The following is a 72,089-nucleotide window of genomic DNA, read 5'->3' on the forward strand; positions in this document are numbered from 1 at the left end:
GAGCTGATTGTCGGCTAGGTCTTATTTTTGGGGAAACACGGTACAAGTGAAGAGATAACAAATGCTGGTGAAGATGTAGATTTGTTACCAAACCCCAATATTTCTTTTCCTTGAGTCCATCCACCTGCACAGTCTGGCCCAAAGAAATGCATGAGCAGGAATTTGCAGTATAGAAAGAAAGGTTACTATTGAATTGACCAATACACAGATGGGGAGCTCATGATGTAAAAACTAGACTCTCCTCTCCAATAGCATGTAGGTTACAGATTCTATAGGGCAAAATCACAAGACACCATGACTTAGGGGGTTCGAGGTAGTCCTGGGAGCTGATTGGTTGGAGGTGAGGTAAGGGTAACAAATCACTTCCTCAGGTGTTGTTCTGAGGTGCTTTCTGGCATCCCTGTGTCCGGTCTCATGGGAAAGTAGCCACGGGGTAGTTCCACCTTCAGGCTCAGGAGCTGAAATATATCTCAGGTCAAGATGTCATCTTTAGCCTGCTAGACGGCCAGACCAAGTGGCCCGTAGTCATGTCCCAGGTACTATCTTCTGCTGCCTCTGATATTGCTAATTACCCAGGAGAAAGGCTACGTCTCCAAGGGTACGTACACACACGCACACACACACACACACACGCACACATACATACTGTATATATATCGGGGGTACCAAAAAAATGTATAGGTAAGAGATATTATCTATGCTCAAGCAATAGATCTCCATAATCAAAAGTGTCTGGACGCTGATGGTAACCACTTTGACCATGTGTTGTAATTGCAGAAGTCAAATGTGACTTGTATTCATCTTTTGTTATTGGTATACATTGAGTAGTATAATTAATAGAGTTTTTTTCATTGCTTAAAATGTGTATACATTTTTTGGCTCTCTCTGTCTCTCTCTGTCTCTCTCTCTCTCTCTCTCTCTCTCTCTATATATATATATATATATATATATAGAGAGAGAGAGAGAGAGAGAGGTATATGGCTTTTAGAACTAGGATTTAAAACTAAATTTAATCAAAATCCTAGGGAATCTTGGTTTTAGAGCCTTGTAATGCATAAATTCTGAGATTGTTCTCTCATACCTAAACTATGACCTACCCTTAGTTTTCTTACAGATCCTAGAAGAACATAGCAAATGCTGTATGTGGAGAACACCATATTACCAAATGTGTTTAAGTTAAAGGGTACATTAAAAAAAAAAAAAGATTTAATGGCTTTCAAAAAATAGTTTACTAGATGAAGAAGTTAATGTAAAATTTAAAACATTGGCAAATTTGAAGAAGTGTCTCTATTCCTGAACATTTTATAAAAGAGTATAAATTCTTAATTAAGTCAATGGAATTTTTAAACTTTTGATATGTGTAATATGAATGGGTAATAAAGAAAATATTAACAAAAGCATAATATGATACTATCTAGAGTGTATCATATATTAAATATGTGAAAGTATGCATTAGCTAAAACTGTCCTACACATAAGGTTATAATGTTTTGAGATGACAGCATAAAATAATACCAAAGTACATATTATAGCTTTAAAGATCTTGGCCAAAATTTGAGCCTGAACAGATGATGCAAAAATGGCAGAATTGAACTGCATCACAGTATCATTTTTTAAGTATTAAAATAAATGAACATTAAAAATTAAATCTTCTTAAAAATGACTCCTAAGCAAAGTAACACATGACTCTAGACACTGGAAAAACCACTAAACAATATTGACCATCAGGATTATTGGAACTTATGAACAAGGCACAAATAAAATCATTTAGACTATGACCCTTTATATCACAATATAGAGAAACATTATAGAAATTCAATCTGAGGAAGTAATTATTTTAGTCACCAAATGGGGGGGAAAAGGGAATCATTCGGCACAGCCTCTAACTTCTCTAACACCGGCCTGAAAGCACGGTGGTGATGGTTATTAAAAAGCTCGGAATGATGGACAGTGTAAACTAAGAATACTGTACTCAATTTAGATCTTTTTCAAGTATAAGATGTAAACTCATTGGCAGTGTCAACTATAGAAGAACTCGGAGATGAAAACACACGTGAGCCCTCCTTGAGAAATCACCTGAAGACAAAAATTGACCAATTATGATGTCCTACATCAAGAAGAGAAAAGCTTATTATCTACATGCATTTAAAACAAAATTAATATAAATGTTTACCTAACAGAAGGAAAATGTTATGTTATATTATAATAATATTACTAACAAAATTTTTCAAATGAAGTAGAAGATAATTTAGACAACATTTAAGAGCCCTAATGATTTAGTCAAGTGATGATTTCTAAAACTAAAACAAAATTAAAAATGACCAAAGGATTCCAGCTGTAAAATGTTCATTCCATAATTGCTTTTCTTATTCTTGAAAGATCTTTTTGAGATCAATGTTTTGCAGTGAAGATTTTTTGATTAGAACATCTACATACTCTTTACTTTTACTATAGTTTATTTTGTTATCAAAGAATAATGAATTTCTTTAAGTATAGCAGAGATTTCGAACTATTTTAATATTAATAACAATTTATATAGATTAATTTGTCTATCCTTGATCAATATACGTATATACATAAAATATAACAGGGATGATGTGTTAAAAAGTTAACGATGAAATGTAGAGCAAACTCAATTTATCAATATATAAAAAATTACATATATCACAAATAAGTGGAATTTACTGAACATGCACAACGTTGGTTCAATGTTTGAAAATCAAATAATGTAATCCACTATATGAATGGGATAAAGAATAAAAAACATATGATATTAATTAAAGCAGAAAAAGTATTTGCCAAAATAAATATCTGTGAGTACATATCCACATAAATAAATAGTTGAATTTTAAAAATGGGGGGGAAGAAGAGAAAAATCTCCTGTGCTGAACAGTTCTAAGTAATTTATGTCTACACCACCTTCGTGAGGGGTTTCGGCATAACTATCCACTCAGATGTGGGCTGCCCAAACTCTTTCCTCCAGAGTCTGTAAAGGGGGAACAAGAGTAACATAATAGTGGGGAAACCTGACAAATACTATCTCAGCAAGGTGATCAAGGTCAACGTTAACAGTGACGATTAACACTGATGGTAGGTGCCCTCAACGTGATGTAAGGAAAATGGTACTTTACCTCTGTGACCTTTTTCCCAAAACACATTATCATAGTCTACCAACGAGAAAAAAAAACATTAGACAGATCCTAATAGAGGGGTATTTCACAAAATATCTGACTGCTGATTCTTAAAACTGTCAAGGTAATCAAAAGCATAGAAAATCTGAGACATTGCCACAGCCAAGAGAAGCGTAAAGAGACATGACAACTAATTAAAATATGGTATCCTAGAAGGGATCCTGGAACAGAAAAGGGACCTTTAGGTAACAACTAAGGACACCTGAACGAAGAATTGACGTTAGTTAATAATAATGTATCTGTGATACATAGATGATGCATTACAGAATTGTACACTTGAAACTTGACTAAACATTGTCACCCCAATAAACTTTAATTAAAAAAATTTTCAAGATCAATAAGAATAAATGGTACTGAATAAAAAAAAATAATGTAGCAAAATATATTAATTAAATGTAACAGATGTACCATACTAATAATAGGAAAACCTGAGTGTGTGTTATATGGAAAATCCTTATTATATTTTCTCAATTTTTCTGTAAATCTAAAGCAGTTCTAAACAATATAAGTCATTTTTAAAAGAAAATTAAGGATGGGTGAAGCTCAGTGATAGATTTGGGAAAACCTTCCTCCATTAATGCTTTGCTAAGAGAATTTAACTTATATTAAAAAAAAAAAAAAAAAAAAAAAACCCAGGGGTTACATGTAGCTACTTTAAAACATTCTCTTCAAATGTCTTTTCTTCTAAGACAATTTTAAGATGATTGGCAATAATTTTAAGCCTGTGTGTTACCAGGTATTTTTCAAAATATCTTGGCATTATTTTTGTCTAGTTATTATTAGGTTGGTGCAAAAGTAATTGCAGTTTTTGTAATTTTTAACCTTTTAAACTGCAATTACTTTTGTACCAACCTAATAGTTTGTGGTATCAGAAGTCCTGGGCCCTTTCCAAGTTGGACTATCTCTATGAGTCCACAACTGATACTTAACCAATGCTCTTTGGACAAGTTAATGAAAGAATGTTTGCATGATACCAATTGATTAACAAGATGATGTTTCTGTAAAAGGTGCTCTTGCCTTAGGTATTTTTCAGTTCATAGAATCATGCAGCCTGCTCGTGATAAGTCATAGTTATTTCTGTTTATAGAAAAAAATTTTGACTCAACCTTCACAAATCTTGAACTGAGATATGATATTTTAAAACTTAGAGAAAATAAATATATGTATCAGCAAGGTGAGGTGTGCTAACAGGGATCTAGCCAAAAAAATCACATTTTTTACTGAAGTTTTCCTTTTTTTCTATTTCTCTCTTGAACATGAACACACAGAGCTTACAGCTTACATCCTCTCTCTCTTTCTCTCTCTCTCTCATACACACACACACACACACACACACACACACACACATACACACACACATACACACAACCATTTCAAGCTTTAACATTTTCTTGTAGTCCAGAAATATAATTATTGAATAATGTGGATTAAAACAATATTTAAGAATAATCTACAATATAACCTACAATATAACACGTCCCATCACTTCACTAAAAATATCTATAAATACACACAAAATAATGAAACCCAAAATTCTAAAAATCAGAATAAACAGAAGTATATAATGCCAGAATCTTGAGTATGCTCCAATATGCAAGGCTGAGCAATTTTACTGTGAAGAATTTACTGAGCTTCCCTTCACTATACGATATGCTTCTTTTTTCTTTTCACCTTTTCTCTTCTCGCCCTCTCTTTTCCTCCCCCATTATACAGAGACTGCCTGGGACATGGTATAAAATGATTAAAATTTTTCTTACAACCTATCCACTGAGTCAACGAATCAGTCTTGTATGACATGAAAACTGAACAACCAAACCTATTTTGGCTGTTTGCTGATTCTTTTCTTCCAGACAAAGTATTGACCTTTCAGTTACCTACCATTTTTCAGAATCATGGAGAAAAGAGAAAGGCGTATATGTGTCTGTATGTGTGTGTTGGGGGATGCTCACAATAGCATTTTAAATTCTCAACTGTACAGTTCCCACAAATAAGCACTAGAAAGAAGTAGTAGAGAAAAAAATATATATTCATGTTTGTTTTGAAAAATCTTCGCTATGTCAGAGGTACAGATAATCAAATAGCATGGTCACAGAGGATGCTGCCTCATTAAAGGAGAGATGTACAAGGTAAGAATTTGAGGGAAATTATGGACTGTATTTGGAGCTTTACATGATAAGTTATCCTTTATATATAAACCAAAAAAGGGTATGTACCAGCAGACAGAAGGCAAAGTACAATAGTAATGATTAGTAATTATATAATGTATTAACATTTATATAAATCTATTATTTACATAATATACAAATGTAAAAATATTAGTAATTACATAATTAATAATAATTATTATTATAATAATACCAACAACAGCAACCACAAAAATTACTAAATATTTCTCAAATCCCAAGTACTGTTTTAAGGACTTTGCACATGTTATATTATTTAATTCTCAAAATAACCAAGAAGCAATTAGTATTACTAATTTCATTCAATAGATCAGGAAACAGAGGTACAGTGTTCAATTAATTCACCACGGTTACACAACTGGTGAATAGTATTTGAAGTGTTAACAGAGTATATAGGGCTTAAATTTGTTGCACAGACCTTGAATGGCAGGCCTGTCCTGGATGGATAAAAGATGTGATTTTGATTAAAAAACCCACTGTATAAAATGTAAATAAGTATTTTCATTAGGAATTATACTATGTAGCCATGTATTGTTTGGATATGTACTGTATTCCAACCTTAAATACTGCAGAAATTTGTTTTGTACTCTCATTTTGGGGGAAAGAAGATTCTGTATTCATTTTCTTAGTATTTGATTTATTCAATATTCTAAGAAATTGTCAAAATCTGTACAATTCTAGGTCTTAATTTATTTCATCTTTACGTACGGCACTGTTAATGAGCTTTCTCTCCCCAGAGATTTATCTAACTTGAAACCCAAGAATGCCATAACCTTTCTGAAAGTGTTCCTAATTGATTAGCAATTACAAGTAATTCAATTAAATGAGCTCATTTCTTCATTTAAATGAAGTTGGTACTGTAAGAACTATTTTCTGAGCACTGTATCAAGCATCTAAGCACACTCCTTCTATGTGCCTAAATACTTCCTCTCAAAAATTGAAACAATGCCTCTTTCAATACTTCATCTTTCCCTCACCAGGAAGAGGTCACTAAATAACCCTTTTGGTAACTTTGCAACATTCTGACATTGTCACCATATTTTCAGATAGAAACAATCATTACACGGCTTTACTACCTTAAGTAGAAATAGGATAGTTTAGCAGGGAGTGGAGGATTATAGGACTGCGTAGGAGAGCAACATTTCCCACCCCAAAATGTGCCCCTTTTGGAATGAGGATTCATTTAGGCTGATAACTTTTTAGGAACAGAAGATTCAGGAAGTTTTCCTTGTTATCACCCATTCAACTGCCTAAAAGAAGTTAGATATACAGTGTGTTCCCCGAATAGAACTATCACCAGAGATATCTACAAAGAATATGGGCGGGCCAGGTGTGGTAGGAGACTTGGCAGGGCTTAGAGATCAGTGTTTCCTCTGTGTCCCAATGTCTCTACATGGACCAGCACACATTTATTTACCAAGCATTTGCTTTTCCATCACCATGTGAATTGCCTCTCTCCCCTCTGAAGTCCCAAACCACTACCACCCTTTCTCCTTAGCTCAAGATGGCACGCGATCCTCAACTGCCAAGTTTGTTCTGGGACCCCATATTCTTATGAAACCACCGTACATACACACGTAACTATAGTTTTTATATTTGGTTATATTTTCCTGTTAATCTGTCTCATATCAATCTAATTCTTAGGCCAGCCAGAAGAACCTAGCAGGGTAAAGTAAAATGTTTTTCTCCCATCAGTTACTATTATTTTTTTCCAAAACGGTCATTCTCTGCTTAAGGACAGGGATATGTTCTGACAAATGCATTGCTGGGTGATTTCAGCATTGCGCAAACATCACAGAGTGTACTTACACAAACCTAGATGAGAGAGCCTACTACTGTAACGGTACGTGCTATACTTTTATATAACTGGCAGCACAGTGAGCTGGTTTACACCAGCATCACCACAAACATGTGAGTAATGTGTTGCATTATGATGTTGTAACATTTATGACATCACTGGGCAACACAAATTTTCAGCTCCATTATAATCTTATGAGATTATCTGTCTTGTATGCAGTCTGTCTTTAACTAAAACATCATTATATGGTGCAGGAATGTATTGGAAGATTGTCTGGAATGATTGGCCACAGGAAAAAGAGTTGGAAAGCAGTTGAGATGTTAATTAGAATACTTGTTTCCTACATAAATGTTATGAAGGACTGAAGGGAGAAAAGTATGTCTTGAATTAAAAATAAAAAATACAATGTGAGGAGGTAAGAGAGAAGAGGAGAAGATAGGAAAGTTTAAAAATCAGAATATTTCAAAGTTCAAATGTACAATTAATAATAATTTAACTTACATGTTTTCTATGAGAGGGGGTGATTTCAAAGTTAGGATAAGAAAGTAAACAAATCTGAGAAAACAGAGCTTGGGACTTTTAGAATATGTATAATATTTCCTACATATATACATAACTCCCAAATATATAACCATATGGAACACTAATACACTCAGCAATGCATGCTAATACAAAGGCAGACAGACTCAGTATAAAGAAAATGCAGAAGATACCACATGAAATAAAAAAAGTTAAAGAACTGAATAACATGCTTATTCTACCAAAGAGAAGTCTTATAACAGCCCTGGGTATTTCCAGGGGATTTAAGATGAATTGGTGATTCAGGTGATTGAAACAAGGTCAATTTCTTCCATAAGTTGAACCAGGTAGACAAGAGAGAGTGATTAACGAACTAACTTTTGCAGACAAAGGAAGCTGAGACATGTCTTGATGATAGACCTTGGGAGGGGGAGGTGATTTAACTCAGTTCCCTGGGCTAATTTTTTAGGGGATAAGGACAGAGAAGTTATCGTTCAAGAAAGGGCACTAAATATCTGGAGGGGGGGTGGGGAAGTGTCCTGGCCCTTTAACTCTTTCAGAAGAAATGAATCCCCTAGCACTTTTTGTACAAAGAGAAATAGTTCAGTGGACTGTACATTATGATGGGAATTTATCCAGTATGTTAAATGTCTTTGATGATGTAAGATTGGATCATAACAAAAGATACAATATTACATTCTCTGAATATTTTCCTAAAATTTGAATGCCAAGATACTTCATTGATATATTCTCAGTACTTTATCTGACTTCAAATATGAAGACAACTCCTTTAAAAAGGGAACTATTTATGATTAAATATTACAATAAAGACATAATTGCATACTGAAAACAAGTAAACAAAATCTTTATGGAGTAGGAAAGTTTCCAAACAAAAATACTCAAAAATGGAGAGAAGAAAAAGAAAAAAAGGGAAATATAGATAACCTTCAAGGATTAGATTACCTTCAAAAGAATAAAAGTCTGTCATTCATCAGGAAAATACATATTTTGATTTATCTGAGAGCACACAAACTTTCAAAGGATCAATATATTCCAGAAAGGAAATTAAAAAGCACCACGGAAGAAAGTAATGAGCTACAATCAGAACAGGTAAGCAAGTAAATTAGTGAAGTATATTGGTAATCCACATAACTGTATTTTTAAAACACTGTAATTAGAATAATACAATTTGGTATACTTAAAAGCAAACTGGAATTAAAATTTTAGATATTGATACTATTGATTTTAACAAAGAGAAATTTGAAAAGAAAATTAAAGCCAGCTTTTAATTTACTGAAAATACGCACATACATAGTTTATTGGTTGTTAAAAGTTAAGGAAAATAAAAATTAGGCGTGTGTAGATATATGTATCATCCAAATCAATAGAGTAAGAGAAACGAAGTCAAAGGAATCCAATTAGTATAAGAGAAGTTAAGGAAGGTTAATGGAGGAAACACAAAAGAAGAATGTTAAATATAAAACACAGAATGGTATGTTTCAAGTAATTTCAAATAAATCGGTAATCATAAAACATTTGAGGATATTACAGACCTCTTAATAAGCACAGTCTCCTTTTGATTAAAAAACAACTGTCTTAGAAATAGATCAAATGTTTTGAAATGAATATGATAAGTTGAGTGGAAAGAGAGAAATTGAAGAAAATAAGTATAATCATCTTCAAAGGAGTTTTGCTAAAAAGGAAGAGGAAAGAAGTAACAGCAGCTGGTGGGAAAAGTACGGATAAAAACAGCATTTTTTTAATATGGAAGAACAGTAAAATTGTGTGTTCGTGGAAATGATTCAGTAAAAAGTGAAAAAACTGAGGATGGAGGACAAAAATGTGGATAATTACTGAAGCAACGCTTTACACAGACAATAGGGCCTAAATTTGTAAACTGTTCTTTAGTTTACAAATCATTAAATAACATTTTAACATAACAGTTAAGTCATGAAGATAACTTTCCAAAAGGCAATCATGAAATATCCCTAATGATATATATGGGCAGGGTAAGGAATAATGGTTGCAATAGAAGTTTTCTAATTCATGACAGTTCATTAACGAATATTCTTAAAAATTAATAAATCAGTACACAGGCTCAAAATAGATATAAACATTATATATAAATAAATACATATATACGTGTGTGTGTGCCCATGTGCGCATGATAAATATAAACACTAGAAGAGCTAAAAAAAGGAATTTTAATACTGGATGCGTTTGTGAGTGAAAAAGATGAAGGCTTTATTATGATTTCTATATCCTTCCAGTCCATTTAAAAATTATTACCACATGTATGCATCATCACTATATTACAAGAAAAAGAACTTATGTTTTTAAGTAACACATTATGGTATGTTTTATCAATAGACTATAAGGATACAATTTCACAAAACAAGATAAATCTATATATGTTGACAAAGAAAGATGTCCCAATATATTATGCGAAAAATTCCAATTGCAGAAAAATATGTATTAAATTCTAAATATATATATTTAGGTATAAGATTGAATTGAGAAGGGGAAAAGAAAACCTATTTTCAAGTTGTATTTTTTAAAAATCATGAACATGAACTACTCAAATAATTATATTCTTAACTAATAAGGCTTATTAACTAATAAAAATTCTAGAAATAAGAGGTTTCTGAGAAATATTTGAATGTTAGTGTAAGGATATATGCCATTTGGAGGATAAAAAGCTTTCTTCTTTTGATGCTGGAATAAGGTCACAGAGCCTCCATTAACTTACATCAATTTGAACACTTTTAGTGACATCAATTACTGACCACTGAGGAATGAAAAGCTACCTTCCGTTTAGAATTTCTAAAGAGAGGAGGACAGTAGGTCAGATCTTACCTTTCTGCACTGACCCCCTGTGCAGCATTTGCTATAATCCTGAATCCCTACACATGAATGATAAGAACAGCTCTGATCACTTGATAGGGCCATCACATGTATTTAAATTCCATTAGTTTGTAAATTAAGTATAAATTGACAGCTTTTATTTTAAAAGGTAAATGTTTTAGGTCCTCAAAACTAAAGTTGTACAATTATTGCAATGTTATAAAACTGCCCTATCTATGTTTTGAAGCTAAGTCTAGCTGTATAGCACGAGTTTAAACCCAGATTCAGGAGGCACAGGGTATCTGAAATTAAATCTCTCCTGGGTCTAGTATTTATCAGTTGTGTGATTTATGAAAAACAAAAAGATATACGTGCTTCAGTTTCCTCATCTGTAAACAGGAATTTAAAAACACTTAATATATAGGGTTGTATTGAAAATCAAATTAGTTAATATTTATTAAGTGCTAGGAAAAGAGCTTGGCACTTAGTAAATGCTATATAAAGTATTAATCAATCACATTATGAATAGGAAGAGTAAAAGTTAAAATCTGGCAATGTAATACATGATATTAGACATGGTCTAATTTTTTTAGTCCATTTTTAGTCACAGTTTTCAAATTTTTGAAAAGTCAAAATAATTTTATGCTAGTAGATAATTGATCAAATGGAGACAAACGTGTATTTATTTCCATGTATCTTCATACAATTAAACAGCCATCTTCCCATCTTATGTTAGAACAATGCTGGTAAACCTATGCTGCAAGAAACTTACTGTAAGATGAGAAAGAAAATCTAGCATATTCTAAACATCAAACACATACTTTAGATGAACCAAAGGATCAGGTAACTGGTTAAGAATTGGCTTAAAATACGGTTGCAAACCTAGACAGTCACAAGGACTATATGAGGAGTTTTAAAAACATAACTACTCAGACCCTACCACAGATACATGATCCAAAACCTCTAGCTCTCTAGGGGTAGGGCCCCAGTATTCTTTCTCTTAAAAAGAAAGCAAAAAGGAACAAGACAAAAAGAAAAGAGAAAATCCCATCTAAATGTTATAATTATAAGCACATGTAGGAACCTCTGACTAAAAGATTCTTAAGGACTCTTTCAAATATTTACTTCTATCATTGTTTTATGTAGGAGTGTGAATCTGTGTGTAAACTAACCAATGAGCATCAGTTTAGAGCCAAAAAACTTTAATAAGACTTTCCTCGCCTCATCTATGTTGCCCTATCCAAACACTACCAAGGTCAAATCACTGTATATGGCTGCCCTCAGTTTCTCCATGTGCTCAGTTTATATAGTATGAGCAATATGACTCATGGAAACAATGGGCTCATGAAAATAAAGGAAACACATTTCCACTGTGTCACAAACTGAAAGCAGAGCTGCTACCTAAACAGTATCTTACTTCCAAAAATCAACATCAGAGAATCAGGTCATTACCCAGTGATTCTCTGCATTTAAATGTAGCAACTAAGCTATAGAATATTGATGTTTTTGGAAAAGGAGATGACTCCGGGGGATTGCCATTGTAGTGCAGAATGGGCCAGCTGACACAGCTCAAATGTATTTGGGAACCATGCAGTGAAAGGAGGAAAAGAATGTACACTTTCACATGATTTGGCAAACATGATTTCATAGTGCTGTGTTGTTTTCTAGAATAACAAGACATAGTACATCGTTAATAAAAATGAGGCATGCAATTATAAAGAGGTGATTTGTTTAAGAAAAATACTAGGCATCATATCCTAGTAGGCAGATCAAATAAATCCTCTTGTTGGTGGCACCAATTTGGTACAAGTTGCTGGTAATGCGATTCAAATAAATTATATGCAGTTTATTGGGAGGAGTTTATACTGAAGTATTGACAAACATTTCAAAAAGACTTCCAGGGGTTCCATTTCACAGTGAAATCCACTATAATTGTCTCATTAACCAGAAATAGGGTCTAACTGGTTTTAGATTATCATGTCTTTCATCTCTCATCCATGGAAGTTCTGGAAGTATACTGAAAAGAAACCCATAGTTATTTCTTTCCTTTGATCTTCATTCACAGAATGATGTTTACCAGTAACTTTACTGCTACTGGGTTCTATTTGAGTAACGTGTTTCATTAAAATGAGTAAATACACAAAAGGACTTAGAGTCTTAGGCATTTCCATCTACTGCTCTAAGATGTCTTGTCAAGCAAAACAAATTATTGTTTGTACTTACGTGGTATTTTACCAGTACTTCTTTCTATGGCTCAGTAAACTTTTTCCCCATTGGTGTTCACAGAATTTTATTTTTGTTCATCTATATGATTTCTTTGCCTCCCACTAAACTTTTCTGTTCAGGAAATAAGTATTTTTTAGGTCAATATGCTACTTCTTTTAAGTTGTATTTTCCAAAAAGGCTGTTAATTCAATAAGAAAATCAAAGAGATTCAAACTAGTTTCCTGACATGTTTCAAAACAGTGATATGATTAGATTGTTCACTCTTTATATTGACTGTATGTATGGCGTGACAAAGGCAAAATTGACATGGGTACTCTGTCACAGTCCAATTCATTTGTCTGATACTGAGTTTTGTCATTGCCCTTCTCACAGAGCAGCATGGAAAACGGTGCTGTTTTAATCTTCAAGTAAGCACCCTGCTGGGCTGATTCAAATTTGCTGCTCAAGCTCAGTAACAGTCTCGGGGATTCAGGCAAAAGGGGATCTGGTGCCAATAGGCTCTCAAAAATCACTCTTATAAAATTTTGTATTTTATTAGCAAACACTCAATTTCCTAAATCCTTAAATAGTATAATTTTAGAAGACAATTAAGAGCCACTGAGGATTGTCAGATGTCTTTCACAGCAAAATAATGGATCTGTTCTCCCACAGATGGACCATGACTGTGGAAACACTTCCTATAAAATGAGGAAATAGTGATAATTTTATTAATGAGACAGCAAACTTGTCATGATTCTATACCTGTCGCTATGAATAAATAAGCCATGCAGACAAACCCTAGGCAATACTCTGCTTTTAAATCTCCCATTATTTGAGCACCGGGTAAAATGGGAGTTCACTAAATCTCTATTTTCTACATGATGTTTGCAGAAAATATGTATCAAAATATTTTTATTCTTAATTAACTAGGAGCTTCAGTAAATAAAATGGTCAATAATATATCCAAGATTTTAATAATCTAAAAGGATTTTATAGTTATAGATTTTAGTTGTGAGCATACATAAGTCATGAATGTAATAGTAAATCTTTGAAATTTTCTCCTACATGCATTAAAAATAGTGCAATAGACCCTCCATTCATTATTTACATATTTATTTATTTTTGGGTCTTTGATGATTTTCCAAAAGTCGGGTAGTCAGTGTGTGGTAACTGTATAATTGCTTGCAATGGTATTGCTAACGCTCATGATTTTTTAAATTTATATGATTAAGTACTCTGGCAAGGACTTTCTATACTATACACACACGAAGAGAAACTACACTGTAGAATGCTATAAATTATAGCACTTGAGCTTTAAATGCTATCCTACCTGCTGTGCGAGCACAATACTAGATATGAAAACTGTTCTGGAATTCTAAAAATGAACAAACATGGAAAGAATATAGAACATCAGCTAAAAAAAAAAAAAAAAAAAACCGGAAAAAGCACATCTCCCCTTTTCCCCAAAAAAGTTTAAATGCAATCATTGAGAGGCATCTACGACTATTAATACATAAATATTTTAAGTAGTAATTATGTAGAATAATAAAAGTTCAATTAATTATATGTATATAACTAAATACATTTCCTTTGTAAAAATGGCTACGTTCATGAGAACTCACAAGTATATCAATTGAAATCTAATATTTCTTGACATTTTACCATAATTTAATGTGCTGCAGAAATAATTTTAGCCCACCATATAAATGAAAACTGTATTGCAAAGGAAAACACACATATGTAGAAGAATAAATAAACATGCTAAGAGTAGGCGATACATCGAATGTTATGAAAAATTAATGTTTTACAATCAGTAACATTGGTACTTATCGGTCAGTGTTTGAAAACAAGAGTTTTCATCTCAATAAAGGAAACCACACAGTATCTTTTGGAAAAGAAGGTACCTGGAATGTGGGAGGAACGGGTGGTAATGGAATATGGTATACAAGTATATTTCGGTGCTATGGTTAAAAACAAAATGTGAAAACTGAGTAACAGACAGAGCTGTATCCTCTTCATCTTGGCCCAAATCCCTAGAAATAACTGAGAGGTAAAAAAATAAGGTATGTTTATGTGAAAAAGCACATAGATTAATGAAAGAGGAAACCACAACTCCAAATGAGCAGGACCAGACTAATGGAAAAGATAATAGACATGATTTGCTAGTTCCCCTACGTCAACATTTGGATCAATGTTTGGAGTGTTGCTATAAATCCACCAAGCAAATCAACATTTCATTAAAATGACAAGCAGGGGAGTTGTGATACTGATCCTCAAAAGCAGGATTAGTGAGTGAGACCCCGGGAAAAAGAGGCAAAGCTGGCTGAGTGGCTGACGCAATCTAGGCTACAGGTCAGCTCTCAGCCAGAGAAGTTATGTCTGTCCTAGGGAACCTAGCAAGATGAGCTAAATAACACAACGGGAAAAACTAAAGAGAAAACTTAGTGAGCCCAAGAATGTGTTCAAATTACAGTGTTCATTCTGTGACTGTTGTTCTCAAACTAGCACTCATACACTTAGTTGCCATGATAACAATATCTTCATTTTCATTTGAAAATCCATCTCTCCTACACTCAGTTCCTGAGTCTCCTGAGGAAGACTAGCTACTTAGCTGCTGCCCTCTAGAGACCACACGGAGGAATATTTTCTGAGAAGGGAGACATGACACTCAAGAGCTTGGCTGAGATAAGAGGCATTAGGAACCAAGTTCTGGGACTTTGAAAATGCATCAGGTTCATGTGAGTAATAAGCATTACTCTTGATGTTCCATTTAGATAAGCTTATAAGTTCCTGTTTAGACTGAGGCAATGTGAGTGAATTACTTGCCATTTGCAACAGACAGATTCTAACTAATACATGATATAATGGCAATAGATACAAAGAAGAAAAGAGTTCAAGGGACATAGACCATTGATATGGAAGTACAGAATTTCCAACATTTTTTAATAGGAATTCCAGGAAAAAAAATATGTATATATATTATATATACATATATATATATAAATGGAGGAGAATAGAGGAAATCAAAATTGGCAAAAGGAAAAAAGAAACCAGGGTCAATTAGGCACTAAGTAGGATGAATAAAAGAAGACACAACACGTAGATGAGCCGTGATAATATTTTAAAGTGGCTCGGATTAAAAGATTCCAAATTTCCAAACATGGACATTTGTTTGCTCTGCCTGACTTTATTGTTCAAACCTGTCATTCTCTCCGAAGGATACTCCTCTTGGGCTTCTAAGCCCAACAATGCAAACTCTGTCCCCAACTTTTTAAAGACTCGTTTAATGTCCTGGGTATCTATGCTGTTTGCAAACCTTCCGTCATGTGCATCACCCTGCCTCAAATGTTTATGAAACTAGGATTCAAGATCTAACTATCTACCTCATTATAGTTTGAACCATTTGTTTAGACAACCTCAGTCCACCCATTCAATTTCCATTTGTCACGTCCTTTCAGTTCCAGGCCACTCACTGCTTTGGGTAACCCCCACCATCCCATTCACAGTTTTCAGACAAGACAATGAGATCTATATTGTGGTCAGTGCATTCTCTTGATGTGGATAATCTGCTTTTCTAAGAAATTCACCTTGTCTGATTTAAACATTTTGAGCTACTGGAGCCTATAACAACTGGCTTCTGAATATCAGAGAAATGAAGAGTTATTACAGTTTCCTAGTTTACTGGCAACACGTACATTAAATGTTGCTTATGAGCATTTTAAGAAATTCTAAAGTTATAATCTGTAGGAAAACTCTAGGAATTCTGCCAAATATTCCATGATTTGTCTGATAGTCAAGAAGAGCTTTATGGGGCACAATTTTATTACTCCATTCTGCATGACACTGACTTGCCTTTGAACCCAACTAAAGTCCATCACTGCATAACTCAAGTTAATGGGTCCACAGATAGGAAATTTCCTTACCACAGCAACATGTCTCTCAATATTTTTATTTATAAATTTATTAAATGCACAAAATCCATCAATGTCTAGGAGCACTTAAAGGAATGATAAAAGATGATACCAAAATGTGTACACCACTGCAAATCCAGTATGAAACAGACTATCAGGGGAGCTTCCCAAAGGATATAAGCTACAGAAATTTTGATTTTTAATATTGCTTACCTTGATTGAATAATATTTTAATTACCTAGGATAACCTTTTGTTCAAAAATTCAATAATTTTAAAATGCAATGGTGATAGCTGACTGCTTGGTCTGTATGTATGTGGCTGAATGACTTAGACTATATTCACATATATTTGGTCGTAATTTTGATTGTTTTATGATGCAACTACTTTTCAATGAACTATGAATTACTTGGAAGCAATATATTTAAGAGAGAGAGAGAGAGTGTGTGTGTATGTTAATCCTAGATAGCTGACCAATGCTGTAAGAACTGAGAGCTTTAAAATGGCTACTATCCCTCTAATATCCATTTTTGAAGGTCAAGCTACTAATCAAAGCAGTGATTCTGGGAATGAACTGAATTACATAAGACAATCACAGCTGATATTCTAAGAGATCAGCAAACAGCCCAGCTAATCAGCCTCTAGATAATGTGCCTAAGGTCTACATACTCTGTGAGAAATCTAAATTGCATTTTCTTCTATACTGCACACTACACTGCATTTTAGCTGACGGAAGTTGAAGGAGGAGGAAGAGGAGCAAGAGATGTATTTTCACAACTGAACACACCCGTTATTCATAAACAGAACATTTCTATCATTCAAGAAGAAGCTTGAGTGCCCCCCGTCCCTCACTACCGCCCATCAGGATAACCTCTATGCTGACTTCTAAAAGCATAGATTAGTTTTACTTGGTTTTGCCCCTGATGTAAATGAAATCATAAGATGTTGTCCTGTGCCTGGATTCTTTCACTCAACATTATGTTTATGAGATTCAACTCTATTGCTATACATAGTGGACCTTTCATTTTATTTGCTGTGCATCATTCTATTATGAGGATATGCTAGAATTTAATTTTCCATTCTACTGTTGATAGCCTTTTTGATTATTACAAGTAGTGTTGCTCTAAAGATTCTGAAATTCTTACCAGATTATTCTATTTTTATTTTGGCATTTTCCTTGAGTATGCACCTAGAGCAGAATTTTTAGTCTATAGCTAGTGCATATGTTCAACTCTACGAAATACTAACCAACAGTGTTATGCAACGTGTTTTATACTCCCACCAGCAGTGTATGAGAATTTGGGTTGTTCATCATCAGCAACATTTGGATTTTACTGTCTATTTTTAAATTTAGCCATCTTGGTGGGTGTATAATGACATCACCATAAAGTTTTAATTTGCATTTCTTTGTTGACTATATTAAGTGGAGCATCTTTGCATACTATTTGACAGCTTGAATATCCTTTTGCATGAAAAGCTTATTTTTAAAAATAATTTTTATTTTTCAATTACAGTTGACACTGTTCTATTAGTTTCAAGTGTACAACATAGTGATTAGACATTTATATAATGTATAAAGTGATCATCCCAATAAGTCCTGAACCCATCATACATAGTTATTACAATATTATTGACTATATTCCTTATGCTATATACTCTCTATCCCCATGATTGTTTTTGTTTTGCTATTGATAAATTATTTCTAATTTGCTATTATTAAATTACTTGTAGTATTTCTTGTATTTTTGCAATTATTCTTTTGCAATTATTGCAATATATTGCAATTATTTCTTGTATTTTTCTGCTGCCTCCACCCACAAACTTTCTTTCTAGGACTCTACAAATATTAAGGTATTTAACATTGCTCTACATACAGCTTACTGATGGAGCACAGTTCAGTTTATTTTTCTTTATTTTGGATAGTTTGTTTGAATGCAATATCTAAAATGTTGGGTTTTTAAAAATATATATATATATATTTTATAATATATATATATATATATATATATACCATTCAATATTGTTTTTTAATTTCATTCAGTGTTGATTTTTAATTTTCTAACAGTATTTTTTTAATTATTATTTTTTTTCATTGGGGAATATTGGGGAACAGTGTGTTTCTCCAGGGCCCATCAGCTCCAAGTCGTTGTCCTTCAATCTAGTTGTGGAGGGCACAGCTTACTGGCCCATGTGGGAATTGAACCGGCAACCCTGTTATTCAGGGCTCGCGCTCTAACCAACTGAGCCACCCGGCCACCCCTCTAACATAGTATTTTTATACTTCTAAGTTTGATGTATATCTTTTTTTTCATACCACTTTGTTTCCTTAAAATGCCTATGTTTTTCTAGCTTCTTTAACTTTGAAGTCTTTTTAATAGCTGTTATGATTGCCTTGTCTAATAATTTTATCTGTGTTATTTCTGGGTATAGAATTATTTGCTGATTTGCCTAATTATGAAATATTTTTTTCCTGCTTCTTGGCATGTTTGATAATTGAGTATCATACATTTTGAACTTTACATAGTTGGATGCTAGATTTATTGGGGAGAAGGGTAACATTCCTCAAAGTATTTTTAGCATTTTTCTGTGATTCAGTTATGTTACTTGTAAACAGTTTGAGTCTTTCAGTATGTTTTTAACTTTGCTATGCTTTAAAATAGCAAAATAGAGATTAGCATAACCTTTAAACTAGGTTTGAGTCAGCCCTATTACCGTGTTTCCCCGAAAATAAGACCTAACTGGAAAAGCCCTAGCATGATTTTTCAGGAGGACATCCCCCGAACATAAGCCCTAATGTGTCTTTTGGAGCAAACCTTAATATAAGACCCGGTCTTATTTTCAGAGAAACATGGTACTAAGGCATAATACTTAAGTGTATTACATGATTTGTAGTTCATTAGCAAGTATTTTTTACTTTGACTAGGCTGAGCCCTACTGACTTCTAGGAATTTTGTCCCACTGTTGGTGGCAGTGCTCGCCTGGGTTTTAGGTGTTTTCTTCACAAGTGTACATTAGTTGGTATACAGGAAAAATGGAAACAGAGTTCTATGTGTAGATTTCTTCCCTGAAGTACTCTTTTTGTGAATCGTTGCCACCTTGGTCTCCCCAAACTCTGAACCATCTATACAACTTGGCAAACTTTCTTTGCTGTGGTCTAGACAGTCTCTTCAGGCAGTATGCTAGGTATACTCCACTGCTAACCTCATTAGCTTTCCTTCTCATGGGAATTGTCTTCACTTCATATTTTTCAGTGTCCAAAAACTTGTTGCATATATATTTTTCTTCTTTTATAGTTAAGATAATAGTAAATCTGCTACTTCATCATGACCAGCAGTTTAAGTAACCGTGTAATTAACAATAAATTTTGAAGACGAATAAATTTTTTAAGAATTATCAATAAAAAAAAATTTGATCAACCAAATAGAAGGAAAACAGAATAGGCTTTCTATATGTTCTATAATAATAACAATTATTATTATCATTGTTATCTATAAGATGATCAAAAACTAAGAGAAAAATGTAGAAAAAATTAATGTATAGTATGACACATAATTAATTTTTAAGATTTCATGTTCTTATGTGTTAACTTTTTGAAATTTATAATTTGTTGTGATCTATTTTCTCTAAATACATAAATATCCTTAACATTTTATAATTTTTATAAATAACTTTGTATTTATTACCTAAAGATGTCTCCCAAGTTGTCTAAGTTTAAGCTCCCACAAACGAAACTGCCACTTTGTAGAATACAGAAACAAACACTGAAAGAAAAATTCATCTGTGTATTCATTCTAATTTATAGTTTTATGAGTGTTGGTATCCTGCCTCAATTAAAATTGTATCATACTTGACTCAGTTTCCTCTCTTCCTACTATCTCCAATTTCAGGAAATTTTCAAGGTATCTTCTCTTATTTTTAAGTCTTCTTCTGTGACTTTGAAAAAGTTACCGGTGTTCTTTCACCTTGAACATGTTACCTCTCTGTTTTCAAATATTCTCTGCTTTGAAATAATGAAAGACAAAATCTTTTTTTATTACTATGGATCAAAGAAAAAAATGAGCTTGACATAGGTTTGTTAAAACTAAGAAAATCACCATATATATAAAATTAAATAATACAAGGATTTCTTCAACCCATTTGGAAATTCCCTCATAATTTATATAAAAACGTCTTTATCAATCTACCAACCACGTCATTTTTAAACAATAAAAATGATACTCTTAAGCATAAAATCAGTCCTATCTTTTCTCTTCCTAGGCCACTTCAGACACAGAAAGAACCTCTTCCCTAAGAATTCAGTGTACCTCATGACTGATGATTTCAATGACTCTTGATGAGTTTTATAAATGTTGCAGCTTATAGTGCCGTGCATCAAAGCCACCAGACATTTATCTTGTTCTCTTCAAAAGCCCCACTATTATTATAGATGAGATTCTGTATTATTTGCTTCAGGTTGTTGGGCTTTGTAAATGAACAACCACAGCTTTCTGGGATCTCATAAATAATTCTCTTTGCTCTATTGCTATTCTTTCAATGCCCTCAGCCAAACTGTGTTCCTTAAATACATCTCAAAATACATCTCAGTGAGTTTGTAAACATAACTCCTCTCCGTCACTTAAATTATCAAACTTCAGTGGTTTATATCCTCTATTTTACTCCTCCTTTTTTTCCCCCCCTTTTTATTCCCAACCAGTAATCTGAAAGATCTGTATGGTCCCAAATAGTTTGGGCTTCCCAACAAATTGCTCTGTGGTTCTGGCACCATCACTTGCAGAATCTGGTGTGTTAAATACTTTGGAAACATTGATCAAACTACATTTGGGCACGAAGACTGAGCAATACTAGGAACTAATTCTGAACGTTTTCAATCCTTTGATAATTTCAAATGCCTGCATTTCAATGATGCAATATTTATTTGAATGATATTCTTCAAAATAGCAGGTTGTGTTTTGGGAACTCCTGTGGTTTCTGCAAAGCTAACCTAAGAGCAGTAATGAATGAGGATGGATTATAGAAAAAATAGGTGAAATACTTGAAGTATTCTCATAAAACATAAAAATACAGGGAACAAAACTTACTATCTCTTTTGTTATCATTTAATATTTTTTCTAGGAGTTATGAAAAGTTAAATAAATATTTCAGATAAAAGAATATCTACTGAAGAGAAAAAAAGCCAAAAGTATAGGCATTCTATAAATATAAATGAATAAAATTAGTATTTTTTTCTTATACTAGCAATAACAAACTAGAGAAAATATTTGGGGAACCAATTTATTTAAAGAAACAAAAATACATATGGTTTATACATATTAAAAATAGTATTGATAAATTTAAGAAATATTTTAGCAAATTAGAGATGCAAACCATTATCTTGCTTACAAATATTAATTTATAGGTTTAACATCATCTCCCAGATATCGTAATATGATTTTTTTAGTCAAATTAGATGCTGTCCCAAGAAATATCTATAACAACATTCAGGTTTTAATAAATCTCAAAATGTTAACAAATCATTGAGATTATGTAAGATATGATTAATGGATATAAACTATATTAATTGAACCTGAATACATTAGAATCAAGAGTTGAAATAATTAAACAGTCCTGTGAGTGTGTATGATTTAGATTTTACCATAAGAAATTACAAAAAACGCCATTCCCATGCTTAAGCTCACAATTTCTGTATTCCTTTCACTCACCTACTTTATTAGGTAGTCCTATCAATTCTATATCCCCAAATAAGTCTTTAATCTTTCAATTCCTTTCAATCTATACTGTCACTACTCCAATAAAAAACAACCATTATATATAACATGAATTATTACAATACCCTTCCAGAAATTTGGAATAACACAAATGGGTAATCCTGAGACTCTTGATAAGTGAAAGGAAATAATAATTTAAGTATAATGGAACACAGACTAAGCTTTAAGAGGCAGTTAATACTCCCTTTTTAAAAGTTTGTCTTAGAGTAGATATTTAACTTTGAGACTGTGGTAGATTCTAAGAAATACACATTTTTGCAGCTCTCCTTTTCAATGAAGATTGAGGGCTAGTAGATCTAAAACATTGTAAGGCTGAATAGAGAGGGAGAAGAAAATCTAAGGTACTAATGATAAGCAAATCAGTAATTAAATGAAAGCCTGCTCTTAGCCATCGTATAGCCATCGTATTTCATCTTTATAACTTAGGGTTTAGCTATTCTTTCTAGAAATAGACTATACATCCTTGTCATTGCAACCATTAAAAACAAAGTCTGCATTATATATCTATTTTAAGGATAGACTCATAATACAATAATGATTAAAATAAACTATGTATGTAAAAATTAAAAAAAATATTTGAATCTTCTATAAGATAATCTTTGAAATATTTGTTTTTAAAGATTCTTGTTGAAGAATAAAAAAAACAGTGCACATAAGAAAGTAGCAAGGGAGGGTAGCAAATCAGTATGTCTTTCTTTTGCCTCACGTCTCTTTATCTTCTTTCTTAGTTTTGGACTTGCACCTCTATAATAAAATATTATCACCAAAATTCCTGTCTCAAGTTCTGTTTCCTAGAGTACCAGAGCTAAGAAAACAACCTTTTTGGAAGTATTGAGAAGATAAAACAAGAAGAGAACATTTTATTCTTGTGTCCTTTAATCCAAGATTATGTAATTCGACCTGGACCTGGAAACTGATGGTACTGGAGAAGACCCATACTGGGAACCAAGATAATATTATTAAAAGTCTAGGAAAATGATAAGATAATGATATCAAAAAAAAGCAGGCTTTTCCTGGACTGACTTAATGCAACTCCTCTCACAAACCCTGTGCCTAAAACTGTAGGAGAAATGCAACCTATGCCTCCTAACCCACCCAGCCATTATTTTGAATTTCTCAAGACATAGGTTAAGATGCATGTAGAGGCCAAGGAGCCAGCAGTCAAATAGAAACGATAACCTGAATCCTAACAGGATGAACAGCACAGAAGCCTGTTGATTAGAGAGAGAACGTCCTAGACAGAAAGTCAGATCCAAGGACTGTAAGTGGGCAAGATCACCCACTTTGTATTTCAATCAAAATCAATAAACTAAGGAGCTGATGATGAAACTTTCAAGTTATATTTTGGACAAAAGTTTAAGGAAGTTGAATTTTGTAGCCTGGTCTATAAAATATCTGTTCAGGAAAACAGTTAGGGTACTCTCTGCCTGCTCATCTAAACTGTGCTTACATGATATTGACTGCTAAGCGTTACGCTTTGCACAATGGAAGGCCACGGGAATGTTAATCTCAGATACATTCAAGACAGATAAGAACAAACGGGAGTACAGATGATGTAAAAGTACAAAACAAAATAACAACAGCAATCAAAACAAAACTTAGTTCATTGCCAGTTTAGGGAGTCCTTTCTCTTCTGTAATGTAGGGTACATGTGCTATGTATTAATACCAACAATGTGATGTTGATTACATTTTGTGGCTGAACAAACATATAATTTAACTGTAAGTTATCAGATGCAGATGATTTATATCTGAGCTTAACATCACTCCAAGATCCTGGATTTGAAGCTAAATGCTATGACTAGGTAAGAATATTATCAGTCCTTTTGGAATCATATATATATGTGTGTGTGTGTGTATATGTGTGTGTGTGTGTGTGTGTGTGTGTGTGTGTGTGTGTGTGTCTGTGTGTATATATATATATCCATATATACCGGGGCTGCCAAAAAAATATATGCACATGACATGTATTCATCTTTTGTTATCAGTATATATTGAGTATTACAATTTTAATACAGTTTTTTCCTTTCTTAAAATGTGTATACATTTCTTTGGCACCTTCTGTATATATAGTATGTACATATCTACATATATGATATGTAAACAGATACATATATACAATATATGTGAATGTGATCAGTCAACAAGCATGAACTCTAAGTAGTCCTTTGCTTTTATTGGTTGCATTGAGAGATATAAAATGGAAGCTATCTTGTAGAATCTGAGAGTAAAGCCGGTTGAACAGAAATAGCAAAGGGTCAGGAAAACTGCTCTCAAGTATTGTCTGAACAAAGAGCTCAGCTATACTTGAACAGTATTACCTCTAAATTTCTTATGTACGTAAGATAGAGAAATTCTGTTACTGATCTAGCTAGTGTGAATTGAATGTGCTACCACTAGCAATTAGAGAGATAAAACTAATTTAAAAAATAAAAGAGCAAGATAAATAATTTGGTATATTAAGTTTATTTGCTTTGTTGGTGATTAATCTCAAGTTACTGAGACTTCAAAAGAGCAGTATATTACAACGCTCTAGAAACGTCCTTATTTTTCTGTGGTTTCATCCATTACTTCAGCAGTAAACAACCTTATACCATGGTGCCCCCAAATATATAATTAATGTATTAATTTTCAATGGCATTGTGAAAGTCACAAAGATGTTTTGCATTCCTCTTACTATATAAATACTGTAGGAGGGCAAATTACATATTTTTCTTGAACTTTCACAGAGGACTTATGACAACAATGTGCTTATTTAAATATTTAACATATTCAAATGATTAACTTTTACACTAGAACAGAAGGTCTGTTGAATAGATGCTGTGCTCATTGTAACTGTACCCACTCAAGCCAGATGATGACTACAGCTGAAAACTGCAATGCTTATCTTCAAACTCGCTGCATTTCAGTTTGATTTTTAGTGAATGGAGTTTCAATAGCTTCATGTTTACAATAAACAAATTTCAATACATTCCACAATTTGGGAATTGTCCTAGGTCTGTGAGCCAGAAATACTGTATTTGGGTCTTATAGCTCCTGGAACCTTACTTAAACAAGAAATGGTTTGAAAGAATCCAGAATTCTAGGGTGAGAAAGCCCAAGAATTTAAATGACTTGCTTGTTTCAGAAGCCTCTCTGGGAAAGCTGGAAGAATGCAAATTCGATTTTTTTGAGCACTTCCACTGAATTTGCTATCACATACATACATACACAAAGACTGTTTTATAAGAATCTCTCACTTAATTGGCTACTGGTTTCACTAAAACGCGTCTCCTCATGTTGTATTGTGAGGACCTTATTTTATTTGATTCAACCGTAGACATCACAATGTTTATGAGCTAAGGGCAAGGCTGCTGTTTTCACCGGAAAATAGGGCAGGACAGTAAGTGGTAAGTATGGAGGAAGCAAGGATTCTACAAGTTTAGTAATTTATCAGGCAGCAGGTCAGTAATTATCGATTATCATCTACTATTTGAGGACATTTGTTCTAAAGCATAAGAAACTCATGCAGATATGTAATAAATGAACAAATATCTCTTTGCTATTTGGTTGTAGCTGCTCCTTAACTTTAGGGGAAAAAGTGACATGCAGCTTGCCAGAGCACACAGAGTAAATCTGATTTTTTTCTTTACAGCAGAGTAGATATTTATTCCTAAGATTTCCTTATCCAATAGCTAAATGGATTCTATATTTCCTGGTAGAATTAGCTATGTATAGACAGTTGAATAAAATTTCAGGTTGAGAAATATCTACAAAAACATGACACAGTAATACACCTTTCAGGTGATACGCATAAGACATTATAGAAAATAAAACTTCTCCTTTGTTTTTAAACCAGTTTTATTAATAATTTGAGAATTTAAAAAATGTAGTGGGATTTATACTTGTAACATTAACTTAGCAAATATATCTGTGAGTCCCTTCAATATAATTAAAGGGAATGAGATGTGTGCAACCAGAAGAACTGGGCTCCAGCTCTGAATGATTGATTGATTTTTTAAAATATTCATTTTCTTAAAGACAAACAGAATTTTTAAATTAACAAGTGATTCCAAAGGTAGTTTTCACATGTAAATAAAATATTTCAATATAATAATAATAATTATACATACATACATCAACATGACAAGCAAAGTAAAGAATAAGCCACTTGCTCGAAACTTTTTGGTTATGTGCATCTATTTAACTGGAGGAATGAAACTGCACAATACGGGAAGCTTCTTCAAGTCTCTTATTTGTCAAAGATGGTATATATTGTTTCTGTTTTTCTTCTGTACCTTTAAAATAATATATTAACCCATGGCACAAATGTTAGAATACTCATTTTAGCATTATGCAAGTTCAACATTCACATATGTTCAAAGTAATTATATTTATATGAATAACATTTATAATTAATTTGGGCTGAAGAAAAATTGGAACCGATAGCAGACATGATATAGGAAGAACTGCCTTCTGCCTTGTCAGCTTTTTAGCCATAGCAAATCACTTAACTTCTCTGGTCTTCAGTTTCCTCACTTGTGATTCTGAAATTTAAAATGTCTTCCCTACCTCTTTCTTAGAATTTTGTGTGAAGTTTGCATGAACACATGCGAGTGAGTATATTTTATAAACTGAAAATATCATATAAACCTGATGTGCTAACAGAGTACAATATACCACTAGGCAGTAAGTACCACACACTGGTAAGCCCTCAAAACATTTTTGATCATTAATTACATTCTACTTCACATAATGAAATAGGAATATTAAGTAAAATTGGGAGCATTATTCTTCCTTCCCTTTTTTTCCCCCCATTTCCTTTTCCTTCCCACCCTCGCCCCTTAAATGAAGAAATGAGTCTTTCCTTCCCAAGCCAGGTCATGATGAGGAGTCCACAAAAATTATTCATGGATTTTGAGGATGCTCACAAAATTTTAGGCATCTCACTCTGTGGGGCTGCCACGAGAGGTAAGTGTAGTAAGTGATTTCTTGAGAGAGCCTAACATATATTCCCGGGAGACTGGATAATGTATAGGATAGAGAGGGGACCAAAGATGGACCAGTAGCCGTCCCTTTGGAATGGCCAGGGATATGACTGCACCATGGGTTGTGTGGTTGCCACAGAAAGTAGCTGAGCCTGAAAGCTCTCTTGCCAATGCTCCATCCCAAATGGCTGGTTACCTGGCAAAGGGTCCCCAGAGCCTGAGGCTGTTATATACACAGTGGAGGGTGAAATGTGGAGGTTATACACAGTAGTAAGCAGGCCCAACTAAGGGGATTTTGCGTATCAGGAAACTCTTCAATGGGGAAGCTCCTACAGAGTCTCTAGGAAACAAAACAAAATAAAAAACAAAAACATACCCATGTTCCTTGATGTGGCAAAATTGGAATGCCGACCAGAAAAAAACAAACAAACAAACAAACAAACAAAAACTCAGTCTCTTTAATCTCCTTTCAACTCATCTTTTCCTTGGCAGATGAAGAACAAAAAAATGGGGTAGATGGTGGGTGAAGGGGAGGGAAAAATAAGGAGTGCGAGAACAAACTATTCCTCTTTTCTATTGCTGGTATATTGGCCACAAATCAAGTCTGATAAAGTGAGGGACAAAACACTGAGCTGGGTATATGATGGAAGTGATGGTTTAGACTGCAATAAAATCATTTTAATCATTTTAATTATGAAGTGAGTCTCAATTACTCCGGGGATATTGTTCATATAAGTGAACATAAATAGAATAACGGTAGACTAAGCCCAAGATGTCCACAAGAGACAGGAAATAGATGTCCAAGGAAGCTTGTTTGAAAGGGTAAAAGATAAAGAGGTTTATTCTACAAAGTTCAAATTAAACATTACTGGTTACCCACATATATTAGATTTCCTGTTATCACCTCTTTTCTTATTTTGCTTTGCTTTTCATTCCAATAAATTTTGTTTCAGTTTTGATTGCAACATTACTGATTCATTTTCTCAAATTCAAAATCTCCCATTTATTATTTAAAAGCACTGAATAATTTCAACTTATAAATTTGTTATCTATCTTTTATTTCAGATCACTGAAGATTTTTTTTTTAACCTCATATCTTGTTTTAATTTGCTTACTTTTAATTTGCTTCTGATGATTTTAAGAATGGTCTGAGTTTTAGGTACACTGCAATTCATTTAAGAGTCATTTGTTACAGCTTTCCAAATTTCCTATATTTTGTTTTATAGAACTTCATTATAAGAATAATGCTAATAGCCAATTTTAACTCATCCAGATACCTTATAAACAGAAACCTACAACACACACACATATACATCATTCCTGCTGGAGCAGATAAAAGTAAAAATATTCCATATTTTGTCATATGCATTAATTTATAGAATTATTGTAATGTTAACATATTCTAGGCCATTGTCTAGGTTGATGGAAAAAAATCACTGAAGGGAAACAAAAGTAAGTTTAAATTAGAATAAGAGAAATGAATAAAAATGATTATGTACAGTTTGATTAAATCTTTAAAAATTCAACTAAGTTTGCAAGCTTGTTATATTTGTAAAGTTATAAAATGCAATAAAGTGTATTACTGAAAAAATAATTTTATCAGATGCCCAATCTCAGCCACCATTTAAGGGTATGTACTATATGGTAATCAATTTTCAGTGGTAATTTTTCTAGATTCATGAATGAATGAATTTATAGTTTTCTCAATTGATTGCTATACAATTTTTTTTTATTTTTTTGCTATACAAGTATTTATAGTAAACATTTTGAATATTAACATATATCAATATAATAATAGCCATTTTTCTTATAAGCAGAACATGCAAAAACTCATTTCCTTACTTATGGAAAACCATTAAAAATCTAGAACTTCTCATTAATGGTGCTAAATATGCATTAATAATATATGTCAAATAATATATTTGATAAAATCCTTGTGGTTTGAAACAACATAACTTGCTTTCCAGTTGAATAATATAAAAATTAGTATGTTGCAAATGCAAAAATCCTAAAAATAAACAGTATAAAAACGATTTATAGGTAAAGAGAAATGCAACATTTGAAAAATGTTCTTTTAGGTAAAGAGCAGATGGTAGGAAAGACAAAAAGTTATTATGGAAGTCAATGTCTATGAATATCTCAACAGAGAAAATATAAACAGCACTATTTAATCAAAGCCAGAAACACAACTTATGGTTCCAAAGTAGTACCTCATTAGCAGTCTCCCTGGTCTTCCAAAAAGTTTCCTTCTTTCATGTGTGCTCACTCTTTCATGGTAGTATTTGGAGAAGGAAGTGCTAAGAGATGGAATTATTAATATCTAAAATAATGGAAATAATTATTACATTAAAATAAGTTATTCTAAATATGTTTCTTGAACTAAATCAAAGAAAATGAACAGCTTAACAAAGTTAAATGAGCATTAGAAAATAAAATTTCTTTTACTAAACAATTAAAACATTTTTTTTTTCAGTTACAGTTGACATTTAGTATTATTTTATATTAGTTTCAGATGTACAGCATAGTGGTTGGACATTTATATAACTTGTGCAGTGATCTCCCCAATTAGTCTAGTACACCCTTGGCACTACACATGGTTGTTGCAACATTAATGACTATATTCTCTATGCTGTACTATTTTGTAACTACCAATTTGTACTTAATCCCTTTACCTTTTCACCCACCTCCCCAAACCTCCTCCCCACTGGCAACCATCAGTTTCTTCTCTCTACCTATGAGTCTGTTTCTATTTCGTTTGTTTGTTTATTTTGTTCTTTAGGTTCCATATTAAGTGAGATCATATGGTATTTGTCTTTCTTTGTCTGACTTATTTCACTTAGCATAATACCCTTCTAGGTCCATCCATGTTGTCGTATTACAAAAAAATTGATTAAATACTACAGGATATATACTTGAGAAAAAATGATAGTTATGACAGTTATATTTAGAAAAATGATAGTCTTAGAAAAAAATAATGTGGTGTTCATTTTTTAAATTAACAATGGTTATATCCCTTCTCCTTTACCCTGTTATTAAACAAGCTTGAATTTATGTACAGGGATGTTACCTGGAAAGCTGAAATGTTTCTAAGAATATGAATATATTTTTCTTTAAAACAACTTAAGTATAGAAAACAGTGAAAATATATATTTGAAAAACTATGTCCCTTCTCTCTATACCCACTTTTTATTTATGCTTTTCAGACTTAATCAAAAAGGGATTTGATTCAAATAATAGCATGATAAATCACCAAACATCTGGGGGAAGTATAGAGGAGATTTTATGAAAATGTTTGGTTTTCCAATTAATTTAGTCTCCATTTATATCCACGTCCATATTCTGCTCAGTACTGTTAAACAAATGTGATGAGAAAACAGGGTTATTATTGCTCTATTTTAGCAAGACACTTGTCGTTCTTTACATTAGATATGTGTAGCTCCACACCTCTGATTCCAAACTTAACCTTTAACGTATTAGTTAAAGGTAATAAAATCAAGATTTTCCAAATTTTCAGAAGTCCATTCTTGTTTACAGAAAAAAAAAATCTAGATTATGTTGCAGTTGACCATCTGAATGTACTATTTGTATCTTTGACAGAAGCGGGGAAACAAAAACTAGTGCCCTGGTTAGAATCCAAATGCTATTCAGTTTAACTCCCAGACACTTCCCTCTGTGAATGTGGACACCTGGCACATAATAGGCACTATGTAAGTGTTGAATGACTGAACAAAATCAATGCCAAATTCACCGCTCTTTCTTTCTTCTCATGGACTTTAGTTCTCATTTTCTTGCTAAGTAACTGTCCAAGCAGAGGAAAAACTCTACATTTCTTTTTAATCCCAGAATTCAGTTCACTCACTATTTATTGCCTATTTAACATGTCCCAGCTTGCCAATAATTGTTTGAAGTTCACACACTCTACTCCAGGCTATAGACTTGAACCATGAAAACTTGAAACTCCGTTACAACACAGGAGAGCATTCAAGTAGTAGGCCAGTTACACCAAGTCTGATCTAATTTCTTAAATTTCAAAAATTCTTATGCTTTTGAAATTCACATTCACAAAGATAAGTATTAATTTGGAAAGTATTTTAGTAAAAAGTTATTTCAACAAAGCTCCATATCCAAGGGATTTCAACAAATGGTATTCTAGTCTCAAAGTTTAACTTACTTAGGTTTCAAATGTTCTCTCCACTATCACATGACATGGATAAATAAATCTATGCTCGTATTACGAATATTTTCTTCATAATTATATAATTTGAAAATAATTTTATTCTAGATTGATTAGTTCTAATTATTTAAAAGAATGAACTATTTTTCTATGACAATTTGCCTACAAATAATCATTAATCATTTCGTGACTTTACAAGTATGCTTGAAGAAACAATTTCAGGTCATATTTATTTTTATTCCAAAGAAGGTTAATTCCTAGAATCTTCCCTCTTTTCATTACTGAGTTGATGGAAAAAAAAAAAAAAAAAGAGAGAAACAAGTGAAAGATTTCAGCAAACCTTTTCCATCTGTCTGAAAGAAGCCTAAACACAATCTAATAATTTAAGAGCTATTAAAGTATTAAGCAAGGAGACCCATTAGACTGAGGTGGGTCTAATGTTTTGGTAGGCTACTCAAGGAAACCGAAACTTGCCAGACACAATCTACTTGAATCCAAGAAAGTAAAACTTAAGAATGATCAATTACAAACAACCAACTAGGCTTTCCCAAACAAGGCAACTGTTTAAGCTAAAGTTAATCAAACCATTTCCTTGCTTTGCTTCTACATCTCTACAAGTATCACTCCTGCAGTTCCTGTTTGTGGAGAGATCCTAACCACCTTTGATTTGGTGCTGCCAGACTAAAATGGATGTATGAACAAATAAACTCTTGAAAATCTTAATGTGAATGAATGAGGGGAAGCAGAGTTTGCCACCTAAAATACTCCTTTGGAATACTGATTATTTTAGGATGGTTATGTTCAACAGACTCAGAAAAAAAGAAACTTTGCCCTTCCCCTTGACTGCCTAAAAGAACTTAGACAGAGGCCCTGCTGCGTGAAGCGAGCTGTCATGACAGATAATTACAATTTAACATGAACTAGGTGTGATAGACAGGGAGGAACCTAGCAAGGCCCATTTGATCAGACCTCTCTGTGTTCCCTTGTTAAAGATGGACCCAGCAAACATTTGTTTACCAAACATTTGCTTTTCCATCATCACATGAATTGCCTTCCTGTCCTTTGAGTCCTAAACTCCAACCCCAACCCCCTTTTTCCTTAGCTCAGGATGGCATATAAGCCTTACCTGTCCAATCAATCTGTGTAATTGGTCCTTTTTTCCTGTTCATCTCTCTCAGATTATTAGTTCAGCCAGAAAAACTTAGAAGGGTAGAAATAATATTATTTTTACTCCTCAAGTGCCTCAGTTTACCTTTTAACAGAGCACAAGAATTTCTGTTTAAGCTTTAATCAGTATATATGTTTTTTAACCATCTTCTTGGTTTTATGTTCAGAACCACTACTCTTCCATAAAACAGGATTGTTAAGTGTACATATATATGTCTTTTTAAGAAGTTATGGCAACATGTGTGTACACATATCTAAATATATATTTATTTCAAAAACACTTGCATTGAAAACATGTAAATTATTTTAAAATTATGTTTTCTATAAGTATAAATTGCCAATCTGTGATATTTTCATATGAATGTAATTAATATAGACAGTTTTTCAGGTACAGTATGACTTTATATTATACAAAACTGCAGTATAATAAAATGTCTTCTGTATATGTATTCAATGTCATGTACATGAGTTATATATTTAATATCATATCAATATTATTTTCTATTGAAAACAATGACATGTTTTTATCAAGTGGTCTTTTTCCAAGATCCTCATTCATTTTGTCATTTCTAATGCTTGAATTTCTATCTATAAAAACTGCTTTTCTTTCACCCTATGGATTATATTCAAATATTATTTTGAACTAAAATATTGACAATAATAAGCATTAGTAGAGGGTATATCACTCACACGAAAATAGATTATTTTGGTATTACCATATCAGCATTGGTACTTATTTAAACCTATTGTGCTTTTCCTCCTATTAAAACTGATTACTTTGAAATTGAGTATTTGAAGACATGAAAAGGAAGGGCAGTAATGTTTTTGATTATGTCTCAGGGTCAGGGGTTCAGTCGTGGAAGAAAATACTGAGATTTCTGTGTGAGTTAATGTTTCATAGTGAAAAATAAATGCACTTGAATTTTTTCAAATGGGATGCAGAGATACACAAAAGATTTGGCAAAGCCATAAGAAGAGCTTATTACAAGGTTGAGTTCATTGATAGTACCCACATTAATTTCTGCAGCAAAAAATAAAAGTGTCCTGAGAGCAAGGGCAAAGTTGCCGCATAAGGACTTTTCTTTTTATTGTGTGAAAACTGCTTCAATACTCACAGCTTAAGGGCATTTTACCCTGGCAACACTTTGAAAATAATTCCATCTTCTTCTGTTACCAGAGGAAGCCTAAGCTGATCTTAAAAGTGCTTACAGACATTGTTCTTATATTTACTATCAAATGTTCTTAATGCTTTAGTACAGCTCTAGGTACTCTCTTAGTGCAAAAGACCATGGAACATCTTCCTGAAGCTCAATTTTAATTATTTTCATTGAATATTTATGTAACAAAGAACCTTTACAAATTAAACCATATAGTAACATAATTGATCACTTGAATTTATATATCAGAGCTTATAGATTCAAATGGAGAGTGTGATTTTGCCAGTAACTTATGAAAAAATTTTGAAGTGGACTTCAATTCATATTGAATATCCTTTTACTTATCTTCAACAGAGATAAATAGCTAACGTTTCTTTTTGGAAACAGTTGAGCTTAATTTGAAATAAAACTACCAAATAAGAGAGCTATTAAACTAAATAATCATATTTCCATAATAAAATGAAATAGGCTATAAACTGAAATGTGTTTCTATTAGTTGTATATATATTTTCTGTGGCTAGAGAGAGCAAGGGAAATTTAATAATTCTGGACAAACAATTCAACTGTGTCAAAATAAAAATATGTACCCTGGAACTTGACAGTCCAAATCATTAATACAAATAGAACTTGGTTCCATCAAAAACCAAAGAATATCAAAGATTAGCCACTGTCCCAGTTTTTTTGTTTTGTTTTTCTTTTTTTTGCCAAGTAATGTGTCAAACATAAAATATAGTCAGTAGTAGTTATTTTACTGAAGTAAATTGGACTGAGACAAAATACATATTCTCTCTGGAGAGAAAATCCTATAAGTTAGTATTTGTTTAAATTTTTTGAATTATTTCCCATTAAGAAATTCATAGGTAAATAAGACAAACCATCTCTTCTGCTTCTGAAATATTGCATTAGGTCTCTACCTCTCTAGATAAATACTATGGAGACATTTCATAATTAATAAGATAAAGATCACTCTCACTCTCTAGGTTTCCAGGGTACTCACTGGAGTCTATTGATTTACCTCATTAGAGGACAATTTTTGTTTTTACCAAAAGTCCATGTAATAAATGACTCTTAGAAGTTCAGTGAAGAACACCACAAGATGGCAGTATTTCAGAAATTAATCCATGGAGAGAGCAGTCATTTCTATCATTTCTATATAGTACCTAAAATGATGCAAAATATTTGGCTATATTCTTAGCGACTAAGAATATTTAAAGTCATCCCTACAAGTGATTCAGAATTAATGATACTGGGATGTCTGTTTAGTAATAAACAAGTTGTTTCCTTTAAGTAATATAACTGTCAGTATGATTGTTCCAAAACATTAGTAGCTTCATCAACATATAAATGAGTTGATGTTAAAGGACTGTCAGTGGATTCATAAATCTCATAATTGCTTACATATTGGCCTATAACTATAACTATATTTCAGAAACTGTTTGAAAAAATAACTCATTCTAATAAAACATCAATTATATTTTATTTCTGCATGATTGTTTAATAACCAGTTTTAGAACAAGAAATAGAAACTAACAATTACACATATTAAATACATCATTTATACTATACAAAACCGTTCCGAATTGAGGATAAGCAAGCTTTTTTATTGTAACTACTCTCATAAAACTCTAAATTATGGCTTGTAAAACAGAATATGGACACACCTCCCCCAAAAAATACCTGTCTAGAAAACTACGTGGAATATTTTCTCATAGAAATATTTTTCTACTGTTACCTTGCGTGTACAGAGAGGCTGCTCTAGCTATCATCTATCCAGGGATCACATATAATTATTGTCCTTTAACTCTCCTATTTTAGGTGGCGTTCTTCCAAAAGAATATGGGAAATAGCCATCTATATTGGAGAAAGTAAATTCATCCTTTTTGTATTTTCTTAAACCATTGAAATGTCGCAGTACTTATATCAACTTTCCATTAATTTCTTTTGAAGCTAATTTTTTTCTTTATATCTGTTTTTATATTCCATTTCTCTATCATTTGCTCTGGGGTTAGAAGGTAGGTATAAGTGCCATATGACAATGAAATCAGGCCGAGACACTGAAACCAGATCCTAATCGTTTTGTATTTATGTTTTTGCCTTTCAGGAGGTAACAGCAGGCCTCCTCACAGTGCCCAGTGCCTGACATCACCAGTCCAAGCCAGATCAGGCTGGTGCCAGAGGCTTATACAGGCACAGAAAGCCAACAAATGAACTCCTGACTAACCCCAAAGGATGGCCAGAACTAAAGTTCACCCCTAGCAGGAACATCCATGTGCAGACCCAGGCCTCGTGGACAGTGGTCAGTAGCCAGGGGTGCCTAGTAATTTATGTTTGGTGGGGCACCTACATCTTGAGACAGGACAGCAACTTCCTACTGTTAAGTTAGTCGGAAAGGTCAGCTGCTGCAGCCTGATAAATTTCACAAGACTATCTGCTCTATGGTACCATCCATTCAGCATCAAGACGCCTTGGGTAGCAAACCACAAAGATCCACATACAGCAACAGGAGACCTTCCCTATCACTACACATGCACAGTACGGCCAACGAGTTCCTAAGATGACCTTTCTCTAATTTAAATACTAAAAATCACGCCCAGGGGTGGAGACTTACCGTGCTAATGAGACGTGACACAAGAAGAAGCACATAGTCCCACTACGCAGGTGCCAAGAAATTTCCCACTTTATAGGCCCAGACATAGCTTTTACCCCGCTTAGCTCCCTTTAAAACCTTGCCCCAACTTCTCTCCAGGAGGCACCTGAACGTTTCCTTTCTCGGTGTTGGTTCCCTTGTGCACAAGCTTAATAAACCTTTGCTTCTTGCCTGAATTTTCTTGTGGTGATCTCTCTTGATTTCCATCCTGGGAGACTGCAAGAACCCAGGGTGCTGGAAACAAGCTCACCCCACCAGACACCACCAACTTGAAATTTCATTTTATTTTCTCTCACTTCTCCCGTTCCTTACCTCAGTTAACTTAGTGCCAAGATTGTCCAGTCAAGACTCCTGAATTAGAATTTACAATTACCTTTATCCTTTAAATTAGCTCTAAGCCTTTATTCAGAGAGACTGATCTGAGCCTTGTCTCCAGTCTCCTCATTTGCAGACAAATAAATCTTTTTTCTATGAAAACTTGTTGCCTCAGACTTTGGCTTCTCTGTGTGACAGGCCGACTTTATTTGGTAACAACAAGGTATTTCCCTATATTCCTATTTTTACCCCTTTGGTGACACAATGAAAACCAAGTCAAATGTTTTACTGATCCTAAGTCTGTAACGTAGGCAACAAACAAAAGAAAACAGACTTTCTCTGCTTACACACCAGAGAAAGAGGTAGCTGCCTTCCAGTCCCCCCTAAAAAGAAAGAGAAAAACCTTTGCTCCTTGGAGATAGGATGGATAGGGTTCTCACTCTAATTATTGAAAATATAAATATGTTTCTACAAGGGCAAGATAAACTTGGGTGTATCCAGTCATTAAGACCTAGGGATATCTTCTAGGTAGTGCCCTCGTTTTCACTTCAAATGGAAACACATACATGTAGTGTTAAGTAAATCTCTCAAATTCTCTATCTATGCAGCTGTAAATTAACTTCCCAAGGCTTGATCTTAAGAATTTAATCATATTTTGTGTCTATTTTACTTATCTGTGTACTATACATTATCTTCTATTTTGTAGCCAGGCAATTATTATCTCTTATTTCTTAATTACCTACTACTTATGTCCCCCCAGCCCTCTAGTTATGACCTTATCCATAAACTATTCTGCTATTAAACCTTTGAAGGGCAGAAGAACTTGCCACTCCAAAATATGCCTCTTTGGCATAAGAATTATTTTAGGCTGATTATTTTAAAGAAACATATGAAAAGCTCCAAAAATCCAGTAGAAGTTACCCTTTTGTAAGATAAATTTACATTTACAAGGAAAATCTCCATTTGTAAGGGTGTTTCCCTCCCTGTACCAGGAAGAGAAGGATGATGAAATCTCTAGAAACTCTTACAGGTAGAGAAGGCATAGACCTAAATCTACATAATCACCACATCCTTGTTTACTGTGGTTTTTCTGACAGCATCCCATAACTGGCTTCTCCTTTGTCTTTAGTTGGAGATGATATGTAAGGTTAAGGCTTGTGCCATTTCAGGGAGTTAGTCAGTTTTCCTGGGTCTCTCCTATGTATACAGGAGATATACATGTTATCAAACGTGTTTTGTTTCCTGTTAAGATTACTTTTTTTATTACAGGGGTCTGCCACTCAAGAACCTAGAAGGTGAAGGGAAAACTGTTTTTCCTCCCCTACATCTTTGTTTAAATTCTGACTTAAATTCTGTCTATATAGTTTCTTTGCTATTAACAATTTATACATCTTTATGTTAATCTAGTAATTGTGTATAATTCCCCTTTCTTTGTGAAGGCAGTATTGCAAATATCTATATTGTTCAAACATACTCATATGATTAACATGCATTTTTAAGGGCTGTTTGAACTCTCATCTAATTATTACCCTTTGTTATGAAGTGAGCCTGTTTTAGTTTTATCTATTTTATGTGCTGTTAAATATTACTTATTATCAAATTTTCCTGAGTTTTCCCCCCCAAATATTATCTATCGCTATTACACATCCATAAACAAGTGTTTACAACTTTATATTTTTTTAATGGCCATCCAGAAAGGTGTCTCCATTGTTTCATTTGCCATCATTTGGATATTGCTCTTCAGAAAACCTTATTTTTACCTCTTCATTTCCAATGACTAACTTGTTCTGAATAATTGTTTCTTGTGACTCTATATCTATCAATTATATTGATTTTCTTCTTTATTATTTTGGGACTTACGTGTAATAGCTAAGGTTGTACAGGGGCAACTGTCATCCTACTTGACCAAAATCGGGACCACCACAAGTATAGGTCATATATTTCCTATGTGAGGGTTTATATGACTTTCAGTTGTTTAAACTAGATGAAAGCTAGAATGCATTATATTCCCCTCCCATTCCCTTTTTTAAAATCTAGATCTTAGTTGTAATGTAAGACCCTTGGCTTTTCCACCAGAGCTTTTGTAGCTTTTTCTGATTATCTGTATCATACCAGTGTCTATGTATTACTGGAATAAAATGTTTTTAGTTAAGGGTATTTCTTGTTTTCATTCCCCATTTTTTCCCACTGAATTATCACTTTTTATATCCAAACATTTTCCTCTGCTATCTATACATAATGTACATATTTTGACTTTAGGGATATTCCTATTTATTATGAATTTCATGATTTCTTTTTCTACATTTCTTCATAGATAATGGCTGAGAACACACACACGCACACACAGACTCACATATTTGTGTTTATGCATATGTAGTGTTTTATTTTCATATTTAATGTTAAAGCATAATATTTATACCATGCATTTTCTCAGTCATTCTCAAGGCATCTATCAATCTTTCATTTTTTTTTGTATAGCAGCTATAATGTACACAATTTAGTTTTGTTCTGTTGGTGGTACAGACATTATCTTTTTTATTTGTTCTCTTTCTTCTTCATACAGAAGTAAGTCCTCTATACCCTTCTGATTGTGATTAGTATGTTCATTTAATTCTTCCAATAAGGTTACTAATTTGATGGCTGCTGTTAAATGGTTTTTTGATGGCTTTGTCAGGCTCAGGCCACCAATGTTTCCATTCTTTGAACACCCACCTCAGTAAAACTTGGTAATAATTTTACGCATGATTATTGCCTTTAATTTTTAATTGTATCTGTCATTTCTAGCTTTAGTTCTTGATCTGCTAGAAAACCAATGTCTTCTTCCTTTAAATAAGTAGAAGTTGTGAAGCTTCTAATTTTCCTGACTCACATCAGAATTCTTTCCTCACATTTTGTAGGTTTGTCCTAATGTATGCTCTGGTTTCTATGACTTCTGTTTCTGGCATTCCTTCTGCTTTAAACCCTTTTCTTTAAAACCATTGCTGTAGCTGTCAGAGACCCTTCATCACCATCCTTTATATCAAGTAGACAATCTATAGAACAAGGACCGTAAGTGTCATTATTGGTTGGACAGTTAAGCTTTTAGAGTTTAGCCACATTTCTGCCCTACTTTTCTGTCTCTTAAAACTGCATGGGGTCTCTAGGCTTAAGCTTAGGACACAAAAAGGCAGATGGTATGGAAAGAAGTCACTGATGACAAGCACGTTCCTATTCGGTGTCATATTTACAAGTATTTTTGTTCAACTAGCTGATAGAGTGAACTAAGAAGGAACAGAAAGGGCATTAGGGACACATTACATTATCAGAAATGGTCAGCCTCTCACTGTCTTTGAATCACAGCAACCTCTGAATCACAAGTCTACTAGCAAAATTTTCTTGTTTTTATCCTGGAAACGACATTGGGATTGCTGCACAGTTACCATGTCACCATCTGCAGAATGTCTAATTCTCCTTGAGAGACATAGTGAGATTAACGCTTGGTGTTCCAAATTCAGTGGCACTGTGACTGGGAAGGCACAATGTTTTAAAACTTTTACTAAGTGACAGGGGGCTGGGGGTCTAAGAGCCAGGCATCATCACTTAGATCCTTATTATGGGTTCCCTGGCTTGCTTTCCGACACAAACATCTTGTTTACACACTTTTCAGGCAAAAACATGTTTTCCACCTTTTAACTTTTACAAAAAATAAAAATAAATTCAAAAACAAGTTTTAAATAAACATGTTTATCACATTTTCTCAGAACAACGTGTTTTTACTTTGCAAAGTCAGGTGGAAACACTGCCAAAACTAGTTCATATTTTATGGGACAGAAGTTGAACCATCTTTTACTGATTGTCATGCAAATTACATGCCATCATATATGTGTATGTTAGCTATGCTGAATATGTAAAGATTTAATTTTTAAAGTAAGTGGAATGTATTTTAGGTTTGTTATATCCTAAAGAAGAAAGGCAGTTTGTTTTTAAAGAAATCAAAGATACATGTAAATATATTGATTGACCTAAAGAAGTCATGGGCTCTGGTCTTATTCTCTATCCAAACATCAGAAATTCTCCAATACAGTATTTCAACTTGGATAATAATTGTAATTACCTCATACCTCAGATTTTGAAACATAGAATTTACCCCAACTAGAAATATTCATACTACTGCTTATTTTAACTCCCAATCATTTATTTTTCTGATTATTTCACTTTATTTACCTCATTTCAAATAATTGAAATTGTTGGGTACTGTATTATGTTAAAGTTATTTTAACTTCTTTTAAATAGTCCATATTAAAAAGTTAGAAAATGTTATATATTTATTTTTATGGTAACTATTTTCTTGGTAGCATTATAACAGATAAGTTTAGATTTAGCCTTACCTCAAAGAGAAAGATGAATTAATTTATTTTTGGCATTGTTTAAATGGTGGCCCTCTCTTTCCCAATCCATGTCATATTTTTACCTATGAACGATTTAATTCATTAGAAAATTTTAATTTAGGGACTAAAGACATTTAACATTTAACCCAAATTCAAACCCAATTTTTCTCACTTATTATAGGCAAATTACGTAAACTTTAATATTTGTTTTTTGTCTTGAAAATAAAGGTAGTTTTATACTATATATATACATACATACATATATATGTATACATTTTTTTGGCACTGTGTGTGTGTGTGTGTGTGCGTGTGTGTGTGTGTGTCGGGGATGCCAAAAAAATGTATACAAGTGGACACTTTGGTCAATGTTGCTCAAGTAGTACATAGTTTGCTATAATGAGAAGTGTCTGGACACTGATGGTAACCACTTTGAGCACCTTTTGTAATTGCAGAAGTCAAACATGACTTGTATTCATCTTTTGTTATCAGTATTCACTGAGTATTACAGTTTTTTTCCTTTCTTAAAATGTGTATACATTTTTTTGGCACTCTCTGTGTATGTGTATGTATATGTATATGTGTGTGGTGTGAGATATATATATATATATATATATATATATATATATATATATATATATAAATTATATATCTTTGCTTTGTTCTGAGGAATAAATGGAGAAGGATGTGAAAAAAATATATGTATATGTTTAAAACGTTATTTTCCATCATTTTGAAATGCAAAATGAAGATTCAGAGAATTTAAGTGACTTTCCCAAGGACATTGAAGAAACTGATTAAAAAAAAAACAAAAAACATTTTGTGTGTTGATGTATGGAAATAATAGCCATGTGATTATACTTGTAAAATATAATGCATGCTTTCATTGATAAATTTTTGAGATGAGATAAATGATTTCTCCTTCTCTATTTGTTAGGGAATCTGGGAAAAGCAGATGTGCATTTATCCATTTTTGGCTACATAGTTTGTTAACATGACTAGAAAACTTCCAATCAAAGAGATAGTAAATGGTGGAGCCAGTAATTGAATGTAGAAAAAATATTGACTTTCAATACTAAATTGTTTTTAATACATCACTAGGTTCTGTGTTATATAATGTAGGACAATTTGGCAATATACCTGATAGAGTTTCTACTTAAAAATGGCTAAGTCTACTTAGGAAAAAGAGATAAGCACAATCAGTAGAAATGCACAATATTATAAATGATACCTGAAGACAATATTAAAGCATGTAACAGCACAGGATTAGTTGAAGAGTGAATGGTATAAACAAATAAATGGTAGGAATTTAGATGAGGGGAAAATCTCTCTGTCTTGCTTCTCTGAACTCAGCTAACTGTTGGAATGGCCCATTTGATAGGCTCATACCAGTTTCCTATCCAGATTTAATTTCTCATATCAGCCATTAACCCCCACCCTCTTTGGTCATTTTTGTTACATTTCTAAGGAGAATGTTAAGTGAACTATTTTGGATTTCACCTCTGATTATGTGCTGTGCATTGCAGGCAGTGTATTTTTTGAAAATGTGCTTTGTCAATGTCCATTCCCTTTCCTCTCAGAACATACTGGACATGAATGTAGTCAGGGATTGGCTGAATTGTGTGGAAAAAAAAAATCCCATTTATTATTGCATCCAAAAAGAATAAAACAGTTAGGAATAAATTTAACCAAGTAGGGGAAAGATCTGTACACTGAGAACCATAAGATACCTATGAAAGAAATTGAAGAAAATACAAAAAAATGGAAAGATATTTCAAGTACATGGATCAGAAGAATTAGTACTGTTAAAATGTCAATACCACCCAAAGCAATCTACAGATTCAATGCAATCCCTATCAAAATTCCAATGACTTTTTTTTTTTTCAGGAATAGAAAAAATAATCCTAAGTTTGTGTGGAACCACAAAACACATCAAATAGTTAAAACAATCTTGAAAAAGAAGAACAAATTTGGAGGCATCATGATTACTGATTTCAATATATGTTACAAAGCTATAGTAATCAAAATAGTTATTAGCATAAAAAGAGACACATAGATGGAGTAATATAAAGAGTCCAGAAATGAAGCCATGCATATGTAGTCAATTAATTCACAACAAAATAGCCAAGAATATACAAAGGGGGGAAAGACAGTCTCTTCAATTAAAGGTGTTGGGATAACTTGACAGCACATGCAAAAGGATGAAACTGGACCACTGTCTTATACTATACACAAAAATGAATTCAAAATGTATTAAAGACTTGAATGTAAGACCAGAAACCATAAAATTCCTAAAAGAAAACATAGGTGATATATACAGCAAAACCCTGACATTGGTTTTGGCAATGTTTTTTTTGGATTTAACTACAAAAGCATAAGTCAACAAAAGCAAAAATCAACAAGTGGGAGTACATCAAATTAAAAAGCTTCTATACAGCAAAGAAAAGCATAAGTAAAATGAAAAAGGAAGCTACCAAAATGGGAGAAATATTTGTAAATCATGTATCTGATAAGGGGCTAATATCTAAAATATACAAAGAACTCATACAACTCAATAGTAAAAAAAATCTAAACAAGCCAATTAAAAAGTGGGCACAGCACTTGAATAGACATTTTTTTTTCCAGAGAAGACATACAGAAGCTGACAGGTACATTAAACGGTGATCAACATCACTAATCATCAGGGAAAGGCAAACCAAAACCACAATGAGATATCACCTCACATCTGTTAGACTGGCTATTATCCAAAAGATAAGAAATGACAGGTGTTGGTTAGAATGTGGACAAAAGGGAACACTTGTACACTGTTGGTGGGAATGTAAACTGGCGCAGCCACTATGGAAAACAGTATGGAAGTTAAAAAATAAAACTACGATATGATCTTGCAATCCTACTCTCGGGAATTTATTTGAATAAAATGAAAATACTTACTCCAAAAGATATGTGCACCCCCATGTTCACTGTAGCATTTACAATAGCCAAGACATAGGAAAAACCTGTGTCCATCAATGGATGCGTGGATAAATAGTGTATGTTTGTGTTTGTGTATTATTCGGTAATGATAAAGAAGAAAATCTTGCCATTTGTGACAACACGGATGAACTTGGAGGGCATTATGCTAAGTGAAATGCTAAGTCAGACAGAAAAAGATAAATACTGTATGATCGCATACGTAGCATCTAAAAACAAACAAACCAAGTTCATAGATACAGGGAAGAGACGGGTGCTTGACGGAGGTAGGGGGATGGGTGATATGGGTGACGGGGGTTTAAAGAATAAGCTTGCAGTTACATTATAACATAAATAAGCCATGGAGATGTGACGTCCAGCATGATGACTATAGTTAACAATACTGAATGGCACGTTTGAAAGTTGCTAAGGGAAAGAATCTTAAAAGTCTTCAGCGCAAGAAAAATACTTTTTTTGTAACTATGTGATGGATGTTAACTAGAATTATTGTGATCATTTCCTAATATACACAAATATAAAATCATTACATTGTAAACCTGAAAATAATATGATGTGACATGTCAATTATACTGCAATAAAAATGCTTATTAGACTAGAATTTTTGAAGAACATTCTGCTTATAAGAGACATACATAAAATGCATCTATGACTTCTATCTGGGCATAAGCTTTTGGGAGAAAGCATGTGAATATGCCTAACTAAATATAAAGATTCTACTATCAAATAAACATGAGGTTGTCTGTGAGGACAGACTGAGAGTTATATTGTAATAAATGCTAACCTGAGTGGTACACTTATTCATTTGCATGTCTAACATGGATCAGCAGGGAGAGCTTTGCTCATCATAGTCTTTCAGATACCAGACTGACTGACCAACCACTCTCTCATCTATTGCTGATCACTGTGCTACTGATCAGCACTGGAAAGAAAAAAAGCTCTGGAGTGTCTGACATAAGAATGTATTGTTCCAGCTCACAAACGATTGATCAGAATAGGTCACATGGCCCAACCACTACTAGGGTGCTGAAGAAAGAAGTACGGAGAACAGAGCGTGTTTCATGATCAGTGCCTCAACTGCCAAGAGTGGCTTTGCCCAAGTCATACCTTCTCAAGGCCAATCACATCTAGAGACAGACAGAGAGAGATGAGCTAGACAGGCCTTGCCATTTCACATCAACACAAGGCAACGGCCAGGCAATGGAATACCTGCTCCAGGTTCTCTACTAGGTCAAAGCTCGGACCAATTAGCATCAGAGTTTGATTTCATCCTCTGATCAATATGCTTCGTCCTCTTCCCGTCAGAGATGTTGATCCCTAATAAACATCTTGTACCCCCTAAAGTTCCATCTCAACTGCCACTTCTTGTGAACCCCACGTGTGAGAGTCTAAAATTGGTTCAGATTTTGTGAATATAACGTATTTACTTTGTTGAAGAGTTTCTTCCTTTATTAGACTAATTGTCTAACTTTCCGTTTGAACTTTCATTTTCTAGGGGCAAGGAAGTACATGCCTACTATGTATTTTATGAAAGTAAAAACAAGTTGTATTTTATTTGCTAAAGGTCAAAAGTTAAATTTTACTGTATTTCTAATAATTATTTGTATAATTTATTTAAAATGCAATACTACATTTTATATTCCTTTTTAGTGAGACTGGCAATTAAAGTTTAATTTTTTTAAATTTATCTACATATTTTTGTGTGTGACAAAAATTTAGAGATTTTTGTCCTCTAGTACCTATTTTTCCCTTTTTCTACAATAATAGAGCCTTTAAATTTACCAATACTTACAATCAGCCAGAATAAAGACTACAATTCCCACCATTCCTTTTACATACATTTGTCGATGTCCACGTCTGTTCCCAATAAGATGTGCAAGAATGTGAAATTTCAACTTCTAGGACAGAAAATTAAGATATGTCTCTTTTCTCCATTCTCTTCCATTCAATTTATTAGAATATGGAAATAATGGCTGCCATTTGTCTATCATAGACAATGAGGAAAAACATCATAATCTAGGAAAAGACTGGAATCACTGGACTCTAGACGTTGCAAGGACTACACACCATCCCTACAATGCTTAGATTTGGACTTGTTTAAGAGGGAAAATTGTTTTAGCTACCATTCATTTGAGCTTACTCTTGTGTACAGCCAAACTTAATTCTCACTGACATATGTAGTTTATTTATTTGTTAGGTATTTTGCATGGAGGTATCACTGATCCTTGAAAATTGTTCAGCTAAATGATCAATATACTCACATACAACACAGCATAATGACTTTTTTATTTAGTCTGTGTGAGTTCAAGTCCTGATTCCAGCATCTACTAGCTTTCTGGCTTCAGACAAGTTACTCAGACCTTCAAAGCTCTGCTTTTTCCATTTGTAAACTGGTGTTAGCAATAATGCTTGCTTCACAGGTTTGTCGAAGGCATGCATGTGGGAATACATGTCAAGTATTACACACTAGGCATAGCACACATTAAAAGTTCACAGTGTTAGTTATTACTGATTTTCTTATTATATACTTATGTAACAATAACCTATGCTCAAAATAAATGATGGCTCATTTTTGGTATAAGCAAAGGATAAAAAGAAATGAACTTACCTATTGAAAGTTATAGCCATAGGCTATCTACTACCAATACTTTTAAATCATGTGGGAACAAGTGATTTATGCATATATGCCTAAAATCAGACTATATACAGTTCATGATTTTTTAAAATCTGTTCTCTCTAGCCATGATCAATTTTTTCCTTCTATATTCACAGAAGTAGTATATCTTCTTTAGTACTCATAGAAACAAGGCCCTTGCTATGGGGAAGAAAACAAAACAAAATAAAACAAAAAAAACACTGAGTTTACTCCCAAAACACTAAGACCTTTGAGATTTCCTGATAGGTCTTCTTACTTATTTTAATATCCATGAATATATGCAATCAGGATTCAGCTCTTTTTAATTTAAGTGTGACTAAACTTGAAATAATCAATTCTGTTCTTTGAATGCTTAGCTTCTTGTCTGTTCTGGAGGAAAAAAAGTCCACGGATTGCTCCCATTTTATCCTGATAAAAACAGAATTTTTTAAGCCAATTTTTTACCACTTTCTCTTACATATAGTACTCCCTCTTTGCCCTACATCACATATGACATGTAGTTCTGATTTAAAATTTGTGTATTTTTAATTTAATATATTCTTATTAGACATAATCTTATTGAAATGTTTAATTCTTTTAAGACTCTAGATTACTGTAGGCTAAACTTTCTTTGGACACGCAATCAAGGGCAGATGCAGGCTATTCCTTGCTATTTGATGTAGCAGAATAAGCAATACACAAGGAGTCATAATTCTACCAATAGTATACTGTATGAGTTTAGCTGAATCACTCCAAATTTTTAAGTGTCAAGTTTCTAATAGCGAAATGAGAGAGGGGTCTGCTACAAGGAAGATTCAGATTTATTAGTTCATTGATTACATAATCTACCAAATATGTCCAAGGTTTTTTCTGTTTGTTTGTTTCTAAGGAGGGGGCAGCTCACTGTGGCCCCTGCGGGGATCGAACCAGCAACCTTGGTGTTAGCAGCACCACGCTCTAACCAACTGAGCTAACTGGCCACCGCATGATCTGCCAAATATGCATCATCTAAATTCTTTCCTAAATAACTGGTATGGTGAATTATAGCGTGCTAGGTAAGAAGATATCAATTTTTGCATTATAAAAATAAATCCTAAATAGTTAAATAACTGCAGGGCACCAATAATAAGCTTTCTATCAATTTGAGTGAAGAAATTTAAATACAGCATTTTACATGCTGAACTAGTCTATGAGTATGAAGGCGGCTGACAGGGTAATTAGAATTTTGACTCTAGTACTAACATTTGCTGCATGGTTGAGGGTCATTTCTAAAGTTTGATTTAGTAGTTTCATGAAAATAAAACACGTTCACAGAATCATGTAGTTTCAACATTACCAGACTTTGGCCACATTATCAAAAATATGTTCAATTCATAACCCCAGCACCAAAATAACATGGGCTTGTTTATGTAGAAATATATGATACACTTATAGGTAAATCTGTTCCTCTTGATAATAAATCATCACAGGAAACTCTGAGATATATGCAAAAATATAGGTACTCAGAAATTTTAAAATGATTCATACACATAAAATTTTAAAACTATTATAAACGTGATTATATTTTCTTTGAATAGTTAAGTGGTTTTTTTCCAAAACGTGATTACTATAATGATACCAAAGCAGCTCACCTCAGAATAAATGAGTTCATTCTTTCACTACCTCCTGTGACTCTGTATCCAGTTCGAGCATTAATATTTGCATATAACTTAACATTTCAGCTCCTTGATACTGGTCTTAGTGATGATTTTTTGGATTTGACACCAAAGCAAAGCAACAACAGCAGCAAAAAACAAAACAAACCAAAACAAACAAACAAACAAAAAATGAACAAGTGGAACTAGATTCAGAAAGCTTAAAATAGCAAAGAAAACCGTCAGGCAAATGAGAAGGCAACCTACCAAATGGGTGAAAATATTTGCAAATCATCTATCTGAGAAGGGGCTAATATCCAAAATATATAAAGAATTCATATAACTCAATAGAAAATACACACGCACACACACACACACACAATTTTAAAATGGACCCAGGACCCGAATAGACACTTTTCCAAAGAAGATACACAGATGGCGAACATGTACATGAAAAGGGGTACATCACCCATCAGGGAAATGCAAATCAGAACAAACAGCAAAAACTCACAGACACAGACGACAGTTTAGTGGTTACCAGAGGGAAGGAGGAGGGAGGAGGCAGAAGAAGGTAAAAGGGGTCAAATACATGGTGATGAAGGAAATTTGACTTTGGGAGGTGAACACACAATGCGATATACAGATGATGTATTACAGAAATGTACACTTGAAACCTGTATAGTTTTTATCAACCAATGTCACCCCAATAAATTTAATTTAACAAACCACAATGAGATGTTACCTCATACCTGTCAGAATGGCTATTACCAAAAAGAAATAATAAGTGTTTGTGAGGATGGGGAGAAAAGGGAATGCTTGTGTACTGTTGGTGGGATTGTAAACTGGTGCAGCCACTATGGAAAATAGTATAGAGGTTCTTCAAAAAGTTAAAATTAGAACTACCATGTAATCTAGCAATTCCACTTCTGGGTATTTATCCAAAGGAAATGAAAACATTAACTGGAAAATATATCTGCATGCCTATATTCACTGCAGCATTATGTGCAATTGCTAAGACATGGAAGAAACCTAAGTGTCCATCAATAGAGGAGTAAATAAAGGAACTGTGGTATGTATACACAATGGTATATTATTCAGCCATAAAAAAGGAAATCCTGCCATTTGCCAGAACATGGGTAAACGTGGAGGATATTATGCTAAGTAAAATAAGCTAGACACACAAAGACAAATACCACATGATTTCATTTGTATATGGAATATAAAGTAGTCAAACTCATAGGACCAGAGAAAAGACTGTTACCAGGGTCTGGGAGGTGGGGCAAATGGAAGATGTTGGTCAAGGAATACAAACTTTCAGTTATAAGATGAATAAATGATGGGGCCGTAATGTACCATGGTGACTACAGTTAATAATACTGTATTGTATACTTGAGATTGTCTAAGAGAGTAGACCTTAAGTGTTCTCACCACAAAATAAATAAATAAATAAGAAATAATACGCGACTATGTGATGTGATGTATGTGTTAAATGACTATTATGGGGATCATTTCACAAAATATACATAGATTAAATTATCACACCTAGGTACCCTATCATACCCTAGATATAAACAATTTTTATTTGTCAATTATGCCTCAATAAAGCCAGAAAAAAATGAGGTGCATATTGGGGGCGGGGGAAAGAAAGTATTACATGTTAATTATAATAGTTAAAAAGAGTAGCGTATGGTGACCACACAGATTTCTCATGTATGTCATAACTCTAGAATGCATCCTGGAACTTTATTTCTTCTGTCTCCTGGATAACACAACAGTGCTTAGAAACACGAGCCAACAGACATAAACATATGATATTCTTTATGATACAGCTGACTCTAGGCATTTGGCATGAATTTTCGAATCAGCTTTGGCTCTTATTAACTTTCAGCTAGAAGAAAGCTTTTGTGTTTTTTTTGTCAATATAAAAGTAACTTCTACATTCCTCAAATAATTTTCCCATGAGTAGTTGCTTTGAAAATGCAAGGGAAGTAACAGAGAGACTGTGTCTCTGTGTGTATGCATGTGAGTTGTATACGTGAGCTATAAATCTTCCAGAGCAAAGTTTTTATGGTAAAAGGTAGCAGGTAAAGAGAATAAGGTATACTGTTAATATTCATTGTATTAGAGCATCTTTCTTTCAAAGAGTGAAATTTGGGTTTTCTTTTCGTTTCATATCAAGGTTACTTCCCATGTGAACTAAAGTGAAGGGTTTGGGCATCAAGCCAGCAACCATTGTCTAATCTTTTCATTCTTTAATGGTGAAAAAGAGGCAGGTGTTATTTTAACTTTTATTGACTATTTAGTAAAATTGAAACAGAAAACCTAACCTTGTTTCATGTTTCTCAAAGGTCATACAACTAATCAGGAGTGGCAAACATTCTAATGTCTACTGTTTATTTTTACCTACTATTTTATCAGAGGCACTTTGTATATATTGCATTTTTAATACACATTTTAAACCCTTAAATGTTAATCTTAATTTTCTTTAATAAAAATCATGAAACTGAGGCTGAGAGAGATTCAACAACTTGCCTCAAGTCACACCGATAGGAAGTGACAAAGATGGGATTTCGGCAAAGATACCTATTCCCCCAAAGGTTCCTAATTCCCCCCTCCTAAATAATTGGCTATATTCTTACTGAGAGAAACTATGTTGGGAACACTAAGGAAGGAAATATAGAAGTTTGCTACTGAGAGATATGATATTAATGGATGTGCTCAATAATATTTTTAAAGCAAATACAATTTTAGTACTTTCAAGGTACATAGTAACCACAATGATCAAATGCTTCTAATTGGAGCCATCGTAATTTAATTAATAGTAAAAATGTCATATTGTGGTTTCCAAACACTCCAAAGGATAGATATTTGGGGAAGATTTTTTTTTTTAAGTGCAGTAAATGTGGCTAGTCATTCTACTTACAACTTTATTTTTTTTTTAAAGTAATGAAAAGGTACACGTTATACCAACTGTCAGATCATATTACCACAGAGTTCCAACTATTGAGCAAGAATGAATGGAATCTCATTTTTCTTTCCTATTCCTTAATCCACTGTCGTATTTCCTAAAATAATGCAATTATTTGGATAAGAAGGGCTTTCCTTTGTGATGTGAAATCAGGTGGAATAGCTACTATTTAAGTATCGTATGGATTACGAGTAATAGCTGCTTCATGAGGGAGAAAGAATGTTTAAAATGTTTATTAACCATTGAATACTTGCATAATAATATTACTAATTATAGTTTGCATTTATATTGAACTTTATAGCCAGAGCAATTTTCGCAGGCTACATCTGGTAAATGTAAGGCAGCATGCCTTCTTCTCTGTAATATACCAAGGTAGGCTCATAAGTGTGTCATTCAAGTAGAAATTTGAATAAACGGAAAGAACTGGCAGCTAAAGTAAAGTTAAATAGCATGTAAACCTGAGAAGCAGAGGGATTATTTTCTATCTCTATCCAAGGAAGTATTTGCTAAAGGGACAATATAGCAGAAAGGAAAGAGTATTTCATTTGGATACAGAAATCTTAACTAAAGGCTACCAGCTGGAAGATGTGATGCAAATCACTTAACTTTTCAATTCTAAAAGGGCAATAATCATTCTTGACTATCTTACCCTCAGGGTTAATGTGAAGTCAAATACATTGGTACGTAACAACACATTTTAAATAACAGAGCTGTACAAAATAAGATATGCTTCTGTTCATTGCTACACTTACAGTTAAGCTGGCTCTCATGGTCAACCAAACACCACAGGCAACTAGTGAAACTACTAAAGTGTTCTTTAATCTTAGTATCATTTCATCAAACTACTGGGATTTGACCAGATTCAAAACTAGTCTACATACCAAGCAACGAAGAACAGCCAACATGAAATCACATTACCAGGATTCAGACAAAAGAAGCAAAGAGGGTACTGGCAATACACCCTGGGCTTTGTTGGGCAGAGACAACTCTTTGGTCAGAGCACCAAAGACCTGACATTAGCTTGTATTGAATATTGACTGAGATGTTTTATTGCTAAGAATGATTCCCTCGGTCTTTTAAGATTGATTTTCTGTAATTGTGGACAGAATTACATACCTTACAATTGGTTCACAATTCCCAGTAATAGAATTGTGCACGTTTTCCTGCAAAAAATATGTCCGTAATATTCTTAGCATGATTGAGACGTTTGTCTCTGTAACTTATGTAAATGAGCAAGGCTTATGGTAATGTGTTATGTACCAGCACCCTTCTTTGGGCTGGTATGCTAATGAGCCCTACACTCTTCGTAGGCTTCTTCAGTGACCTCCTCACTACACCCCAGCAGGTACTGCCACTTAAGTGCCATATAATCCAATTTGCTCTCTCTGAACTGAAGTTTGGGATAGTCTTAAGAAGATAGCTCACAGGAGCTGATTTTCAGTTCTTAGAAAAACCATGACCTTGCCTGGATTCCTAAAAACCTTTCCTATTTTATGGAGATTCGCTATATGCTGTGGTACGAAATTAACAATAATAGTGATTATTAGCATGCTTATAATTATCATTGGTTGGTTTAAAAATTATATTTATGTCAATGGTATCATCACTGCTGAAAAGACAAATAATTTATTTGCTAGGTCAAAGACAAAACAATGTATAAAAAATGAACAAGAACTCTGTTTTCACTCAGAAAAGAAAGACTGGTCTATGAACTATAAACAGTTACCATACTCTTCAAAATTATGAGCATTTTCAAAAAATGGACAAGAGGCAGTATGAGACTGTGATGTCTGAAAGAAGACACACTAATGAGGTGAGACCACAATCACAGTGCCATGCCTGGACAACTTCCTGAAGTGGCGCAGAGAAATAAAATCCAAGTAGAGCATAGTTGTCCCACTGAGCTGAGGATGCAAAAATCAGAATTTGGTGTCATAGTAAACCTGTATCTTGCAAAATTATTAATATGTCAGAGAAAACTTAGGAATAAGCACCAAACCTCAGACCTGCCCTAACAAGGCCCAACTTATCCCTGACAAAGTTCACAAGGGAGTTGAGTCCAGCAAAGATAGAGGCTGTTGGAAAACTAAGTACAAGGACACGAAGTCAGACTGATTATCCACCACTTCATTTGTCTGCCATGCTAAGAATCAAGATTCTTCAGAGGAAAATAACAAAACTCAGAGCTTCTATAATATTTATCCAAAATGCCCAATGTTTCATCAAAAATTAATACTTATGAAGAAACAAAAATATGATTCATAATTAAGAAAAACAAACAAACAGACAATAGAAATTGAATCCAAGATAAAACAGATGATAGTGAATATAGCAGATAGATATTTTAAAGTATATATTATATTATAAGAATATAAAATATGTTAACATAAACAAAAGCAGATTCTTAATGAGTAAGTCAACAGAAAAATCTCTGCAGAGTAATGAAAAGTATACAATGAATCAACAGGAAGTTTTAGATCTGAAAGGTCAGAAATGAAAATTTCAGTGAATGGGCTTACCATCAGATTGGAAATGGTAAAATAAAATAAAGTAAACTAAAATAAAATAAGCTAGTAGATTATTGGCAAAACTAAAGAAAAAGGAAAAGTTAACAGAGCCTTTGTGACAAATCAAATTACTTATCCTACATATCATTGATGTTCCAGAATGCAAACAAAGTTAGAAAATCATTTGTGGACATAACGACCTATAATTTCCAAAATTTTATGACTATCACTGATTTACATATACAAGCAGGATAAATTTGTAAACAGAATCACATCTAGGTTCATCAAAGCCATACAGCTGGACACCAAATTTAAGGGAAGAAATTTAAAGCAGTCAGAGATAAAAAATACATTGTCTTTCAGGAAACAAAGATAGCAATGACCGTTAACTTCCCATAAAAAAGCAATGGCAATCTTTACAACTGCTGAAAGAAAAAAAGCAAAACTAGAATTACAATATTATGTATCAATATTAAACCTTTTTAAAAAATAAGACTGTAAACAGATATCCAAATAACATGAGAGTACTCATTGTGAGCACAAATAATGTACCATAAAAAAACCTTTCAGGTGGAAGGCAAATGGAACCACATGGAAAATTCCATCTGTAGAAAAGAATAAAGAACACCAGAAATTATAAGTACATGAGCAATTACAAAAGAATATACTTCCTTTTTATAATGTTTTTGAAAGAAAGTCAACTATTTTAAGCAAAATTATAATCCAACAAAATGGTATTAAAAATGTATGTGGAAGTTAAAAAATACATAATCGTCACACAAAGGATGTGGGATATGTGAATAGAATTACAGAATTTAAAGGTTATTCCATTTGTAATGTGGAAAGTGGGAAGCAGGAAATGAAAACTGAAAAATAGGAAGAGTATAGTGTAAACTGAGAATGTGGAGCGTAAGGTTTGAAGACTTGATCAAAAGTATTTTGACTCTGACACAGTAAGGATGCATATTGTTAGGTCTAAAGCGACTAACGATAAAAAGAAGTGGAACTAAGAAGACTTTAAAGGAAAGAAAATGAAACTCTTAAAAACTTTCATAAACCCAAATAAAGGCAGGAAACCAATAACAGAGGAACAAAAAAGAGAATTGAAAAGTAATTAGCAAGATGGCAGAGTTAAATCTAAATATCAAATCAAGAATTCACTGTATGAACTGAACGGTCTGTGAACTGGATTAATAAATAAATAAATAAATAAATAAATAAATAAATAAATAAATAAATAACTACAGGCTGTTTATACAATCTGAATTTCATATAAAAAGACACAGACACGTTGGAAATAATTGAATGGCAAATGAAACACCTAGCAACAGCAAGCATAAAATAACTAGCCTGGCTATTTTAATATCAGAAATAATAAACTTCAAAGCAAAGTGTATTACAAGGCATAAGAGGAACATTATAATAATAAAAGGAGCAATTTACTAGGAAGATGTAATCCATTAAAACATTGTGATTACTGAAGCATAACTTGACAAAACTAAAGGGAGAAACAGATAAATTTACAATAATATTGGAGATTTTAATAATTCTCTCTCAATAATTAATCAATAGACAAAAAAATCAGTAACTATATAGAAAAATCTAAAAAATCAGTATCAATCCCTTGAACTAACATTTATAGATACTACATTCAACACCTGTGAAATGTATGTTATTTTTAAGTATAATTAGAATTTTCACTGAAATTGACTATTTTCTGGGGTATAAAATAAATTTCAAAAGAGTTTTTCAGAAGGATACAATCAGAATTAAATTAGCAACCAATAACAAGTCATGTGGAATTCCCCATAGAGTGGGAAACAATACTCATCTAAAGAAACAAGAGTCAAGAAGAAACCACAAGAGAAATTTTGAAGCAATTTTAAATAAATTATTTCAAAAGAAAACAATCTGTAAGTATAGCTAAAGCAGTGAATAGAGAAAAACTTACAGAATTAAATATCAATGTTGCAAAGGATGAAACTCTTAAAATTATTGGTCTAAATGCAGACCCTACTGAGCTAGAAAAGGAAGATAAAAATAACCCTAAACTAAGTTGAAGGAAAGAAAAACTAATTATGAGAGAATGCAAAATAATAGAAAAGTGACAGATAATAAGGAAAGCAAAGTTAAAATGGATTATCTGAAAAGAGTAATAAAGTTAATAAAACCCCAAAAATTACAATCAAACCAAAAACTGTACCAGTCTTCTCGTACCAGTCTTCTCGGGTTGCCGTAACAAAAAACCATACATAGACTAGGTGGTTTAAACAACAGAAATTTATCTCTCACAGTTCTGGAAGCTGGAAGATTAGGTGCCAGCAGGTTTAGGTTCTGGTAAGAGCCCTCTACCTGGCTTGCAGATGGTTGCCTTCTCCTGTGTCTTTACATCGCTGAGAAAATCAGCTCTGGTGTTTTTCCCTCTTCCTATAAAGGCACCATAAAGGACTCCATCCTCATAACCTCATCTAAACCTAATCACCTCCCAAAGGCCCCACTGCCTAATACCATCTCACTGGGGGTCGGGCTTTATCTATGAAGTTTTGGGTCACACATAAAGTCCATAACAGAAGCAAAATACAAATTAGCAATATTTGAAATGAAAATAGGGTTCTCACTGCAAGAATAATGAGGGAATACTGTGAAACTTTATGTCAATATATGAAATAAACAGACAAAATGAAAAATTTCCTTAAAAGACACAATTTTCTGAAACTGACACAAAAATGAATAAAAATTTTGAATAGTCTTATGCATGTTAAAATTAAATTTTTAATTAAAGAAATTTCCATTAAGAAAACTTCAGGGCCAGAGTGTTTCAATAGTCAATTCTGATAATGAAAATAATTAGTGCCAATACTATACAAATTTTTTAAGACTATAGAGAAAAGGGGAACATATCCTGACTCACTTTAATTTTGTAAGGCTAGTACAACTGTGATATTAAAACCTAACAAAGATATTACAAAAAAATAATAATTCTAAGGAACATATGCACAAAAAGCCTCAACAAAACTGTCAAATCAGACCCTAAAATATATACAAATATAATGCATCTTGATCGAGTGAGGTTTATCTTAGGATGCAAAGTTTGTTCAACATCAGAAACTTCCTGCAGTTTTCCACATTCATAATAATATGAAAAATTATAAGATAGCTTCAGTAAATATACTAAAAGTCTTTGAGAAAATCCAACATACCCAACAAGTTAAGGAAACATACCCCTTCAAGTTAAGGAAACAGCATTTTAAGTGTGGCAGTCAGGCCAAAAGGTGGACCCCAATAATCCGTGTCCTGGTATTGTGTAGATAGGACTTGCGACTTGTTTCGAACCAAAAGAATAAGATAAAGGTGATGGAATGTCACTGCCATGATTATGTTATATTTGACAGGACTTTATTTTGCAAGCTGACGGGCTACAAACTCTCATTGCTTGTTTGATGAAGTAAGAGGTCATGTTAGGAAACTTGACATGTACAAAAAATACATGTGACCTCCAGGAACAGCCAGCAAGAAGCTAAGAAGCTGTGGCTCTAGGTCTTACAACCACGATAAAAAGAACTCTGCCAATAAACTCAGTGAGCTTGGAAGTGAATTCTTACCCAGTCAAACCTCCAAATGAGAACACAACCCATCTGTGACCTTGAGTATAGCCCTGTGCCCCTCCTCCCGCCACCCCCGCCCCCCAAGCAGAGGACTCAGCTAAGCTGGGCATGAACACCAGAGTCTCAGAATCACTACAATAAATATTGTTATAAACCACTACGGTGATGGTCATTTGTTAGGCAGTGACAGAAAACGAATGCAGTTTGATTCTAGGAAGTGGGCTCGCTACTGTGACAAATATCTAAAATGTGGAAATGGCTTCGGAACCATGCATAGGGTAGAGGCTGCTGGGTTTTGAGGAGCATGGTAGAGAAGACCTAAGTTACCCTGAACAGACTGTTAGCACAAATCTGCATATGGAGGATATTGCTAGTGAGAGTTCAAAAGGCAGTGGAGAGATTGTTATTGGAAAGTGGAAGAAGAGGAAATCTTATGCAGCAATTTTCTTTTTTTCATTGATTTGGTAATATAAAGCTACCCTGTGTTTCCGTTATCAACCTTAGAGAGTCATGATGTATGAGATTTGGTATAGTTTTGTTAAGCTATTATTTTGGTTAGGACTTTTGCGTCAATATTTCATGAGGAAAATTGAATTGTCATTATCATCTCTTATAACATCTTGGTTAAATTTTGTTTTCCAATTAGTCCTTTCTAATAAAATCTTTTTTTTTCCTTCTAACATTTGGAAAAGTTTGGGCAGAATTACAATTACCTGTTTCCTGAGAAATCATTTTTTTGAAGTTAGTGATCACGCCTTTCTCATTTTTAATTCTCCAGCTTTTAGCATAAAACTTTACAGAACTAGGTAGTCAATAAATAGCTATTAAACTGACTTGATATAAGACTCTTTCAGTTGTTCAGTTCATTGGGGAAATGTACTAGCTTCACTTAATTGATAAATAGTGCACAACGCTGATAATGCAAATCACTGCCTCACATGTATTTAATTTTAGAAAAGAGAGCTCTGATAAAATGAGTACTTTCATAAAATTAGCAATAAGAGGAATTATAAAAATTGTTTGAAATTTTGAGTAAAATATATACAAGGGCATCAGACTTTTCATAAAATGTGATATGCACAAAAAAGCTTTGCGAAAAAGTAAAGATTCAGTTTACGTGGACAGAGAAGAAAACTATTTTTGGTAACTATGGATTAATTTAAAGATAAATGAACTTGGTATAATGAAACACGTCTAAGCCTTAACTGTATTTCCTAACAGCCATGGATTTTAGGTAAGAATTAAGTTCTCTGAATCTTTGATATTCTCTACGTAAAAAAGGCACAATTATTTAGGTAACAAGGATTGAATTGGGTTGTACATTTTAAGCACTTGTGAATTATAAAGCAGTACACAAATTTAGAGTGTTATTAGAGCTGATTAGGTGTAAACTGAAACACGGTACATGAAATAGACTGATGAGAATATCACAAGATTCGAAAATCACTGAAAATCACTAATTTTCATATATAAAGGAATTAGGTAGGTAATTATTGAAGCTAAATTTTCAAATGCACTGCTCAAAAAAGGGGGACAAGCTAAATGGATATTTTAAAGCTATGGAAAAAGTATTTTCTAATGGATTTTCCATATGCAATTATCTACTGCTTCATGGGAGACAATGTATGGCTTTTAGGCAATACTCAGTATAATCAAGTAGCATCCACTGGACGATACTGAATGATGTCAATGATGAAATTGGGGAGATGTTGTCTAAATGGGCAGCCTAAACTTAAAGTAATCGTGTGGGAGGCAGAATGGTCTTCAAAGATATGTCCTGGAACCCGTAATGTTTATGTTGCAAGGCAAAAGGGAATTTGCAGATATAATGTTACATAACTTAAAATAGGGAGAGTATCCTGGATTATCCAGGTGGACCCCATCTAATGCACGATCCTTAAAGGTAGAGAACTGTCTTTAGCTAGAAGAAGAAGAGAGCTGAAGGAGAAGTCAGAAAGTTCCAAACATAAGAAGGATTTGTTGCATGATTGCTGCTAAGATTCAGGGTCCTAGGTTCAATAACCAAAATTGACTAAATGCAGTACTCGGATATTAGCTAGCAAGAGAATGAGAATCTTAGTAGTGAGACCCTCAAAAGAACTGGACTTTATCAACTATCTAAATGAGCTTGGGAAAGGAAACTTCTCAGATTGTCCCTTTAATGGCCAAGCTGCCCTGCCCATCATCATGATTTTGGCCCTCTGAAACCCAGAGCTGAGAAACTATCCAGTCTGGAATCTACGGAACTCTGAGATATTAAACTTAGGTTATGTTAAACTGCTAAATTTGTGGAAATTAATTATGGCAATAATAGAAAACTAATACAAGCTACAGGAAAATATATAAACAGATCAAAACAAGAACAGTAGACTGAGTGATTAAAAGTGTGTCTCTGGAACTTAGATTGGTCCAACAGACTCAAGGAATAAAGCATCCACAACATTCGCCTTTATCATGGAAAAGATTTGTTGTGCCTAATAAATATTAGATATATTAATATATTATGTCATACTGATTGTTTAATTTTTGAGAGGGAAGGAAGGCATTTATTTAGGCTTTTAGAAAGCCTTTGAAAGGGCCCTAAATGACTATTACCGATTACAAGTCAAATCACTGTACTTCTGGGTTTCCATAAGGTAGAGGAAAACTGTAACACCAAACCTCAACATAATTATATATTCTTAAACAAGCACTGAGTGACAACAAGAAAGACCTCAAAACAGAAATTTTACTCAGTATGTAAATGGGTACAAACCTGAAAATAATTATGAAAGGTGTTACTGAACCAAGTAAAGAATATAAAAATACCGGAAAGAATCATGCCAGTAGTTAAGTTTAAACGATAAGATGCATCAAGGAGATTAAACTCAACTCAAATAAAAAGCAATATTGAGAAGAAAAATAAAATAACAAAGAGAAAGAAATCAAAAGGAAAAAGGGAGTAAATATAGCAAGTAAAAATCATTATAGGCGATAGACAAATGTTCAAAATATAGGGTACTTGGGAACTGAGGATACAGGAACTGAGAACTACATGGAGTTACTTGGATATTCTTGTTGTCTCCTACATCCCAGACTTTCTGGGGGGAGTGACCCAGAAACCTGACAGGTGGGTTGTATTTTTGTATTTTTTTAACCTACAAGGGCAAACCCTCTCGCCAAATGTGTGCTACCTCTAGCCAAAGGACCATTAAAGGATCAACTTAGCAAGACAGAAAACTTTTAGAAAATAACTACACTAGTTCACCTCACTACAGGGGGGAAAGAAAAAATCCCCACCCCCATTCTGGTAAACTCACGTAGGACTCTGTATTGGTCAGGGTTTTCCAAAGAAATGAAAGGAACAGGATGCTGTTATACATAGATAGAGAGATTTAACTTAAGGAATTGACTCACATGATTGTAGGGTCTTGGGGAATCCGAGCATCTGATGGAGCAGTCTGGCAGGCTGGAGACTGGGGGAAGAGTCGCAGCCCAAAGCAATCTCCTGGTAAGGTCAGGCTTTGTTCTAATAAGGCCTCCCCTGATTGGCCGAGGCCCTCTTGCACTAAGGAGGGAAACCTGCTTTACTCAAAGTCCACCATTTCAAATGTTAACCGCATCAAAAAACAAAAGCAAAAGAAACAAAAAACACCTTCACATAAACATCCAGGGTAATGTTTAACCAAATATCTGGGTATTGTAGCCTAACCAAGTTGACATAAAATTAACCATCACAGATAACCTAGATCTGCACTCACCATACTGTCATAAGGTGCACCAATCACCTTTCTGAAGCGGTTTCAAAGCGGATGAGTAAGGAGATGGGATTTGCACCCCGCCGGAGTGGTAAGAAAATACCTATGTTACTAAAGTAAGACATACAGGCATACCTCGTTTTACAGTCCTTCACTATATTGCACTTCACAAGTGTTGTGTTTTTTTACAAATTGAAGGCAAGACTCACCACCAGCCAACAGATTATGACTCTTTTTATTCTGAGACGCTCTTTATTCTGATACTTGCTTTGTTGTGTGGTCTGCAATACCTCAGAGGTATACCTGTATATGCAGAAAAGTTCACAAATTGGAAAAAAAACACAAAATTCTGCAAAATGTCAGTGCAGAACACAAACACAGATTGCACCTCTCCCCCACCTGGCAGTAATGAAGCATCTCTCCGCCTCCACACTGGAGTGGGTGTCAGAAAAAGCCTAGTGGAGAGCTAGGATTGTCACCACCTCCCTGCAGTGACAAGGCCACCTCCCCAGTGGAATCCATGGAGTCCTAATGGGAGCTGGAATGTCCACTCCCACTCAGGAGTAAAGAGGAGCTCTTTTCTCTTCAGTGTCAATGGACACCTCACCTGGATTTCTACCCCACTCAGCAATAAAAAGACCACATTCCTTTCTCTTCCCAGCTAATGTGGTATCAAAATAAACGAGCTGAAACAATATTTAAATAAGATCAAGCTTCTCATAGCATAGTACCCTAAATGTCCACAATTCACTTGAAAATCAATCATCATACCAAGAACCAGGAAAATATCAATCTCAATAAGAATATTAAGCTATTGAACTTAGCTAATAATTAGGGAAATTTATATTAAAACAAGAATGAGATTCAATTTCACACCAAAGCAGGGCTCCACAATTACATTAAATCTGTAACATCTTACCCACCTGCCATTCATTAAAGTAAGGTCAATGTGCTGAAAGTAAATTGTCCAGTAAAAATTGTCTGAAGGCCCCAGGAGCCTAATTATTTCATAGAACACAAAATCATCATGTAGCAAACATAGCTTTTATCGAATTTGTCAAATAATAAATTCACCAAATTTATCAAAATTTTGTTTTTCTTAATGTCTTAAGAGAGCATTCAAATGTTCAGTGTATTTCTGGGAATTATAACTTTCATGCATTTAAAATTGTAAGTGCCAGCCATGTCATGATTAGTTTTAAAAAATAGATTGGGGTTTATGCATTCCAACACATTTTCAATCCATTTACAGCCTTTCCTAGTTTCTGAATGCTCGAATTTGCATTCAGGGATGTGAGAAATGGGGGAAAAGTTATCAATAATTCGAAGGATTTTGGTAGCAATTTGCATAAAGAATCTGGATAATTCACAACATAGAACAAAGTAAAAATACATTTCACATTGCATAATTTCTTCCAGAAGTTGGGACACATCTTTATACTTTCCCAAGATCCCTTAAACCAGCAGGGATTTACTTAGGAGCCCTCATCTTGTGAAAACATGAAAGGTCACATCCGTTTCACATGTCCTGTTTCCTCCCCCAATTCTTTTCTTTTTCTATCCTCACCAGCAGATGATTTATATTCCATTGGGGGTCAGAAACTAGCTCCTTCATCATTTTGCTTTATTACCCACTCTAAAAATCTGTAGTTTCTGGTTTATTAAGTTTTAGCATTTAACATTTGGAAGAGACATTTAGGTTTCAGAAACACTTTTAAGAAATATCTCTGAATAGAGAAAAATTACTCTTGTCTCCAAGACAATTATCTCAACGTTTTACTTATTTATTTTTAGATGAGATACTGCAGTGACTTAACTTCAAGGATATATGCCTACCTATCAAAACAGTGAATACAGAAAGTTATCAATTCTTCCTAAAGGGAGGAGGAAGAAATAAGAATACAAAAAGTTTTTGGAAATACCAAAATATTACACTCCTCTGAAAAATTTGAATACATAGGCTTGCTGGGTGGGAACATGTAAAAACTGAATGTCCGTTTCCTCATGTCTCTTTTTCTTTTATACAGAAAACAATAATCACCCATGAAACCTTTGTTGTAACACAGAACACTTTCACACCTTGACCACCATTCAGTAAGCCACTAAGGACACTGCTACAAAGCATTGTCAAAGCAAAATACAGGATATAAAATCAAAAAGTGCAGTTTTGTCCCCATGAAGTCATAAACTAATGCGAGAGATAGACCTGTGTTTAAATACCAAACACATTGCAAGTGCTTTGATCAAAGTACAGATACAATGCTATATTAGATATTAATTCCAAGTGATGGGATTTGGAAAGAATTCTTAGAATTGAGTAATATTTAATTGGGTTCAAGAGAAACATAAAAATACTATCGCCAAAATCCAGTTGAGCATAAGGATACAAAACTTCTAAGATTAAATTTTGGAAAACAAAAATGTAGAGCAGAATGGAAACCAGTCTGGAGAATGTATTGGACGACAAAGAAAGACCTTAAAATTCCACTACAAGTAGCCTAAATAATACATAATTTAATATATATGTCATAAGGCTGGGTTTCTAATGGAATTGATAACCTATAGACAAAAGAGGCATTTCCCACATGTAATACAATATATCAACTTTAAAATAAAGATAGGTTAAACCAGGCTTGAAAACAGCTGTACAATACATTGGTCTCGGAATTCATATTATAGTTAAAAAAGGCATCGTGGTATAATGCATTTGACCAACACACTCCTCTTATCAGAGCTCCGCTGACAAGGCCCTGCTCAGGAGCCTTTCTCCCTCCCAGGGCTCTGGCCCTGCCTGGCCGGCCAGGGGCTGCCTCTGAGCTCCCTCCTCACCCCGGCTCAGCGCCACAGCAAGGGCTTTGGGTTTGGGTCAGAAGAGCAGGGGATCCCCAGCAGGGAGGGACACGATCAGCTGCCAGGAGACAAGACGCCTCTGGCTGTTTGTTCACAGTGGGCTCGCCTTGTGAGTGGGGAAGGGGGGAGAGAGAGAGAGAGAGAGAGAGGAAGAGAACGAGCCTCCCCTCCGTGTCAGTAAGGGCGTCCCATCAGCGACCGGCCCGCAAATCTACTGAAAATCACACACCGGCCCATGGTTTCCCGCTGGTTCCTGAATTAGGAATTCCTTAACGCGTTTTTCCGTGGACACCGTCTCATACAGCATGAACTCAGGATAGGGTGTGGCAGGCGGTAGTGGGGGACATTCAAAGGTGTGTGGCAGACACGCCCGGGAGGCTCCCGATAACCTGCCCGCTTCTCTCGGAGCAACCTCTGTCCCGACGTCGAGCCGGGCACGTGGCCGCCCCCACGACAGAATTCCCAGCTCTTCCGCCGCGAGGCTGGGAGGGCGACCAGGCTCTCCCTGCACACACGTGGACGTCTCCGGTTGAAAGATCGCTGTGGTATGGACCCCTGTGTTCACCAGCTTAGTCAGTACCTGGGACGCTTCCAGTAGCCCCGAGCCCCTGGTGTCCCTCCTGACAGCGAGCCCTCTCCCCAGGCTGACCGGATACACCGACTCTCGTGACATGCGTGTCCTGCCAGCCCTCATAGATTAACTCCCAGGTGGGCACCTCTCAGCTGAGGCATTGAGTTTGCCTGTGTTCCTGCATCCGGACGGATTATGCTGCTGGCCCTGTTTGGGGACTGGCTGCCTGGGGGACTCTCCCTGCTCCTGGGAGCGGCCGGGGCTCCTGCATTCCCGTGGCTGTGTAGTGCTGTGTGCGCGGGACACGTCGGTCCATTGTCCTGTCAGACACTCCAGGCCCGTTCCACCTCGGGCTCCGGGAGCACAGGGCCCCGGGCTGTGTCACACGTCGCCCTGGCCACTGGCGTTATACCGAGGAGCGGAACTTCTGAGTCAAAGGGAGCCCTGACCTTCCTGGGCTAAGCCAGCGTCTTTTTCAACGGAGCACTTTTGTGTGCCAGGCCCTGTGCTGAGCTGCAAGGTGGGTGGGGGCAGCATGAACCAAAGCATGATTCAAAGATATCTAAGCCCCAGGTTGGCCCGTGGTGTGTGGGAAGGGCAGGCTGCTTTGAGAGGGGCCAAGGGGAGGCCTGGCTGAGTCTGTGGAGGGCGGTCAGAGATGCCCCTCTAGTTAGGGACAGCTGCTGAGAGTCAACGCTGGTCAGGAGGCGTTAACCGTGGGAGACGTTGCAGGCAGTTGGAACAGTGTGTGCAAAGACTCTGAGGCTGGAGCAGGTGCATCAGTCGCTCGGGCTACCAGACCAAAGTGATACAGAGGGGGCAGCTTAAACAACAGAAAGTCTGTTTTCTCACAGTTACGGAGGCTGGGTATCAGCGAGCCACGGCGCCTCTTCCTCTTCCTGTAAGGGCGGTAGCCCGACCTGCCCTGCCTGTACAGTCTTGGACTGTCTGACACCATAATGCCCTGAAGAGTGATGCAAACTTCTGTTTGCCACTGTCATAGGGGGCCCTTTGTTACAGCAACTGAACCTTATTTTAAACAGGAGAGCACTCTTCGAGGGGATTTTTCTGTGTTGTTCTCTTGGGTCAGTGTATTCCAAAAACCACAGCTGTCTTAAATTTTCAACTCTCCTTTCCATGGGGTTACAAGCAAGCTTGGCTCCAGCCCACTTTCCTCTCCTTGTGCTTTTCTGGAAATCTCACCTGTGAAGATGGATATTCCCAACTAAAGGAGTCTGGAGCGAATCCTTCCAGACTAGGCTATACACACACACACACACCCCCCCACACACACACACACATATACATCTGTGTCTGGTAGATTGCTCTTCTCCATTTCATTTTGTTGTTTTTCTGGAGCTTTGTTCTGTTCTTTTATACGGGAAATGTTTCTTTGTCTACCCATTTTGGCTGCCTTTCTGTGTTTGTTTCTGTATAGAACTGCTTTGCCTCCTGGTCTTAGTAGAGTGACCTTATGTACTAGGTGTCCCATGGGTCCCAGTGGTGCAGTCTCCCCGGTCACCCATGCTGAGTGCTCCAGGTTTATCCCTTGCGTGGGTTGTGTGTGGCTTCCTGTTGTAGGTGAGCCTTGATTGCTGTTTGCACGTCAGTGGGAGGAACTGACCCTCAGGCTGATTGGTTGTGAGGACTGGAAGTGAATATAGTGGAGGAGCTGTGGTGCAGGGGTGACCCTACAAAGCAGGGTTCACTTAAGTGGAGCTCTGGTGCCTGCCCAGTCTTCCTTTTTGGTGTCATCCTTGGAGGTGGCCTGGTGATGGTCTAGCCCAATATGAAGCGGGCTACTGGGCCTGCTAGCCCTGGGATCTCATGGGAGGGGTCCACCCCAGGCTAATTTCAGCCGCACTCTGTGCCTTGCCCAAGGCCACCTGGCATGAGACATAAAGCAATCCAGAGATGGCCAGCATCTGTGCTGTGCTTCAAGGTGCCTTGAAAGACCAAGCAACAAGCCAAGGCCGGCTGTCACTAGTGCCAGGCTTAGGGCTGCTAAGCCAGAGGTATGGAATGTGCTGAAGCCGATGTTGCTGGTTTGGGTTTTGTGAACCTTTGAGAGATTTCAGGAATGTCAGCAGCTTGAGCCAAGGCAAGCTGTTGATATGGAAAAGCCACTGGAAGGGGCTTGGTTGTGCCCAAATGTTGGGTGGGGCATGGTCTCAGGGAATCACTAGGGTGGGGCAGAAGAAAGGTGATAGCCAATCTAATGAAGACTCGATATGGCATTTGTGTGCTTCAGCATGCAGGGAGGGGGAGGGCTCAACAAAGAAATAATGGCTTTCACATGATCCTCCATCCACGAGAAAACCTCCCCTCCAACCTTCATCCCGAGGCAGACAACTCAGTTCCTCCCTGAATGTACCTGTTGCCTTTTAAGCTGCTGTCCCAGCACTGGAGCTCAGAGCAAGCGAATCCGTCAGGAGTAAGTCCGTGTGCGGGCCCTTTAAGATGAGTGCCTGGTGTTGCAGCCACCCTCTGTCTCACTCAGTCACAATCTCTGCTGGTTTTCACAGCCAGAAGTTATGGGGATTTCTCTCCCCAACACTGGAACATCAGGCTGGAGAGTCTGTCATTGGGCTGGGACCCCTCACTCCTCCAGAGGAGATCTCCATAGTTGAGATAGCCCTCTGGTTTTTAATGATCACATGTGGGTGTACATTCTGAGTCTCTGCGCCTCTTACCAGTCTCAAGGTGGCTTCTTCTGTATGTTTGTGGTTGTACGTCTTCCATTCAGGTAGACTTCAGGCAATTCTCTGCAATGTTTATTCTGTGATTTAGTTGTAATTGATGTGGTCCTGAGAGGAGGTGAGCACAGAGTTTACCTACTCTGCCATCTTAACTGGAAATCCCTAGAAAGTATTTTCTCTGCTTCTATCCATTGAAAAAGATTATAGAAAATTGGTATTATTTCTTCTTTAAGTGTTTCAGCCATTATTACTTCAAATATTCTCTCTGCTCCATTCTCATTCTTCTCCTGTTGGTAAAATATTTCAATTACACATGTGTTAAATCTTTTGAAATTATCTGAAGTTCTTGGATATTCTTTTTCCTCTTTGCATTTTCATTTATAATATTTCTGTTTATAATATCTTCAAGCTTTCTGCTTTGTTTCCTTGTCCATGTCAAGTCTACTGGTGAGTTTATCAAAGGCAATCTTCATTTGTTAACTGTTTTTTTTTCATTTTTAGCATTTCCACTTGATTCTTTTGTTTGAATTTCTATGTCTCCATTTACATTACCCATCTGTTTTTGCATGTTGTCCACTTTTTTCATTACAGCCCTTAACATATTGATTATTGTTTTAAATTCCCACTTTGATGATTCCAGCATCTATCTCATATCGAAGTCTTCATTTGATGCTTGTTTGTGTTTATAAACTTTGTCTTTTCTTGACTTTTGGCATGCCATATAATTTTTTGTCTAAAGACTGCATGTTTTTGTGAATGATAGTAATTGAAGTAAGTGAACCATTAGTATGAGAATTTATTTTAATCTGTGTAGAATTTGGGCATTGTTTAATGTTTGTGGTAGCAGTACATTCAGAAATTTTACATTCCTCTAATGTTTTTCTCATCAACTCTTTTGGCTTTGGATTCCTCAAGTACTCCTAAGAGAGTCTGTGTTTTGCAGTTCTTTCATCTGTAATCCACTGTTACACTGGAGTTCTGTTGGTGTGGTGGTAAGGTCTGGGAAAGAAGGATTTTATAGTCTTCCAATTAAACTCAGTCTTTTATTGACTATTGTTTCTGGCCTATAACATTTATATATTTTCTTCTTATGTAGCTTCCCCCTCTTTCAGGCAGGACACTAAGGCTAGCGTGGGCATGAGTGAGAAGAATACCCTTCTTCCACTACTCTGGGGCAAGGCTCTGATAAAACATTTTCCCCTGAAAATAACCCTTTGTCATAAAAACAGGCTCTAGGAGTATTTTACATCACTTCCTTTTCTCCTGATAGAGCCACCAGCTGATCTTTCTTGAATTTTACCATGAGGACCTTGTATTTCTGTGGTAAAGCCTAGGAAAGTATCAGAACACTCTCTCACTCTCATGGCAGCAATTCAGCCATCAGCAATTCATCACAATCACCATTTAAGTGTACCTACCAGTTTATGGCTCCAGCTCCAGTGGCTTTTGCTCCAGGTCAACAACCTCAGCTGTGAGTCTTTGTATTTGTCTATGGAAACTTCTTTCTCTGACTGTCCCAGGAAGAGTCACTGATTTTCAGTTTGTCCAGCGTTCTTTTATAAGAAGGGGAGTAACAACTTCCAAGTTCTTCACATGTCAGAGCTGAAAATGAAAACACCGAATAGTTTTTAAAATTTGTTAATAAAATAATTTTAAGGAAAAAATGATACAAAACAGGGAACTTTTATAAATTCCCCTTGTCTAATTACCATGTTATAGCTGAATAAATTTTAATCCCTCAATCTATGTCAACAGTGTAGTTAGTTGTATTTTTATGCTGATTTAATAATATTATGAATGCAAAACAAAAATTGGATTCAGAGAACTTTATAACTACAAATCTGTAATTCATAATTTATATTCTCTTTGTCAAAGATAGTCAAAGAACTAAATCATGGATTGATCTTGTTGCCAGTTACATTTCGAAAAACATTTGGGAAACAATAGGGCTAAAACTTAAAAATAAAAATATTTTTCCCTTTTATTTTCTCATCTGTAGCATTCTACTTCATTAGTTTATTTATTCAGTATGTTCGCATTTATAATCAGATGTGAGTAGTGTGTCTATTTTGTCCTATTCTTTATACGAGTTTAATCAAGATAATAAAAGAGAACTGTGTACTCAGATTTTCTAAATTCTCCATTTTCTAAATTCTAGAATAATAACCCCCAAGAACACTCTGCTATGTTTTTAAGGCAAAGGATTAGGCCAGCAGCCTACTGTGTCCTAATTTTCTGCCTCCCCTGAACTGCCTCTGGCATTCTCGGCTATGTTTTTTCGTCTGTGCTCCCTATCATTAAAGGGTTGGAACTGAAATAGAGCCAGTTGTACCCACCGCACAGATGCAGGAATGATGGGGGAAAATGCGGCTGCAAATAAGGACCCGTGATTTCAAAGGAAATATAGTTATTTTAAAGACAAAATGTCAAGGCATTGTGAAAGCAAAGCGTGATCTGAGTGAGCTGTGTTAGAACGCCAAGATGATTTGATTGGCTACAAGTCACAACCAAAAGCTGTCTGCCCAATGGTTTTCAAAAGAAAATCAATGATTAATAATGTAATATTTATTTTTTTAAATATTCGCTTGTTGTTTAAACGCTATTATTTGAAAAATGAATTTCTGTTAATCAAAGGCCATATTTTACCATTAAAAGAGGTCTGTAGTGCTGGATTTTGAACTCTTTCCAAAGGAAGTAATCTTGAGTAATGCATATGTGTTGTTTTCCTGCATTTTTATATAAAAATAGATATTAATTAGGGCTGTGCAAAGCTTTGGGGATTGGGGATGTAAAATGATTCGATTGCTTTTAGAAGTGTGAGTTTTCATTGATATATTTTTTTGTTGTGACATTTTGTTTAGACTTTTAATTGCATGTAAAGTCTGTGTTATTAAACTTTAAGATCAATCCCCAGAAGAGATTCACCAGAACAATTTCAAAAACTTCTCTTTCTTTTACTCAAGAATAAACATCTCTGCATGAGAATTCTGAGTAACACTATTTCCCTCTTTGATGTGTTGCTATTACCAGAAACAAATTAATAAACAAAAATTGCCCCACAGGCAAAAGTTTTGCTTGCACCAAATGCAAAATTTTAGCATTTTCACACTGACTTCTCCAGAGTATTGATGGTCTCCTTAGTATTTCTGTGAAGGGGGAGCATCACTGGAGCCTGTGGACAATGAAGACACAGGTTGCATAACGAAGAAGCAAAGCATTTTCCCAAAGTGCCTATCGAGTTGCTTGACAATGAGATAAATTCTCATGGGAAAGATTAACGATGTTCAAAAAGAAGTCGTCATTTCATTTCTTCTTGGTTGTAAAGCTCTTTCTTCTTCCAAAAACAAAAGCACTTAGTTCCCTCATCAACTTTCCCCTTTTAAGCTTCAATAGACACTTCATTAAGTGAAACAATGCTGTCACTGTCCATCATCTGCCAAGCCTTTATTCCCAATACAGCCTGGGACTCTGCATCCCAGGATGCAGTCCCCTGTTTCCATCTGGATTTGCATTTTTATCCAAGAATTCATAATTTCCATAAATCTTCTAAGAATATCAAAAACTCTGAGTAGAAAGAAGGAAGTACATGTTTCTCTTTTTAATTCAGTCTTTAACACAATGCAAAATGTGTTTCATATTTACTTTTATTAAAGATATCTTTGTCATTTTTGTTAACTGAAGTAGTCTAATTTTTGACAGTATTTCCTGATACATGTTAGTCCCCTGATATATGTGTTGGATTGATTGGAATAAAGATTTTATACTTGGAAAACTTAGATATATACAAGTTATTTGCAAAGAAATTCTGTAAGGCTAGGTAGTTCATATATATTAAACAATGAGACCATTGACAATATATAAAACATAAAATAGGTTTAAATGAATCAAAAATGAAAAGCCTCAAAAATAATTACAATAAAAAACAAAAAATAAAGGAATTTCAATAAAATACTAAGATGGATAGTCATGCACAATCTGCTGGCTAATCTATGTGCAGTTTCCCCTCTGCTTTCTGCTCTCCTTGCTCTAAGAGGCAATTCTGTTATTTCAAGTTTAAAACCTACATTCAGGTTTTGTACTTTATGACTGGGTACGTGGTCAATTGTTTCCCTGGGGCTGATTTGAGCTATAAAGCTTAAATCTCCTCTCTCTTCCCCGCACTGTACAAGTATGTAAATGCAACTAACCAAATATTTTGAGTATGTAACTATTTGCTTATATGGAAGTCCCCCTTATCTGTGATTTTGTGTTCCTTTGTTTCAGTAATTTGTGATCAACTGCTGTCCAAAAATATTAATGAAGAATTCCAGAAATAAACAATTGATAAGTTTTAAATTGTGTGCCATTCTGAGCAGCATGATGAAATGTTGTGCTATGCCGCTCCGTCCGGCTTCTCCATGTGGTATATGCAACCTGCCTGTTCCTCATTTATTAGCCATCTTATCTATGGATCAGCCGCACGGTACTGCCCTGCTGGTGTTCCGGTCACCCTAACAGCAGCCAAGGGCTACTCACAATGCCTACCCCATTCACCTCACTAGATCTCATCACATAGACATTCTATCATCTCACATCTTCACAAGAAGAAGGGCGAGAACAGGACCGTTAAGATGCTTTGAGAAAGAAAAAAATCACATTTACCTAACTTTTATTACAGTATATTATTATAATTGTTCTATTTTATTGTTAATTATGTTCTTAATCTTACTGTGT

The 72,089-nt window shown here is 34.7% G+C and overlaps 1 non-coding gene across 1 annotated transcript; it reads right to left on the reverse strand.

The window, feature by feature from the left end:
• Window positions 1–47,711: 47,711 nt before the first annotated feature.
• Window positions 47,712–47,785, reverse strand: TRNAS-GCU (transfer RNA serine (anticodon GCU)). The gene has a single exon. It is a non-coding gene; the product is annotated as a tRNA-Ser (tRNA).
• Between the last annotated feature and the right edge of the window lie 24,304 nt (window positions 47,786–72,089).

This window comes from Rhinolophus ferrumequinum, chromosome 26 (genome assembly GCF_004115265.2).
Source record: "Rhinolophus ferrumequinum isolate MPI-CBG mRhiFer1 chromosome 26, mRhiFer1_v1.p, whole genome shotgun sequence".
Taxonomy (NCBI): domain Eukaryota; kingdom Metazoa; phylum Chordata; class Mammalia; order Chiroptera; family Rhinolophidae; genus Rhinolophus; species Rhinolophus ferrumequinum.